The sequence below is a fragment of the Glossina fuscipes genome, unplaced genomic scaffold (assembly GCF_014805625.2).
Source record: "Glossina fuscipes isolate IAEA_lab_2018 unplaced genomic scaffold, Yale_Gfus_2 0, whole genome shotgun sequence".
NCBI classification, from domain to species: Eukaryota; Metazoa; Arthropoda; class Insecta; order Diptera; family Glossinidae; genus Glossina; species Glossina fuscipes.
This window is the reverse complement of record NW_023998414.1, coordinates 31,351,977-31,419,711: the sequence shown is the minus strand read 5'-3', so window position 1 is coordinate 31,419,711 and position 67,735 is coordinate 31,351,977. Positions and strand designations below refer to the sequence as shown.

General features: G+C 31.9%; 3 protein-coding genes across 3 annotated transcripts; all 3 read right to left on the bottom strand.

Moving 5' to 3' along the window:
- Positions 1-24,234: 24,234 nt before the first annotated feature.
- LOC119644239 lies at positions 24,235-25,061 on the bottom strand. Its single transcript, XM_038043803.1, has 3 exons — positions 25,050-25,061; positions 24,527-24,700; positions 24,235-24,402 (listed from the first exon to the last, which is right to left on the bottom strand). The coding sequence occupies exons 1-3, from the start codon at positions 25,059-25,061 to the stop codon at positions 24,235-24,237; spliced, it is 354 nt and encodes a 117-aa protein (XP_037899731.1).
- A 2,390-nt stretch (positions 25,062-27,451) lies between these two features.
- LOC119639063 lies at positions 27,452-39,137 on the bottom strand. The gene is made up of 4 exons (XM_038036245.1): positions 39,043-39,137; positions 38,623-38,897; positions 28,069-28,161; positions 27,452-27,957 (listed from the first exon to the last, which is right to left on the bottom strand). The coding sequence occupies exons 2-4, from the start codon at positions 38,773-38,775 to the stop codon at positions 27,577-27,579; spliced, it is 627 nt and encodes a 208-aa protein (XP_037892173.1). The 5' UTR covers positions 38,776-38,897; positions 39,043-39,137; the 3' UTR covers positions 27,452-27,576.
- An 11,602-nt stretch (positions 39,138-50,739) lies between these two features.
- On the bottom strand, positions 50,740-55,850 carry LOC119644142. The gene is made up of 8 exons (XM_038043703.1): positions 55,152-55,850; positions 53,569-53,679; positions 53,101-53,337; positions 52,959-53,027; positions 52,803-52,868; positions 52,667-52,744; positions 51,981-52,040; positions 50,740-51,329 (listed from the first exon to the last, which is right to left on the bottom strand). Exons 1-8 carry the CDS (start codon positions 55,848-55,850, stop codon positions 50,994-50,996), a joined length of 1,656 nt encoding a protein of 551 aa, XP_037899631.1. The 3' UTR covers positions 50,740-50,993.
- Positions 55,851-67,735: the final 11,885 nt, after the last annotated feature.

Below are 67,735 nucleotides of genomic sequence, written 5' to 3'. Positions count from 1 at the left end.
GGGGGGGGGGGATAGGGTATGGAATTCTGTGCGTGATTACTAACAGTGATAACAAATGAATGCCGTGCGAGTGTCTAGATAGATGCAAAATCGAAATCAAAGATTTATTTACTTTCCGAGCATGTAGCATTGTACTCTCAATGCACATTTCTAAAATGAAATATTTGCCCTATAAGAAGAGATATATATTTTGTATTTCTGTTATGTTCAAATTGTTTAGTTTTGTTAAGTATTTACAGCTAGAAATCTTAGAGGCGCACCATTCACTGACTCACATGAATATTTGCATAGAAAATTAAGTGCATAACAGAAATTTCATTAAAATTGATTCCTTACAGATTATAAATGCGAACACATACTCTCATATGCAAGCTATACGTATGTGTCTCTCCGCATAAAAGGACATTGTTAATTTTGAGATAGTAAATAACATAAATTATCAATCAAACAAAACCGTTATTCCAACATCCTCATCATCATCATCCTAATCATCAACATCATGATAAACATTGCCATCGTCATCGTATATATATATATATATATATATAGTAGACATGAAAGTATGTGCTTTGAATATATAAATACGTAATGCAAGAATGTGAATGCGTCAATGTCAGCGTGATAATGATGCACAGCAGGAATAATCAATAATAAATATATTTAATCATCATCTGGCCAAATAGTAAATGGCCAAATGCTAAATGAATTCTGTTGATACGTTAATAGGCTTTACTTTGATTTCGATGTCTTCACAATAATTAATAATGAAATTTAGGCTTTTGGTTTCAAGAATTATTTCTTTGTCTCTTTGCATTTATGTACACTTTTATAGATAATAGAAAATTGCAAAATCTTATTACTTTGTTATCGTCCTTGTTATTCTTATTCTTATTCTTATTCATATTCATATTCTTATTATTGTTGTTATTATTATTTGCGAAATAATAAACTTAAGAGTATTATTTATTAGAAATATTTTAGTTTACAAGAGTCTTTAAATGTGCAATGTGTATTATATTTTCTGAACAGATACATTGTTGTGCTCAATTTTCATATAAAGCGTTACACGTGAAGAGGAGGACAATTTCTCTAAACTATTTAAATGCACAATGTTAAATATCATCAGTTCAATATAATGTAATCACTTATACAGTGGCTTCACTTAGCAATTAAGCATATCCGTTTTTGAATTTTGTGATATGTCCTCATCAACCGTAAACTAATTTATTCGAATTTCAATCGTTGAGCGTTGCATTCATCATAATCACCTTTTAACTCGATGCTTGGATGGAGAATTGTGAATAGATGATAGATGGTCCCAATTATACTCATTTTAATTGCTTCGAAATTACGATTAACTCAATTTTTTTTTTTTTTGCAATTATGTGCAGCTATATATATGATATATATCCGATTTTGCGCAATATTCCGAAAAGTAAGTTCTTTCTTTTTTTTTTTTTTGTTTTTTTTTAACTATCAGTTCAACATTTTTCGAAACACACAGTTTCGAGAATGCATTATCTGTACGCAGCAGTAATTGCTTTTGAGCATAATGGCTGCGTATCTTTTTAACTTAATTGGTGATTATTTCCGCCATTTATTTATCGTAAAGAGCGTTTTCTAAGATACGTGAATATTACTTTTGGATAAGATTTAATACGGCAGTATTTCTGCGCTGCATTCAGTTGCTTATTCACTCTTCTTACAATGTTTCGTTAAATGTCTTTAATTTTTTTTTTTTTTTGAAGATATTCCAGATAAAGGACCTTAATTTTCGACACGATAGGACAATGAAAGTGAATACTATAAACTAATTATTCACATTTGAATTCGATTTTAAAGAGGACGATAAAGAGAAGAGTACGACCATAATAATAAGGGCATCTTATTCCAAGAATATATATAGATTTATATAATGATTTCGTTCTTTAACTAATAAGAGAAGTTTTATTTGAAAATTGTCTCATATCCCTAGCGAACACCTGTAATCTATAGACAAGTAGTTTAACATTTACTTATTCATTTATCACTTGTTGTCACAGTTCGTTTGGCATTTTGCAAAAGAACACCTCTCATTGTCTCAAATCTCTCAAGTGTGTTGAATGAAAATTTATTACAAATTCTGTTAGACTAGGATTAAATAACTTAGAGCATACAGAGAAATGCAGCATTGCTAGGGATTATGTTTACATATCAACTGTAATTGCAGTTGAAATCTAAAGATGTAATGGTCTTTGTTTATCTACAATATTAAGTGATATTATCAAAATTTGTGAAATAATTTCCTATCTAAATAAAGTTTATTATTTCTATTAACATACATTATATTATAATACATATATATATATATATATATATATATAATGGAAAATATAAAATTTAATTTTAACAGTATCTCCTTTCTCTCTCAAGTTTAGTTAAATAAAATCTTTATTGGGGTTAATGTTCATTTCCAGCAGAGCTTGCAAAAGAAAGCAATTATAATAAAACGAACAACAAATAATTTTGTTATTTAATTGCAAGTTTGATTGAAGACGCATTCACTTAATGTTACCCTATTTGCATATCATCAATTTTCAATGATTTACTTTAACGTCTATGGAAATGTTTCATTAAATTGTTAAAACTATTAAAAGAATTTTATTCTTCTTTAAACGAAAAGTTCATATATAAATCGATGATAAATGATTTAAAAAAAAATCGAGATAATGATCTTCGTTTCGATACATTATCTAATAAGAGCAATTTTATTTTCAATGACAGATATTGAGTGACATTTTGATTAAACAGATGGAATCTACGTTTCGGTAAAAGAATTGGGCTTGACGAGGTTAAATGCAAGATTTACCCTGGAATCGATCAAATCAACTAACTAATCATTCGATTTTTATGATAGTGAAAGTGCCAACAAAATAGATGAGAAAGACGTATCACAAATCATCTTTCAATCTAAGTTCTCGATGTTATAAATGAAATAATGCAAATAAGGTGTTAATGTTAGACATAAAGATTTCATCTTCAAAATATGCTTTAAATTCAGACAAAAACTTTTATTCAGAAAATGGAAAAAATCAGCCGCGCCACCCAATATAATAGAGTATGAAAATTTAGTCATTTTCTTTGGCCTCATCTTTTCGAGGATAACGGTGATTGGTATAGAAGATTCGGTTACCTCCGAATATGATTTTTTAAATTTGTTTTGTTTTTTTTTCTTTTTTCTCGGAATCAGAAAGTGCCACCTGTAATCTAAACACTTTCAAGTCCTTCCTCTATTACTTTAGAATATGCATTTATTCAAATATCTAGAATATGAGTGAAGATACTTTAAGCAATGACTTTAATGCGTACTGAAAATACAAAGGCTTGGCATTTTGAAAAAGAAATTCCTATAGAAAAAATTTGTAATAAAAAAATACCTGCCATCTATTTTAGAACTAATTCTACATCGGAATTCTGTATTGCTACGAGTACTAGGTGTAAAGAGTACTAGGTGCAAAAAATGTACTTTACCATCACCATTTTACGATGATATATGGTAGCCTTGTTAAATGAAATTAGCTTTAACAGATCTTATCCGCCCATCAAGGTGCTCTCGGTTCATAAAATGTATTCAGGGTAGATCAATTGTTTAACCCACCTAACGTTCTACATAACAAGTTGCGCAACGATTTCAATCTAATCGTCACCTCGGGCTCGACACAAACCATAAGAAAAAACTCTTTATTATTCTGGAGTACTGCCGATGTCATACCTTAACAATGCAACAAACTGATATAGTTGTCCATTGCAGTCAACTAATATCTGACTGAATGTTGAATGTAGCTTTGTGTGACTTGTGTCCTTTGAACTTTCACACGCACTGCGATGCTTAATGTCTTTATTCCACCGTAAAAACTAGTACAAGAACAAATAATAGCTACTAGCACTGACTCTTGGCAATATCTTGCGTAGAAGATCACTTCAAATGGCTGACCTCTTTGCAAACTTCTCGGCACAAAACTATTTTTGAAATAGTTCTCTACTAAGGTACCCTTGTGCCATTGGCTTCTTTAGCCCCTTTGCAGTGTTTTCTCTTTTGCGAAAATAAAACTCCATCCTTCCCCTATCTAAAAATGGCAGCCGGCAACCGATTAAAAACCATAAAGCTTTCTCTAAACTTGTTACTTACTATCCCTAAAACATTTGAAAAATTAATAAGGAGACTAAAGTTATTTCTCGGGCTGTTGGTCCTTCGTTTTGAATTTTTCTGTTATGTGTTCAAAGTACAAGCTAACTCTCTGAGTCTCATATTTATCTAAGGGACCGACTAACTTAAAACTTAACCAAACCTCTCATGCTTAATTCGGGAAATATGGAGGGCGTCTCGAGATAGTCAACTCGGATCTCTTTTATTACTGCTAATAAGCTTCCCGAAGCTATTGCCAAAAAAAGTTCATTTATGCGGATGTTACGTATATCAGTTCGATAACTTACATCTTTGAGCCCAAGCACATACAAAAAGCACAAGATCTTCTCACAACGTTCTCCATTAATACATAATTAGAAATTATTTGACAAATTTAAACTTGAAAAAAGTACATCTTCTCTTAACCTACGGGTTTTATTAGATCGACAATTACAATTTGATCTATATTTCTATATATTTAGGAAATATGGGAAAAGAACTGTTCGGCTTCGTGAAAGGCGGGCCGAAGAGTTTCACGATGCATTTACTAGCAAATAACTCTACAATAGTCCGATTATGTCATATCGTAAAGATAAAAGCGCTGAGAGGTTTAGGTTGAGGCCTGCAGTTGCCATAGGCGTTATCACGTGCAATGAGTCTTACTCGCACTATTAATTACTGCAACTTACTATTCTATTGTAACATATGAATGAATAAAAAAATTATAAATAAAATATATTAACTAAAATTTAAGCCGCTTGACTGTCCGGTTAATTTTTTTGTTTTTTTTTTTTTAATTTTTCTCTTGTTCTTATTAGTGTTGCTACTGCTTTATTACGAATGCTGATCTATTCCTCAACACATCTTAATCGGGGTTTTAAACTTTAAAATGTTGCTAAATTGATTCAGAGGTCTTTATAACTTACGATAGTTATATATTTTAGACTGATATTATATCCTGATGTGCAGCTATTACTGAGTTGATGGATATCTATATAAAAATTAAATAAACAAATATATGAAATGCGTGACTTAAGTGGGTAAGATTTTAAAGTGTCGTCCGTATACAACAAGTAAAAATACTAGAAGATAGGCAGAAAAGACTTACGGCCTACGGTTACATTCTATAAGTGTAAGATAATTTTTACTATATGTACTCGAAATTTCCAGGTAATTCCAGGTAGGTGTAAATAGTTTTAGATAAATTTAAGAACGCAGGCATCAAGGAAATTTCACCATAAGAGGAGTTTATTCGCTTTACTTTCCGAATTCTTATGTGTACTTATGAAAGCTCCACAATCGCTTTTCAACTGACCGTCTACTCTTGACCGCACAATTTGCAACTTTGAGAGTTTTAACAGCAGCCTAACGAGTCGACAAGTAAGAAAATTGTATTCGGACGTGACGGAAGCTTTTATATCCATCACCGTTATACTAAAAAAGATGCAAGAAAGCCAAGAACTAAATTTTCATATTCCATAATATTTAGTAGGCGTGGCTGATTTTTCCTACTTTTAAAATAAAAGGGGAAATTTATATGGTGTATCTAGTGGACCTTATGAGTAACAAGAAAAAATTACGGAAAACACATTTCTGTGTACAGTTTTTGTTGTATAGACCTATGGGCGTTACAGGCGTGTTCTTTGAAACGTTTGGGTCTTTTGCAAGTTTGCAGGCGATACCTTCACTTTGACGAAAGGGGGAAAATGTTTATGGCAGATAGTAGACGATTGGGCAGATGAACCGTTGAATGGACAGACATATTTAGATGCATTCCGTATTTGAAACTGACCAAGAATTTATATACTGCATAGGGTTTCGGAACCTTGCTTCTGCGCGTTCTGCGCTTAAAAAAAAAAGGGAATATATGACACATTATAAAATTGAATAGGCGTGGTCGATATTTCCCCATTTCTATGCATGACCTTCAGCAGCGCCCATAATATATTAGTTTTAAATTTTTTTAGATCCTTCTTCTGCACTTGAGATAATACTGTAGCCGATTGGCCATTTTCAATACCATCCTGCGTGCGAGAACTTTCAATCCTTTTGTCAAATTGGAAGTCAATAGCTTCATGAGAATGTTTACAACAGACATTACACAGAGGAACAGATTGGCAGATGGATGTGCTTAAATCGATTCGGAATTTGATGCCCATGAATACATATACTTTGTGGGGTTTCTGAAGCTTCTAGTCGGTGCAAACGTTTTGACAAAATTAATATACCCCTTAGCACTCGGCGATGAGTGTAAAAACTTTTGTAACAATGACGATTGACTTTGTTCTATTTATTGTCATTGGATGCTTTTTTCTATGTTATACTTATTTCAATTGTACAATATATATAAAATAAATATGTGTGTGCAATATGACAACAAAAGCGAACGGTTTTTTCGCTCCGAAACATTTTGTTGTTCGTCATAGCTTCATATTTTCTTTTTTACGTACTAACATAGTAGAGTACGTATTTTTAAATTAGATTCAATCTGAATATAATTTCCTTCTTTTTTATACCACATCACCGAAGAATGACGGGCATAGGCGCTTTGCCTAAACACCTGCAACGCCCAAAAGGAAACTTCACAGGCCCCCACCAACTGTTCTTGGCCAAGCAATTGACTTCGAATTCGGCACTGGAAGCTCTCGCATGCAGGTTGGTATTGAAAACGGACTAAATCGGTCGAAGAATGTGCCCACAGTACAATATCAAGTGAGGACACTCATTGCTTTTTTGCTCATCACACAGTAAACTGCAGAAAATCAACCTACATTACTTTGAACGTATGTTTTATGGGCGCTGCTGAAGTACATGCCACATTAATAGGGAAAAAATCAGCGACCTCTATTCAATTGTATAGTGTGTCCTATTTTCGAAATCCTCTGAAGTATATAAATTCTTGGCCAGTTTCAAATACGGAATGCACCGAAGTATGTCCGCCCATTCCACGATCCATCTGCCTGCCGTAAACATTTTTCCCTTTTCGTAAAAATGAAGATATCGCCAGTAAACTTGCAAAAGAATTTGAAAATGACCCAAATCTTTCAAAGAGCACGCCCACAAGTCTATACAACACAAATTGTGAACACTTTGGTTTTCCGTTTTTTTTTTTGCTTATTACTCATAAGATCCAATAGATAGATAGACACCATACAAATTTCCATTTTTATTTTAAAAATAGAAAAAATCAACCGTGCCCACCCAACAACATAGAGCATGAAAATGTAATTCTTTGCTTTTTTTTTTGAGGATCACGGTAATGGGTATAAGAATTCAGTCACGACCGAATATAATTTTCTTACTTGTTGTTCTCTGTTATCTTTTGTTATTGTGCAACATTTTTTAGATGGTCTGAGTTAGTTTTTAATAATCATGCATGAGGCATTTAAATGCCTATGAAAAATTAAGACAAGAAATAAACAATTGAAATTCATAACAATGAGTCAAATGTTCAAAGTGACCACACGTTTGTCGTTGTGTCTACATTAATGTACACATAATTAAATACAATTTATTTTTTAAATCAATCGACATGCTTAGAAGCAAAAAACGAAATTCAATGTGCTTTCATTCGTAAGCTTATCATTTTATAAGCACAACGAGACAAACGCAAAAGCAAAACAAAAATCAAAACGGATCGAATTTCAGTCACCCAGCCCTCAAATAACTTTTCCTCGATTAAGTCACATCGCCTTCTCATTTGCATATGAAAGCCGACTTTGACTCGAACACCGTTAAAATGCATCATTATTTCGAAGCAGCAGCCTGTTCTGTGTATGTATATAAGAAACGTAAAAATCTCCAAATATAAAAATTTATTTAATATTATTGCTTTATCATATGAATCGCATAACAATTATATATGAAAACATTTGCAAAACATTTACAAAATCTTTGAGTTCATACTTAAAATGTAATATATATATATATATATATATATATATATATATATATATGTAATATACATATATACGCAACAGTTTTGCATATTACATACCTGTTTCTTTGTGCTTTATCTACACATGACTTCACGCATATGAAATCAAGAAGACATCAACATCAAAACAACATTTTGAAATTTACTAATCTAAAGAATTTCTCTGTGTTGGTTGACGTGCTTACGTTATAATCTAAACTTCAGCACATTTCTTATATAACTTGAGTTCAATCCCATCAACGTTATCAACTATATTCGCAACGAAGAAAGAGAGAAAAATGCGATTCAGATCGAATCATTTATACTCATTACTTGTTCAAGTATTCCAGTACAAAATTTGTCCCGTTGCATCGGAAATTCCGACAAATATTAATCGCATCTATGCCAAGTAATTAAAGTATCGCACATTAAGTAAAACTTGTATCGCAAAAATACCTTTTGAGAAATAAAATTATTAGGAGATGTTCCCATTGAATCTGATCCCTTATACATAGCATGTATAAATTAATTAACATCATAGGCCAACACATGTTTCATATTTCTAATAAGCGACGCAGGTTGAAATTTTTTCTGGGAAAAAAAAAAAAAAAAAAAAAAAATTGCTTCGATTTTACACTTAATATTATTCTTTTCAACTCTTCCCAACTAAACGAAAGAGACAAATATTAAGTTGGAAATGCTTTACCTTCTTATTCTATAGAGGCTGCCATAAAAAGTTGTAAAAAACGACATTTGCCAACTTCTGATTTATAAAATCTATGCATTCTCTCTATTTACGTAGTATATTCTGTGGCGATGTAAACATTACAAAATCTTGATTATTTCTACCTTTTGTACACGGTTTATCGTTTCCCTACTCCATCCCTTCATACATTCATTCATTCATTCATTCATTCATTCATATCTTTGAATAAAGAAAAATCTACTTCACACAGTTTATGTTCTCTTCTATAGTACACACATAACAACAAAGTATGAAATTTTCCAAAGTGAATTAAATCCATCAAAAAGCAATTTAACAGTGGGCGAATTATTGAAAAAGTTTTCAAAATGCCTGATACTCTCCAACGTTTAAAGAGAAAATATCAAATTGACAATTTATAGATGTATATAGGGGATGAAAAATGAGTTGGCTTTATATAATATCACAATGACGATGGATATCGAACATTCTTCTTAAGTGAAATAATTTTGATTTCGTTACAATCCTTTTAAATTCAATATTTTTACATTTTCGAATCTTAACAGATTTAATCTAAGTGTACATCTTGTTTCGCTTACATGGTATGCTTGTCAATGTGCAACACGATGGAAAAATGAAAGTTTTCGATTCTCTGAACATAACATAATCAAATAACGTTATTCGTCTTTATTATTGAGAGCACTTTATTTTCTTGTACCGAAAAGTCTGCTACATGTCTAACAAATTATGAATATTTCGCGTTGTTTTCTTTATATATATATATATATATATATATATATATATATATATATATGTATATATATACATATATTCTATATATATTTTTAACAAATGCAATCGCACTCATCATATATAAAGTACGATAATAGTAAGCAGCAACAACAATATAAAGTATGAACCACCAATAAATATATGTGCAAACATTTATCATCTTTAAGAAATAGATTTCTGAAAAGAAAAAAGAAAAGAAAATAAGTAAAAACTATAATGATCACAAGTGAAATAGTTTAAAGTAAACTTTATTTACAGTGCGTCTCTTGTTTCCTTCTTTTTAATGTGTTTCCTGGGAAAAAAAAAGCGGTAAAATGTGGTTATGGTTGACATAAAAAGCGTGCACGCACATATAAACACAAGCATACATAGATACGCGTATGGAGCTAACCAGGCAACCATGAACTGTAGACAAAGTCATTTAATAATTTATTATAATATATATATATATATAATGTATATATATGTATATATATATATATATATAAACTTTTTATTTGTTATATATATATATATATATATATATATAAACTTTTTATTTGTTATTTGTTTTACTTGCTGGACCTGTAATTTCTATAAGAGGTTTTCATACTTCTTTACTGTGTATGACAATGTGAATGCAATTTCCTGCTTGGCCGTGTTTATCTTCCATTCAAAACGAGAAAATAACACAAATTCCTTCTAAAATAATAAGTAGATATATATGTTCCTTTTTTTTTTTTAAATAACTTTTATTTATTTATATATACATATATATGTATTTTTTGTTTTTTTTTTTTTTTTTTTTCAGAAGTAAGAAACTTTCAAGGTATAACGCAAATCGTAAGCCCAAGTAAAAGAAAGAAAGAAGAAAAAAAAAATGAATCACCTAAGAAGATATAACATCTACGCAGATCTAATCACATGAAATGAAACTGAAAAAGAAAACCATTTTAAATTCAAGTAAAAAGTGAAGAAAAAATAAAAAATAAAGGAAAAAGAAGAAAAGCCGGCAGCTGTTGGTTTTCCACTGCATCCGTTTTAAAGAAAACAAGTGAAAGTATGTGGTGGCAAAATAAAAAGGGGGAGGAAAACCCGTAGAAGATATGTTTTTTGCTGCTGTTGAAACATTAACGCGGATGCGTTTACAATCTAATTTAACTTTTACTTGGCTGATACCCAGTAACATTCATTGTACAACATGCAATTCGTTATCTTTTTAACTATGCAAAACAACATAAAAAAATATTAAGAAAGTTTATTCAAAACTCTCTCTTTACTCATCGCCATCATTTCTGTCCAGCTTTCTTCGAACTGGTGAGACTGTTTACAAATGGCATAAAGCTTAGGTCGAATCGTCCTATACCTACCTACCATTATTAAAATTGGGCACATGTATGTTGATGTATGTGTATGTAAAATAGACAATTTTAATTCGATAACTTGCATTATTCCTATAAAGCTGATATAAACCTAATCCTGGCATCACTTAATATAAGCTCTCCGCATTTAGAATATAATAGATGAGCACTGAAGAATTAAGAAATTTTCAGAAGAAATAACTTTCTTAATTGTTTGTTTCGTTGTCTTTCTTCCTTCTCTCTCCCTCTCGCTCACCGTATTTCTTTGAAATCTACAGAGAGCAGCTGCATGTATTTCGAAAAAGTTACATATCATATAGCACCAAGCAGTGAATGAAATGTTTAAGTTTTTTTCTTTTATTTTCGTTAAGAGATCACTTGCTGGAAAGTACTTTCAATTTTTACATTCTCACTTGGTTAACGGAATTGACTCGACTAAATTTGTTTAAAGCCATTAAAGGCATATATGGCATAGGGAAACATTTTCCAAATCGAATGGAAGTTTACAGGAGATCCCATTGTCCTAAGTCAGTTATAGCTTCACGGCATATTCAAAAATTCAATTAAACAGCGTCTCCTTACAAAACTTACAAGAATTCAATCGGTGCTAATCAAAGATCTTCCAATAATTTTTGATTCTATGCACTTTATCGACTGTCTCTTTGTGCTTATAAGAAGCAAGAAAAATAAATTTTCCACTGTTAAACTTAAAAGAAAAGGTAATAAATTATATTTTTTCCTTTAATCAATGCAAAACAAAGACTGGGCTACTAAGAGCAAAGGATACCTAAGCTATGATTTTCTGAACGCAAGCAGACTGAGATGAGAAAAAAAGAATGAAAATTTTTGATTGATTCATCATATATGAGATTTTAAGAAACTATGAAAATATATTTAGCTTAGTAAACGTAGAAAAACTTCATAAGAACCAAACGTCCTCCGACATCCTCTTAGAATGTTGAGATTGCTCTTTACTATCTTTCTCACGAATATGCTTATCGGACTAAGTTCTGTGCAAACATAGAAAAAGAACTTGATTGATTATTTAAAAATATGCTATTAATTGGTTACTCATTGATACATGGACACATGGACACTACGAAACTTCAAAGGTTTTCTAAGACTATCCTACAGTATTGCTCTTTATATATATATGTTTTTTAACTTATTCAATGAAATTCATATTAAGCATTGGATTTTAATGCAAACGAAAAGACGAAACAGATATGACCCAAGTACGTAGTTGCGTATAAAAAATTATTTTCATAATTGTATTGTAAGTTGTGTAATATCAACTATTTGCAAATGAAATGTGAAAACAAGATATTTACATTTTAATTCTGTAGAATGCAAAATATATACATATATATAATATGAATGCTTACGCTTTCTCGTTCTCTATCTCTTTACCCGCCTCTTTCTCTCTCTCTCTCTCTCTCTCTCTCTCTCTCCCTTTTTTCTCTCACTCCTTTATTCTTTCTTTTTTTTTCCATATATATATATATATATATATATATATATATATATTTGTTTTTTTTTCTTTAAAATATATTTGCGTATATTTGCATAAATGAAAACAAACGCAATATAAAAATTGAATACAAGACCAACTAATGGTGACAATTTATTATTTTTCTTTATAAAACTTAACAAATTGAAAAATAAATCTTAAATTCATAAAAAACAGCAAAGTTATAAACATCAACACCAACAAAATACGAACGAAGCGAAAGATGAGTAAAATAGGTAAGAATCGGTTATACTTCTATCGCTCATGGAGACTATGCGCACAATGAACAGAAAGAAATGTATGTACGCTCTGTATGTATTTTATGTGAATGCAATATTTTAAAGCCTATTCTTCTTACCTTGCCTTACCGCAATCCAACTGTGCAGATAATTATTGCAAGCAAACATTAAAAAGTCACAAAGTTTATATTACCATAATTCATCGTTCGAAAAGTCCCAGGACTTTGCAGAAACCTTTACAATCATCAAGTTCTTCAAGTTCTTCGTTCAGATATGTTTTGATTAGAGGGTTCACATGTCATGCCTGAAGATTGCTGTGTATGTGGCAACAATTCGAGCTTCATATTTCTGCAATTCGGGCATGAATTCGAATCATGAAAGACTATGTTGATCAATGGATTATTCAGTCAAGTTATTCAGTGGGTACGTCACTCAGTCTAACTCCGTTGCCGTGTATTCCCTTCATAAGCTGTGAAATTAAATCGTGAAATCTATTAAAACTGCATCTGTGGCTGTCTATACCGAGTAAACACGTCAGCCGTCAATTATCACATCGCTGTACCGACTAGTGAGTTACGAATTGTTAAAATATTATGCGTTTTTCTAGTCCTGCATGAGAAATCAAACTGCAGCTTGCGACGTTAGATCACTGCAATTATGCCGAAAGAAAAAATATTTTTGTTGCTTAATAGATGCTTTAAACTTTCTAGAATGTGCGATAGAAAGTCTCAAGCCCAAAAATGTTTCTCGTGAAAATTCGGAAGAGATCACCTGCCACGAACACCAGTTTCGGACAAATCTATGTTAGTATGTCTTTCACTAAGATGACTTTAGAAGAGATTTGAGTCTGAGAGTGATTCAAAAGCCTTGAGTTTAGAGTAAGGAATGAAGTTTTTGATGTGGTGATTATGAATTCGGCCGTTAACCCATACATTTTCATGTCACTTTTTTTATCGTTTCGCGGAACGTAAAGTGTAAAAGGTGCAATTTAATCTTCGACGAACACAGGAAAAAAACTTTGCAAAAAGAGAATGGGGATGAATATTTGATCATGTCCTCGAATTGCAGGCAAATGAAAAAATAATAATAATTTTTTATTCTTTTCACCCGAATGTGTTACAGCATCTTTAACATAAAATTTTGCAAAGCAGCGAGTAGGGGGATTTTCGACAATTTAATTTATATATTTTCTATAATAAATTGATGCTTACCGAACTTAATATTTTGAAAAATCCCTTCGTACTGCCCTAGTTAAACATTAAGTAATAGCTACAATGAGTAATCAGTCGATAAAGACAAAGCACTTATCGATTAGTCACGCACCCACTAGGCTACGGTTAATTGCCATTCTTTGTTTCATCTTTCCGCATTTCTTTCTAACCGTTTCCATGTTACACGAATAGGGGATAACTCCTTGTCCCGTAGTGATTGGTCATATGAAAAAAAAAGTCGAAAATTTAACGATCGAAAAAATCAAAATGGAAAACTTAAACTTGGTATTTATATGCTTAATTAATGGGCCCAGATCAACAAATACTTCCAAAAACAAGTACGAACGTTATAGCCAGGCAAGACCGACTATTAAATACCCTACATTGTGTTAGACAATGTGGTGTTTTTATATGAAATCACTATTGAGGGTCAATTTTCATCACCACATATTAAAACTTGTAAGATTCCAGAAATAGGCCGACATGGTCCGAATTTGGTGCAGTTCACTTTTCTACGTTAAATTACTATTATGATATAATTTTTATCATGAAGCATTAAAAATTGTACCAGTTTTCGCTGTATGGGATGGTTCGAAAATTATTCCAGCCGGTCCAAAGTTGTCACACCAATTTAGAATGCCCAAATACTATGACTTGGCCACTTTTGTTAAGAAATTTTAAAAAATTGCAATTTTTTTCCATATAACGACTTTTCAGAAAGTGGACTGATCTGTGCCATTTTCCGTAGCTTTCTTCCTTGGGTCAAAGCACGTCACTGCACTAAATTTTATCAAAATATCTCAAAAATTGCGACGTGGATACTTGAACACAAGTTTACTTGGACAGTCATCAGACGGACGTACAGGTTTAGAATCAATTCAGATTATAATTCTGAATCGATCGGTATAATAAAGGGTGGGTCTACCTTAAACTCTTCTCCGTGTTATATACGACCGCACTAAATTAATATGCCCTGCACCACAGCTATTGCAAAATACATTTTTCATGGGCCTCTTCTCAATCTCACTTTTTCACGATTTCGAAATCTCTGACGCACATTTATAATTAGTTGCGGTCGTATGTTTTGATAGTGAAATATATGTATTGAGACTTTGTTTTATCAAAACGCGAAACGCTATCCAAAACGTAGAATTCATCCACTTTGCGTCTGCATGCAGAGTTTAGATCGCTCTACCAGCCTAAAAGAACAAAAAAAAAACAGAATTGTTGACAATGACAAAATAAGAATTGTGTTAGACAATTTGGTGTAGGGTTTTTAATTGTCAACTTTGCCCGATTATAATTTGCGTGCTTGGTTTATAATAAATAAATTAGAGAACGAAACAAGGGAAGTGTAAACAAAAATTTGTCTAAGACGGCACGACACGGTAGCTTTAAAGTTAAAAACCACTAACATACGTAATTCTCATGCCAATCGAATTGCGGGCAGACGGAATGTATATAGCAATACCAAACTGATGAGTAATTGAATAAACAATTGTAGACGTTGTTGTGATTTAATTGAATTGAATTTTCAAGAAAACTAATTTAAGACGAACATGAAACTATGTTTGCATATAAAACTATATTTGTAAATTAATCGAAACGTTATTTCAGTATAATCCGTCATCGGATTAATATCATTATAAAGAAAATATAAAAAAAAAAAATATATATATATATATAATAATAATAATAAAATGTTCAAGTTCAATATATGTGTTATTATTGTCATACTTTATCTATATTATTCCGCTTATGTTGAGGCGAAAATTATCCCCGAAGCACTTGAAAATATAAACAAAGCGGAATTTACAACAGCACCTAATGCACAGATTGTCTGTAAACAAAATTGTATAGAACCAGATAAACTGGAACGTCTATTACTGGAAGTGTTTGGTAGAAAAACGGGCAAAAGATAATAATAATAACAACAACAATAATAATAATAATAATAATAATAATAATAATAATAATAATAGTAAGAAGACAAGCTAAATACCAATTATACAAAAAGTGAAGATGTTCTCTGTGTTGTTGATAACAAAACACTCTTATAATCTCAGTCAGTTATTATTTGTATTGAGAATGTTTTGCTTTAGTATAAAATAAGACGCGCTTAAAATAACATCGACCTGTTAAAAGTGTTTATCGATAATAAAATGAAATTAATTATTTTACAATTAATTCTTTTACAAATAAATGAATGGCCAACGAATGTATTCAGTTTGCCGTACAAGGCCATACAATATCCTGATATTAAGCATGTACTTAACGACGAACCCCATGAACATTATCATTCGTCGCATTGTCATCATTTTCAACATGATCCTGAATTTCATCGTAAATGGGATAATCATCGATTCGAACATGATCATTTCCATGATGATTATTTCGAACATAGTCCCGAATTTCATCGGCACGACATGATTGCAGAGATATCGCCAAAACATCATGATCAAATGGCATCAGTTACGACCGAGAAGCCATCAAATAATGAGAAAACGTCGACAATTTCAACAAAAATCGATGATAACAGTAATGATGATCCCACAGTATCGTTTGACTTGCGTACGAATTTTCAGGTTCAAAAAAACTGCCGTCTAATTACAGCAACGGGACGTTGTATAAAGTAAATGCTACAATTGCATAAGCTATAATGAATCAAATGTGTGTATTAATTTTATATATATGTATATGTATATTTTTTTTTTTTTTTAATTTCAAGTAATAAAGAAAAATAAATTATTATGCTAATAAGACATTTAACTGCGTTATCGAAATATGATTTTATTCTGTGAAATTGCGCTTGAAGGTAAAGAATGAATTCAGCTATCCCCTGATATTATTATAATTATAATAATAACAACAGCAAAAACAACAACTAAACAAGAATTTAAGACTAAGCAATTAAAGAATATGACGCCATAAGCATATGAAAATACTTTAATATGACTACTGATGATATGTCATTGAATCAACAACAATAAGAAAATTTGTATACAGTAAAGTTTTCTTTGAAATTCATTCATTCATTCATTCATTCATTCAGTCTTCTAAATCTATAAAACGATAAATTATCGAAGGCAAGCATTGTCACATTTAGTTTTGCATTAAATTATTTCACAATTAATTGAAAAAAAAATTTGTAATTATTTACTACATTATAGGTTTGATCGGTTGTATGCGTCTAACTAATTAACTGTAATGTGAATAAAGGAAATCAATAAATATATATTTATTCTCTTGATTAGAAACTAGCGTTGGCATCCTAAATATCAGGAGATGTGATTGCTCAGGCCGCATATCATTTAGAATTTCCTGCTTGAGTCTATCTAGATCTAGAGAAAGGGTGCAATAATTCTTATGCTTAGCCGCAAAGTAATTGCAATGCAAGGAAAATGAAATATTTCGCTTTGTAATCTTCACAGTCTTCGAATATAAAATGCTAAGCTCGTGAGCACAATCCCTTTAATATTCAAAGTGGATATTGCGAACGTAACTTATTTTACTTACACTGCAATGCTTAACTATACTTAATGGTTGAAAATGGTCTAAAATTATAAACATCTATCTCGACTTTACGCTACCTTTTACAGAATACAGAATGATATTGAATTCAAAGATGCATTTGAAAATAGACAGGAGCATAGTCTGGTTTTGCTTGCCAGTGAATTGTAGATTTAAAGCTACAGATCTGCTAAAATGATATGAAAATCTTCAATGGAAAAGCCCATAACAGCGTATTGCACAGACAGTAGAATCATAAAGTTTGGCGAAGTTAAAGTCAGTTATAGTAATAACTTGGATGGATATCTTTATACATAAAAGAAGGATGATCACACACACACACACAAACCAAGTATGTAGAGTCGGCTTTTGAATACAAGCCAAAAAGGATTGTCATGAGAGATTTGCCAGCACAAAAAGGTTAAAGCGAAAAATCCATAGATCTAGAAATTGTTCATCAAAATTACTAAAAAGTGACAGCACTGGGCTATTTTCGTGAGCTCTAGAATTTCGAGGCAAGCAGCCTATTGGTCGATATTTCAATTTAAAGGGAATCTATATGCCTATAGCTCGAGATATGCAAACGATTTCTTTCAAATACTGATACTGAAGCTTTATTTTCAACCAAAAGAAAATGTTCCCCGAATTTCTCTTTGAAACGTTGTGTTGTGTTAAGGCAATTGTCAAAAATTCCAATGAAAAAAATGCAAATTGTTAGACTTATGCTGCTTTCAAATGAACCCAAACAAATTTCCTAAGGCTACATGAAAAAAGTCAGAAATCTACAGACAAAACAATAGATTCGTAATTTCCAGCATGATTTTTTAGATGGAGGAACCATTGTTTGAGCTCTTAGGAAAAAGCAAGAAATTTCATGGGAAAAGTTTCTTAATGAGTAATGAGTCTTATTCCCCACATTCTAGTAGATTGACAGCATCTATTACCGCAATAAAAAAGTGTTTGTTTGAAAATTGTACACTGGCTTCCCCACTTACTAACAAGCCAAAAGCACATTCCAACGACGTACATATATATAAAAACACATATGAATATTTTTATTCATTCGTTGTTTCCACGTGCATATAAATATATTTAAAACTCTTAATTAAAATAGTAGTTTTAAAAGGTTTTTGTGTTCTATAGTATGCAGAGCATTGAAAGTCAATTATCGTTAAATAAAAAAAACACTATATATATAGGCGTATTTCGGCGCTACACTAAATATGACAAGAACATTATACGCTAGTGCGTATGTATTAATTGGGATAGATCCACCTTTTAATATATCGATTGATGATTTCTTGCAGAGGTTTAAATTTATCTGCCCGTCCATCTTATGACAGTTATATTTTTATAAAATCTGGTACGGACTGACAACGAGTTTTTAAAAATAGCGCATCGTATGCGGAGCGGGTCAAATTTAATTTATATGCAATAATATACATCCATGTGCCCAAACGCTATATCAGTACAACAAATTCCATTAAAATATTTCGAAAATGACAAACTTTACGTTAAACGCGAAATACGTGATCAGTGATCTCATACACTGACGAACAGAGATGCTTTAGTGATCCTTAATCAATTTATATCATGAAAAATGAGTCTATTTTAAGTCCATCTCGTTACCGCATACGTTCACACAAATCTAAGAAACCTTTATCATATGTGATTTAAGGCATGCATACAATAGGCGGGAAAATTATATTTGCCTGCAATCGAATCATTTATTTGTTGTCCTAAAAAAGACTAACAAAAAAGGGCAGTAACTTTATTTTTATAACCTACAATATGGACTGGGGACTTAATTGTTTTTTTTCTTTTTTTGTAGTGTAAAAGTGAAAGTTTTTACCGTATGTCTAAAGCCGATATCTTCATCTTCGCTGCCACTGGTCCGTTTCACGCAACAATTAACGGACAGATGAGCACATAAAGTGAGAAACATGTCTACAACGGTTCAAATTTGATACGGACCAATAATGAAACTAATGGAAAGATATCCATATTTAATCTTTCTCGAAAACCCATATTTCGAAATTGATAGTTTACCCAAACAAATGTAATAATTACGGTAACGTTTTTTAGGCATTCATTAGTAGCATAGAGACAGACGGCTTACAAATTATACAAGTATTACTTTAATTATGTGTCCACTTGAACTTCTATATGTGTTTATGCATAATCCACATTAACTCTCCCCAGGTTGTATACTTTTGTACGCTTGCGTGTGTGTGTGTGTGTGTGTGTGTATAAATACTTTTCTTGATTAAATATATTTATATATATATACAGAGTATACATTTCAAATTAACAATTGCGATCAAAAGGTATTGGGAGTGTTCGTAAAGACACAACGGAACATTTGGCTCTTTATTCTTAGATTATCAAAAATTTGAAATTGGGATCCGCGTCAGCGCTGTATATCAAAATGTTTTTTTACGATAGACAGTTTTCTAATTTGGTCTCAAAACCAAATTTGTTATTATATACGGAAAAAAGAAACGAAACAAGGAGATCATTTAAGTTTTTTTTTTTTTTGTGTTACATTCAACGTAACACACGGCCATTGGTCGCTCTGTTACATAAAGGAAAAAGTAAGCAAATTGCATTTTTATTCTAATGAGTTAAGGATGCCTCCTAATTACCTCTCTAAGTAATTTCGATTAATCGTAAGCGCCCATGACAACCCTGCTAACTGTTTGTATTAAATTTCCGAGCGAAATCTCACTAAAGATAAAGTTGCAATTATACAAAACAAGCTCGCGCAATATCGCCTAATATTACTAACGCATGCCAAAAGACGTACGCAGTGAATAAAAGTCATTTCGTTCGACATGGGGTGATGTTGCGCTTACATATATATATATTACATATATATATATATTACATGTATATATATATAGATATTACATATATACGTATGTAACGCTGAAGCTGCTCTGTCTGTTGCTTCTTTAACCTTCTTATAAAATAATTTCATCATTATTGTAAAATTTAATGTTTTTCCAAATAAATAGTAGCCAATAAGGAAATTAAATTCGGCTATGACGGAAACCATTATACACACCATTCTGCAACAGTAGGTGAGTATGGCGGAATTTTGCCAGTTTTGTAGAAAACACGCGGAATTGTATATCTTTTCTAATTTATGAGTAGTGAACAAGAAAACCAAGAAGCAGAAATTTTCTTGTAATTTGGGCGTATCCTTTGACCGATTCGGGGCATTTTTAAGATCAAGGTACACGCAGGAAATTCCAATGTCAAACTTAATATAAATTTATTAATTTTTTCGAACGGGAGTGAGTTTATCATGGAGATTGCACAAATGGAAAGACGGGCAGATGGACAGACAGACAAACACATGCCTGAATTGACACTGATCAAATATATACATATATATATATATATATATGTATGTATATATGTGTACATATATATACACAAATATACAAGCATACGAGTATATATATATATATATATTAGATCATGCTATGCGAAGTCCCTAATATTTTCTTCTGGGTGGTGCAAATGGTTTGACGCAGTTAGTGAACGCCATCCTTCCATACCAGGTGCAAAAATAAGCACAAAATCATATATATTTAACTAATTAATATAAGTTTCAACAATTTAAAAAATGTAAACATTTATTAACTATTATAGTAGAAAAATTATGCTAATTTATGTAAAAATCAATAAATTTTACATTTCATAAATGATTTCAGCGTTAGTTCTACGAAACAAAAGTTCGTATGAAAATCTATAAAAGTTGATCTATCATCTAAAGCCTGTTTTCAGTTTTTTCGGTTGATTCGTTACTTGCCTCAGCAATCGCGCTGTCCTTTTCTATTATCGCGTTTTACAGTGTTTACCATTCACATGTGTCTCGCTAAAGATTTTCTCCACGAATATGTATATCAATATGTGCTATGTACAATACTATTATATCGTTGGTCGTATGGCTTTCTTTTCTTTCTTTTTATACCTTGCACCATTCGTGGTATGAGGATATATTAAGTTTATGTTGACTTGCTCAACACCATGAACAACTTGAAATGGATGCACTTGAGAATCTCTTTCTAAATTACTCTGACCGTCTGTCCGCGATGTATTCTTGCCTTCAACCTGTAGGACGCAATTTTTGAAATATTTTGGCGAAATTTGATATAACAATGCAAGGACGAGTACTATTGAAAGGGACTTGGATCGGACCAATTTTTCAATCACTTCTCATATAAAATCTTATTTTGAAGCATCGTTATAAGAATAACTGTATTAAGCGTAGTGATGGTCCTTAATTATAACGCTTTTCCTTGCTTTTTTTTTTTGTAATTAGTGTAAGTAACTTACTCTTCCTTCAATGCAAACTCCACCAAGGATAGACGTACATTCACTTTAAGAAACACCGTAAAAATACATATGTATTCGTGGTCAGCATCTGATTCTGAAACATCGTAAGCATGTCTGCTGTGTCATGTTGATCGATGATACACGTTTTACTCGCTGCAAATATCAAGTTATTTGCTTCAAATTTGCGAACAGGTCGCAATAAAAAATGGACCAAATCGGCCGAAGGACACGTTTAGAATGCAATATAAACTGAGAATATCTGAATTTCTGGGTTGTTTGTTCTTTATTCGCAAACTATAAAAGACACATAATCAAAATATCTTCAACAAAAGCCTAAAAGCGTTTCCAAACGTCAATATATAAGTGTAGCGTTATAGAGACGACTAACTGGTAAATGGATATGTGGGTTTGAGCTTGGGGTGAAGTGCTTGATGTTGATTATGAATACAGATTTTTTTACGAATTACAGAATCTTTCGCGTTTTGTGTGTCATTTCGCCACAGAACCGTGCAATTCTCTCTTCAACACATGCCCTAGAAAGAATCAGCAAAAGCGGCTCTTTTGAGCACAGGTAATCAATTCGAATAGATGAGCATACAAAGACAGTTTCACGGTCATGGAACTGTAATCTAATAGAAAAAATAGAAAAACACTTATAACATATATGAAGAAATTGAACATATACTCTCGAAACACGATTTTTGAAAACAATAAGCAACATCACTCCAACAACTTTCATTTTTTTCATTGGAATTTTTGACAATAGCTTTAACACTACATTTCAAAGAGATATACGTGGAACATTTTCGATAAGTTAGATTAAAGGTTTTTTTTTTACTAATAGAAGAGAAACTCTTTTTGATCGAAAATAGAACTTTATTTTTTCAAAGAGGCGCCAATTAACTAAAGATCAATATTTGAAAAAAATCATGTGTACTTCTCTAGCTATAGGCATTGAGATTCGCTTTAAATTGAAATTTAGACCAGTACGCTGCTTGCCCCCAAATTCCAGAGTTGACTACTAACATGCCTCACGAGAAACGACCAGTGTTGTCATTTTTTAATAATTTGAAGAATAATTTCTCTTTGTGCTGGCAAATCTCTCATGACAATTGTTTTTGGCTTGTGTTCAAAATCCGGCTCTAAATACTTGGTTCGTGTCCACGATCATCCTACTCTTATGCATCGAAGAATCAAATTTACTGTAAACATAAGAATATTCGTATATTTTATTACTATAGCTGACTTTATCGAATACTACTATTCTATTGACTTTCCTTTCCTTAAAAATTAATCAAATAGCTCTGTGGAAAAATTCCTCTTTCTTCTTTATTTTTTATCAAAATTTCCACTTTACTTAGCAAGACCAAATTCACTACTTTTGTGTATTTACTAATGTCTGCCTACAACGCCGTACAAAAACATTATGTTAGATGTCCCGATAAACGGATCATACCTATCTCAACTCTTCATATGTGTGAGTTATAGCCATAAATCTATTAGCTCACGATTTCTATTATAATTTTTATAGTCTTAAGATATTCAATAAATTCCTTAACTTTTTTTTTTTTTTAAAAATTATTTAAATAAACAAAACTATATAAAAGTATTTATTAATAAATAAGCTCTATGTTGTCTATATGAAACACCGGTAAGTGAGACTAACAGCAGCTAAGCTTTATGTTATTAACCAGCCGCTATGTAAAAAAGCTCCAATGAAATGAGCTTAAAAGCGAAATTCTTAAAATTTCTATTTATTCGTGTATTCGCTTTGTCAAAACGTTTGCCAAGCCCAAAATGAAGCTTCAAAGACCCTATAAAGCATATATATTTTTGATCTGCATCAAATTCTGAAACGATTTAAGCATGCGCGTCTGTGTGTAATGCCTTTTGTAAACGTTCTACTGGCCACAAAAATGTATTCACTTGAAATTTTTGGCGAAAACATTGCAAGCTATTGAGCGCAGATTATATATAAGAAAAGCTGTGAACACCTTTGCTTTCCGGTAATGGGTACAAAAAATTCGATCACCACCGAATATAATTTTCTTACTTGCTTTTGTATAACAAATTTTCCACACTGCAGTTCACGACCTGATTCAATTCATACTTAACAGGCGTCGTGGTTGCGCCAAAGCACATCAATGCATCACATACGATATTAATGTATCTCAAAAATTGCAAAACAATTCACCATAAGAATACATGAAATTGCATCAGACAGACAGGAGAAGAAAAGAAGAGATTATCTCAAATCGTTGTTGGTGCATCTATGCATTCGCGCAAACATAATGTACTCTACAATGCGAGTGAAGTAGAGTATAAAGTAATAGGAATAAGTACACAATGATAGGAGTACTATAGGTGGCGGAAATTGTAGGGGCTACGAACAAAGGAAATAAATTTCAATAAAATTATATTGAATTTTTAATGTAAAAGCTCTCAACAATCTTATATAATAGAATGCTTAACAAATTCCTAATTATAGAGATAAATAATATTTAAATTTCGTTAAGACTATCCATATCCATCGTTAAAGCACGTGGTGTAGTAGTGGTTGTTGTCGTTGTTGTGGTCGTAGTAGGATCTTCAAACCCTTTAACTACTAAAGCATCGCCAAAAACTGGTTTGAAAAATAAAACAAAACGCGAATAACGTCTCGCAGAGTTCTGCAAATATAAACATAAATACGTTAATATGGTAAAGAGTTTTTAAAGCCAAACAACTTTACATTGCTTTATTGAATGCCGTATGCTTGCTTTTACCGCGAGGTTTAAAATTGCATACACTTACCATTATAAGACGAGATGCAACTTTCGAGACATTCGTTAAAGTTTGAAAAGCTGTACTAAAAAGTTCATCCGGAAAGTCTAACGATACAGCAGACCGATCGAATTCGGGAGTATCGTCTGGATAGGTTTTTTCTTTATTAACGGCTCGTTTAATTCTTTCAGGGGCGATTTGAAACTGAAATTACATGAAGATTAAATTAGGCGAAATTGCGAAAACGTTGGAAAAAGAAATTTTATTTCAAATAAACGGAAAATATTTTATTATAAATGTCTTGGTTAAATCATTTTCTATTGCTTGATATTGAGCTGCAAAGGCCCGAAAAATCCACAAAAATTGTCTTTTATTATATATTTCTTGCATTCTATGAAATTTTCTTTATAAAATTCTAAGACCAAAGCGATAAGCCTTCGCACGACTTTACATACTAAGACATACTATAAGCTGTACAGATATGTATTCTTATCCAAAGTAAATCCCTCAGTCTTTTTTTTTTTTATGCCTTGTTCGAACTCCCAAACTTAACCTTAGCCATCATATCTTAAAGTTACTTTCAGCAGCCACCTTTCAGAATGGTGGCAATAATTAAAAGCCCATTTATATTGTTTAGGGGTAAATTGATTTGTATATCCCGACAAGCTATATATAATAATAAGATAGTATACGCAGGCCATACATTTTTTAGAAATGCAAATGAGCTTCAAAGGCTTATATTGGTAAAATTAGAGTTAAAATAGAGCTTCAATCGATCATGCCTACAAACCGGCAATATTCACCTGCAAATATGCTAACAAAAAAACTGATTAACTAATTACCATCTATAGTAAAACATTGCCTAAAGCTTAATGCAAGCGTTTATCAGAGCGCCTATAAAGTTCGGTATAATCAGGTTCAATGGGTCAATTAATGCAAAGAAATACTTGAAAAAATATGCAAGATTTTCTCTTACTTGTTTCCATTGTATGCTTGGAACACTATAAGCGTAACGTGATATGCAAGACTAAAACATTTAGCCGCATTTATACTTGCTTCTAAATAGAATTATAAGGTTGGAAAGAATTCGTATCTTGTTGCGTTTAGTTTTCGTTTGCGGTAAATAAAATTTAGCTTAACGCTGTTAGTTTAGCGAAACATCGTTTTAAGGAGATATTCGGCTCAGAGAGTAAACTACAACTATACTTGGGAATCCACTTATATCCCCGCTTCAAATGGACTCTCTATATAAGTGCAAAGTTAACTTGAATAGAACTGGACACGAAAGAATTATGGTCTACGGCTGTTGGAATCGAATTCACAATAAGGTCTCCATAGTACATAACTAAATCAAACATTTAGAGACAATGTAATATTCCGGTCACAACAGATGTAATTAAACAAAGTGCCATTAGATATTTTAACAAAGCCATAAGGCATAGCAATCCTTTTGCTCGCTCTCTACTCTTAATCGGGATATATTAAAACACATAGTCACTACAGGCTTAGTAAACTGAATGGTGACCTCAAGCAAGATAATCTGCCTTGGCAGTCATCATCAGGTCTGCATTGCATATAACATTTCAGTACTTATTGTAATTGTTTATATTATATTATATGTTATATCATATATTACATAATACGCATTTATAACAGAAAAAGGCAAGCTATCATAATTGTGAAAACATACTTATGTAGCATTAAATAACGAAAACAAGAAGAAATAGTTACAAGTTACAAGCGTTGCGAAGATTTCGTACAATTTCAGTTGTTTGTCTTAAAAGTTTTTAGGAGATGAACTGATTGGGCTGAAGATCAGCTTTGTATAGCATCAAGGCAAAAAATTTTCTGACGCTTAACTTTCATTGCTTTAACGATTAGAAAATTTGTAGTTCGATATCGTACAAGACGCAAATACCATTAGAACATTTTCATCATAATTTAAAGCAGAGTAAAATTATGTTTATGAATTCAAAAACCACATCTACACTAAATTTGTTTGTCGATCTTCCAGAAGAAATTTCACCCTACGTTGTCAATGTTGAACGCTTGTCTATATGATAACTAGTCCGCCTGACTAATTGAGTAAGCAAATGATCTATCAACTCATTGGTCCTTGGGATCAAATCTCAGCTGCGGTAGAGTTTACAAGAGAGCGGATAGCCCCATATGCTAGTGCTTTAACAGTTTAATCTTAGGATTTATTACTCCGCCTAAATTAATAATAACAATAACGATATATTACAACGTGACTGTTTAATTAAGATAAAAAGCGATAAAAGAGAGCAAGAGAAATTTTCAATTAGTGAGAAATCATCATTGTATGGCAGAATAAATTGAATGAATTTTTGTGAAAGACCATACCACCCATACATATATCGAGATATGTGTGACCGAATCAGCATACTTCCAAGACGGGCGGATTATCATATATGAATTTGCAAAATGCTGCAACATTTAAGATTTATGCAAGCGTGCACTGCGTTGAAGCGGGAGAAAATGTTAATAATAGTAGGAAACAATAATACACCGGTAAAAAATCGATATATATATGTATGTCGAAGCAGAGGATCACACTGTTTAGTTTTTTTTTTTTTTATAAATCAACAAACACTAAATGAAGAATTAAAAATTTCTTTGAAATGTTAAAAAAATTTTATCAAATTTATTTAATATATGTATGTATAAGAAACAATTCCGAAAAATATATATATATATTTTTTTCTCAATTATAAAACAAATAAAAATTTAATTTATGCTATAGCTTATGTACAAATGAATGCATAATATTTACAAACTTTATTTATGGATTATTGTGCATGTGAAAAATTAGGGTGAAAGAGAAGAAATCTTCGAGAACATATAGGTAAGAGAAAAAAAGCGAAAAAGTCATTTATTCTATACACTTTTTTGTAAATGTAATTAATTTGTTTAAGGTTAATTTTTAAGAAAAAGTTTTTTTATTATTTTTTTTTTTTTTTTTATATACAACAAGACAAAAACTAAAAACTGCTCTTCAACCATTTGCACAGACATTAGAAATATGAAGGAAAATTGCTATGCGATCAGTTTGTTAAAATTTAATAGCCAGCCTCGTCGGAATCGGGTGCAGGTGTGCTGCCACCGGCAGCAGCCCCACCGCCAGATGAGCCTTGCAGTATGGGTCCAGAGAAACCTAAAAATTTTGATACTACATTGCCTAGACCTGCATTGTTATTGCTACCGCCGCTGCCGCCAGAACTGCCACTGAAAGCGGTTATCGTAGTTAATACACCAGTTGTTATATCATTAGCGATATTGCCCAACGAGCGAATTTTCGGCGATACAACGGCCGTTATCAATGTCTGAACATCTGGTATTGGCACTGGATTAGGAATATCATACTGTTTGTTCTTCTCAATATTAGCGCGATCCAGTTGTTCAATAACGCGAGTCTTAGTATCTAAGAGATTATCGATTTTCTAGGAAAATAACGCATGAAAATATTATTAAAAAAAAAAAAAGGGAAAAGACAAAAACGTTAATAATAAATTTGAATTCGAAACGAAAAAATAAATATCAATAATACTCACACCAAATACAAAACCCAAGACAGCATTTTTTGCTTCAAATGTGGCATCAGGCAATTTTCTTTTATTACGTTCTAACTCATCACTAGTTTTATCCTAAAAGTAGTTAATCGTTATAGCAATCTTTCTGTACACATAAAAGAATACTTTTATCATATATTAAAAACTTAGAAAATCAGAATCCGTTAAACGGATACATGTCAAGTGGTAACGAGAAACGATATTTAATTAATTTGATCTATGGACTAAAAATATTGAACAACCAATAAACATTAAATTGCGTCAAACCAAAAAAAAAATTATTGAGCCAAACGTTGATTGAGTATAGGAAGCGTGCCACACTGCCAGTAACGTACAGAAATATTTTTAAGGCAACAAACCTATCCATATACCGACTTGTTCATCAATTCACTCTAAGCGCATGAACCTTCAAACAAAATTGATATAAATGTAGCGAAAATTGTCATCTCATCCAAATTCCAAGCTTTCGCTTGTAGTACTCGAAGAGAGAGAGAGAGAGAGAGAGAGAGAGAGAGACACGCACACACAGAGAGCGGGAGCTGAGCTATATATAGTCCGACTGATACTGGTTGAAATAATATTTGGCACATAACTGAATGTACTCGTAAACCATAGAAGGGCCTGCTAACATAAAAACTAAACAAGCAAAAAAACTATATTCAGCTGCGCCCGAATCTTTTATTTCCGCACACGCACGCACTCACTCACACATTATCTTTATCACAAAAATAATGAAATTTCAATATCCTATAATATTGGGTGGGCGTTTTCGGTTTCTCCACTTTTCCACCGCAGCTGTAGGATCATCGATGGACTATAGTCTTTCATTTGCCGTAGCTCATAAGTAATGAGTAAAGAACTCAGTTTGTTTTGCTTTGATACGCAGATGTATGTTCTCGGCTTATGTTGTACTCTCAATGCTTTTGCTATCTTCCAGGTAGAAGAATATGTGTGCGAAAGATATTGCAGACAAGAATAGACGGACATATGGTTTCTGAAACTTCGTTCTAGGTGCTGTAAATGTTTGAAAAAATTAAATATCCGCTTAATCAGTGATGGTTATGATCAAGTGTACGCTCTGTGCAAGAAGGAAAAACAAGTGAAACCATTTATCATTGGGTAAGATCGACTATATAAAATTGCCCTGCACCGCATTGCCCAACGAAATTTTTCATTTATTTTCGTACTAAAAAACCGATAATTATGTTAGCAGGATACTTTTCGTGAAATAGTCGAGATACAAGAGACATAAAGGAAACCATTACTGAAATAAATAGTGAAAGAATAGAGTAAAAGCCAAGCTCCATTAGAAGATATATTTTCATGTTCAGTTAATTGAGTTGACATGTACAAATTTTTGGTTCAGAAGAAGTTGTAAGATTATGCTTATCATTACACCGGATAGATAGGGAGATGGATAGAAGAAAATCAAATATCACTTTCTACTCGCTGATCACGAATAATCAGTAATTGTTGCGTATATATGTGGCAAACTTTAGATAATCCTGAGTCTCTCTTGTTAGTAACTGGACTGAGTTTTGGTTTTTAATTTCGAATTTGTTTAATTTTCTCTTCTTGTCAATCTGCCACATTGTTTACTTTGTTAACCGTGAAAACTTAGAATATCGTTATATATTATATAACTACCGATCACTAAATGCGTGCAATTTCACACGTCCCGAGAGATACTATTATCAAAACATTTCTGCATCATAGAATCTGAGACGCGAAATTTTACTCAGCTACCACAAGACTTAACCGCTATAACAAAAAAATCATATTTCGGGTTTGGCGTTTCGTGTGTTAAAATTAATCGATTTGAAGGCATCTGGATTGTTGAAAGGAACGACCATAATATTAAAAAAAATCAAGATAGCGACACTTTTTTACATGTCACTCTGGCCATCCAGTCATATTACAAAATCGATTTAGATAGCGATGAAAGCTAACGATTACAAAGTGCTAGTGCATACAGCTCGTGTCACCAGGCCCGAGCACTTCCGATTATCGCGTTTCTGCAGCGATGGAGCACCTCCTTTTTAAGCAACGCCTTCGGTCGTGCAAAGTTTTGCAAGAACAACTCGATGAGTGAGTGGTTCGCCGAAAATTGCCTTTTTGTAGACAGCTCACATACATTTTCATTTTTTACCTGGAAAACTTTAACTTTCTATCACGAAAGATGCAAGGACATCTAACACGTCTACTTGACCCAACGGACTCCAAATTTCCCACGTACTCAACAAAACCGAAGATGCATATAGTTAAAGGCGAGTTACACATATAGTTCTGATTATTGTAAATATCGTATATAGGCGATTAATACATTTACAGTTTGCGGTGCACATGCACTATATGCAAATGTTAAATATCGATTGCTTTCATCGTTGGCCGTTTTAGTGTACATTTTTATATTTATATATCATATTATATATAGTTTCATGTATCAAGGACGTAAATTAAATTTAAGCCAAGGTTACGATATTGGTTCAACATCGCAATTCCCCATATACACTACCATATTTGTTAATTGCTAATGAAACATTATCAAAATATATATATATATATATATATATATATATATGTTGTCCAAACAACCATTAGATACAATCACAGAATAACGCAACAAATTTATTCTTGTTGTCTCTAATGTAAACATTATCAATATTGAATATTAATTAAATTAAATGTTTTCAAATATTTATTTATTTATTTCTTTATTTTTTTTTTATTTTTTTTTTATTTTTTTTTTTGTTTCTTTATTTTTCTTGTAAACAATTGAACTTGGCCTCAAAATTCAATTGAATGAATGTAAATTAGATGAAAACCAGTTTTTAATATATTTATAGATTTCTTTCGATTTAACATTTTTCTCGCGTTACAGTTAATCAAATATATATTTCAGGAATTTTCAAATTACGTGTACGTATGACTTTAATATATGTATGCATATAAAATGATAACATTCAACTTATTTGATAGCGATATAAGACGATCTATAGAAGTCGTGAGAATTTTTGGTGAAATGATTCTATTACGCAGAAGACATATTGCAACGTGAAAGAATCTTTTTTATATTCATTTAAAAGCCCAGTCATATGTAAATAGAAGGGTCGTAGATCAAGTAAATGAAGTACACATAGGTTGTGTGGACAAACCTTGCCTTGCCTTGACGTTTTAATCTTAACATAACAGAATCGTTTATTTCATAATAAAATTCTTCACTAAAATTCGAGTTCGATAACGAACGTTATTATGATTTTTATGGTCGATTAATTAAATTTCTTCTTTTTTTTTCTCTTCTATATGACCAATCATTCAGACGATGTCCACTATTCGTGTAACATAGTGTGATCAGAAGAAGATAAAGAGCAGCCACAATCTAGTGGAAATCGTCGCGGCCTTCTTATGCCTTTACGACTGCCCTTACGAGTACTGAGCACTACCTAGAGCTACAATCAAAGTAGTACACACTGCCGCATTTGAGATTTGAACCTACGAACACTGACTTGCTAGTCGCTACCGCTTCCCCACTCGGCCCACTAATGCAATACAAGAGAATGCAATGGAATAGACTGCTATTGTTTTATTCCTCCGTTCCAGGAATTTTCCATATTTTCGCAGAGCATTCTGCAATGAATTGTAAGAACTGAATGTCGCAGATTTCAATAAAATAGCTCAAAATACATTACAATTGATGAAAAAATGAAGCTATTAAAAATGAAGTTCGGTGTAGGTCGCCGCTAACGGCATCTTTTCTAAGTCATAGATTTCAAGTTCAATTTTATGCTCCCTTCCGCTTAATGAATCGTGAGCTTTTATTAATCATTGGTAATCCTTAGTAATTTTTAATCAAATAAAACTAACTGATCACTAAATAAAGATGTCGCTCAATAAGTTTGCAGGATAATACACAAATATTGAATGGCTATTGACGAGTCCATATTATTTTTAAATAGTATCAACCTTCAAACGAAATTTGTGAAAATTTCATCACTTTCTAATCATTAATTTAAACATTACAGTGATATTAGTGAGGCTACACACGAAATTCCATTTTTTCTTTTCGTTATTTTACACAAACAAAACAAGCAACGATTAAAAAAGCGAAGAGATATTTTAAAAGTGTTTTAAATGTTAAATATTATTCAAGCTATTTAGAACTTGGCATTAAGTCAAAATACAAAAAAAAATTTGTCTCTTAACAGCAATTATTACCAACGAGAAAACCAAACGAACACACCGATTTAACAATAAAGTAATCAAAAATAAAGAGAGAGATATTATTATAAATACAGTGAAAAAATCCCAGACTGATCGTAATTTAAATAATATACGGAATAAGCAGCTATAATTGGGCAAGACCTACGTCAACATTTTATAATGTGCACATGGCTGGCTCATAAGAGCACATATATATATATACATATATATATAAATGCGGGCATGCGCATAAATTGTGTTATAGTATATACGTGCGAATTATATGAAAGGTTGCGCATGTGTAGATGTTAAAAATTTAATGAAAAAAAAAAAACTTTAAGTAAGTTAAGTAATTTCGAAAACTTGAATATAAACATAAAATTATTCCATTGTTATATGCGGCAAATTTATTATAACTGAACATATAGTTGGTTTTTTTTTTTTTCTTTTTGTTTTTATTCTCTGCTTTGAATATTTAACAATTAAAAAGTGAAAATTTTTAACTAATATAAAAATTTAATTAATTAGTTCATTATACTTTGCATTGCATTCCTTTAAAGGCTAATAACGATCTTTTTTACAAATAAAAGATTTTATTACATTTTCATATTAAGCATGATTTCGATGTCACGAAATGCTTCCAAACTTTTCAAAGACCTAGATGATGTACTCTCAATGAGACTATTTAAAGAAATGCTTCATTCAGGAAGTGACCTTAATCGGCGGACAGGAACATGTAATTTAATATGGCTTCACTTACTTTTTGTGTTATTTAAGAGACTATTAAAAAACCTTGAAGAAAGGATTTTCAATTGACTTTGTAAGCTCCTGTCACCAGCAACATATTTTGGAAAATGAAACAGATTCGTATGGAATGAAAGTCTGCTGATCACTCTCCGCTCGTAAACTCCTCGTATCGGCTAAAATATATTAAGATCTGGCGATCCAAAGTATTGTTAACCGCATAGCGCGCTGCGTTTATATCGTTAAACTTAGAGATAACATCTCCCCCTTCATTCATGCTTTCTTAAAACTCTACTTTCCCGATAATCTAAAAATTCATTTTGCTTATCTAACTCTACAAAATTGTTCATCTTTGATCCCTAAGTCTTTTTCAAGGTACGACTGCCGACTTTCTAGATCGGTTTTCTAACTCATCAGCCGAACGATCTTTTACTGTTCGTGTTCGATAATTCTTTGTATACGTTTAGAAGAAAATTGGCTGCACTGCTGAACTCATAATCAATATTTTGTTGCTGGTATTGATGATTACGGATGCTACGGATGTTACCTAATGAAAATGCATAAATAAAATAAAATGAATTCCAGCATCAGGCGCTTGGAGAAAAACTGGCTAACTGACGAGCGATAGAAGTAGATGTTCGAACATTCTGAGACCAGGATTGATAAACGATCGAAAGAAGTACAGAGATAGGGCTAAATGGAAGATAAGAGCATTCGTGGTCTCTCTGATCTCTATTTCTGATTTCACAATGAACCAACGTAGCAAAAATGTTCCGACGCTTCTTCTGCAAATATTTATTCAAGCAATAATGGCTTTTGTATTAGGAAAACAAGTTTTAATTATTCATTCGCTTTGATGGCCATATATATGCCTAATCGCACCTAGTAATAATATGCATCCTGCTAATGCAATCTGTGCTTAAACTTTCAAATTAGAAATTATTACCATTCCAGCCACCGAAGAATGGACGTACATATATTAGTGCTCTCGTACCGTTTGTAGCTCCCATACATATATATATTCATTAAACTTTTGATGGATGCAAGATTCTGCGTCGCTTACGTCCGTTTATGCGCTCATCATCCGATATCGGAATTTTTATATTTGCAAATATTAAGATTGATGTAAGCGATTAAAAAAAATATATTATACGCAATGATTTAGAAGAGCTGTTTAAAATGATTGCGAAAAGTGTATACAAAGCATTTTGCAATGGGAAGTTTTCATAAGTCCGTTCAAAGTAATTTTACGATCGATTGTTGTTTCTAAAATTGAAATGAATTGATGGTGAAGATTAAAGGCAGATGTACATAACTCGTTTCAAATTGTCTTAGTTAAATATTAACTAATCTAAGTAAAGAACTGGTTTAGCTGTACATGCATATTAATTATGTGTCCGTGCGTGAAAAAGATTTGAAATATTTAAAGTTCAAACAAAGATTAATTATTATCTCGATTGGCGTCTTATGATATTTTAAAGTACCGGATGGCATTCACTTGAAATCTTTTATAAATCACGTAGAAAAGTGTGTTAAGAAGCCATAAATTAAAATATTATTTGCAAATTTTATTTATAATGCCATCAAGTGTTTGTCTATCAATTTATATGCACTATTGCATACAAATAAACAATAAAAATAATAATAATTATCATTATTTTTTTAAAAATTTCATTTTATTTATTTAGTAAAACAACGACAAAGACAGAAATATAGGCTTCTATCACGTCTCTTCCTTAATCACTCTTAAACAATTTTCTATAAATAACATAACAAATACATCAAGAAATCACGAACAAAATGTTCCGTAAAAGTCTTACATATCTTGTTAATGATGATATATATCAATATATCAGTATATACGACGAAAAGTGAGATTTCCTCAATTTAACAGGGTGCACTTACTTTTTTTCCTTTTTGTATCTCATGCCTTTTTTTTTTATTATTATACTATAACCAATCGCTCAAGCAATGCCCCTCCCTACCCGTGTAACACGGTACACGGTACGAACAGAAAGAAGAGAGGAAAGAGAAAGAAATAGGGAGGTGGCTACCGCCATCAAGTGAAGTTGTGCCCAATCGATAAGTGTTGTGCCTTTGCCAACTAAATACTCATTATAGCTATGTCCAAGGAAAACTCTACCGCACTTGAGATTTTAATCTGCAAACACTGACTTAGTAGTCACGCTTCTCATCTACTCGCCTACTCAGCCGGATTGTGTCCGGATATTTACATCACATAGAATCGTTTTGAGCTTGTCTGTCCATCTGTCCTTCTGTCCATCTTCTTTTCTTTTGTTTTATCTATAGAGATGTTTTAACAAAATCTGTTCTGTTCCACAGGCGAATGCTATTAAGAATTATTCAGATTGGATCACTGTTTTCGATCACTTCTCACATAATGCCTTTTGTTAGGCCATGGCCCTATGTAGTATTTCACTTGTTTTTTAAACCAACCTAAAAAAAGCCTTTGCCCCCGCGTCGAGCATGAAAAAAAATTTAAAAAAAAAAAAACCGCGCAAAGCACAGTATATATCTAAGCCAAACATTTTAACTGTAACCTAAAGTCAAAAAAAAAGAGGTAAATAAAACGGGTGAAAAAGAAATAAATTCTAATACCTTCTGCAAAGTCAATGTACTTTTCATTATCAAGATGCCTGCTAGATCGTAGCGAAGCTGCATGCCTTAAAAAAGCCGCTACCTTCACATCGTAGCATACCTTTGATATTTCCGAGCGTCCTTTGCCATTTCAATCATTGCATAAAAACTACAAAGCGTTTTTATTGATTGCGAGCATATGAGTTCAGGATTTCCTCATCATTTGTTTATACAAAGTTTTAGACTAATATAGATTATAGTTTAAATTTACAATACAATCACTCTTCCGTCGTGCACAAAAAAGAAAATCTAGTTTAAATTGCAAAATATAGTCAATCAATCTCCTAACTAGACTGGTTCATCCAAAAAAATGAATCCGCCGCGTTTTATTTTTCTATCCAGCATTTTTGGTGACTTGGGCAAATTAACCATCAAAAGTCAATCGATTTTCAACTTTACTTAATTTTACACTGGTTAATACACGCACAGGTAATGCAAATAAGGTTAGACAAAAGAAAGGGCAAATTAATTATACGTCTATTGGCGATAAATATTGTTTATTATTAATCATATAATGACAAATTGTTTGTGCAAAATACCAATCAAGATTTTATTGCCTTATGTCGAAATGAGTTGTTTAGCTTTCTTGAAGCGAGTCTAAAGTGAGGGTCTGTACATTATCTTTATATATATTTTCGTTATCTTTATGCATACATGTGTACAATACCTATGCATTAAATAAATAAAATGTTTCACGAGGCCTTCAATTTTAAAACATGTCGTATAATAAAAGCAAATAAAAAGATAGGGCAAAAATGGGTCACCGCTAAATATCCTGCACCATTATCGTTCATAAAACGACCTTTCAGAATAAGTTCTTATATTGGACGTGGTCAAGCTATTCCAGGCAAGTTTCAACAGCGTTTTTGCTTCGGCCAAAAAATGTCCTTGTAACTAATTTCTTAACGGTATCTCGAAAATTGAGGCCTGAAGTTTGAACACGAAAAAACAAAAAGGACAGACGGACAGACAAGCTAAGATCTATTCAAAAAGTGGCTCTGAATCCATTGGTACAATAAATGGTGAGTCTCCTTCAAGTGCTTCTGCGTGTTGGATATATCTGCACAAATTTCTACACTTGTATGACATGTGCCGCAGGTTGTCAAAGTGAGCGAAAATTTACATTTTGCTACTTGTCTGCAACACAATTCATTCAGAAGAATATAAGCAATTTACAGTCCCAAAAATGTCCAGTACATGCTGCAATTAAATTAACAATAATATCTAGAACGTTTATTTTGATTAAGAAAAGGAACTTTATACATCTACAAAGGATAGGCAGTGGACTCTACATAATATAGCTCTTCGATGGCAAACACTGTCATATTCCTAGGTGATAATGTGCCCATATGGATAAGCAAAAGGATTTGGGGATTATCAGAGCATAGGACGAACGGACAAACGGACAGACAAACTTAAATCTATAACGTATATAATCGAATCTTGTAGAATTATTTTATACATAAACCTCTTATGCGATCTTGAACAGAGCAAAAATCTTGGAGATCTTTCAGAGAGCTTATCATGGAACAAATTTCTGGGGAAAACTGGGAAATCTTTTTATGCCACATTAATGCTTACTCATTGAAAAGTACATGCGTATAATTTCCAAGACAAACAGAGCCTCTGTTATGTTAGGCGTTTTTGTCAATTTAAAAGCCTATATATTAACTAAATTCTGTTAACAAATATCTCTGTCTTAAGTTGTGAAAGTCTATGCTTTAATTAGGGAATACTGCAAAGTCTTACGAGATTCAAAACTTATACCAATTTTTTATTAATGCGTTGGGTTATAGTAGCTTTGTTCATGCTTGCGCCGGTTTACGATCATAGCAGTCATCTTGATAATTAAAAGCTTTAATGGTTGACGTGGATGTGTTCAAATCAATATAAACGCTTCCATGTCAAGACGAGATGAGAATAAGAGAAAAGTAAAGAGAATGGACGGAATAGCATTAGTGATGAATTTGTTCATCAGTTGCGCGTTGGTCTGTGCTTCATGTGGCATTTTTAAAGCAAATTGATCATATTGATTATCTCTAGCATTTAGCGGGGGCGGGGGTGGAGGCGAGAGTATCTTTAATGTGAAAATCTCTGCACTGATGATATTCTTTATCTCTAGCATTTAATTTCAATAAACAAATCACTTAATATGCCGGCAAGAGAGTCAATTTACTACAAACTGAGTAGTAGAGGGCGGGACGGGGAGTGTGTTTAATCCGAAAATCTCTGCATTGATGGTATTCCTTATCTCTAGCATTTAGTTTCAACAAACAAATCGTTTAGTATGCCGGTAAGAGCGTCAACTTATGAAAAACTGGATCGAAGGTCGAGCGGGGGGTGCCTTCAACGTGAAAATCCCTGCATATAATGACTCTTAAATGCCTCATTGCTATTACCTTGAAATCCTAAAGCCTGCATTAGAGATGCGTCGCAAATTATTTGATGCTTATTAATTAAACATTTATGAGCAGGATTCGGAAAAGATAAACAAGCATAACGACGTTTTATAGATTGCGCCTTAAAATGTTTTATTTATATTAAAAAACAAAAAAGAAGAAATAATAATAATAATAATAATAATGCCCTAAAAAAGTATATATCGAACAATTTTGTAGAAAATTTTTTTTTTAATAAAAAAATCCATATGTTTGACTTTAACTTATTGTGAACATTTAATAAATTTCAAACATATTCATTTTTTTACATTCACTTCTCTTACAACTTAAGAGTCTGAAAAATGATATAAGAAAATCGCCAGCAAACTTGCCAAACATGAAGTGAAAAGCTCAGCATCATGTGTTTGCACAAAAGTATAAACATTTCAATGTATCTCGATTGTTTAAATGACCGACCCCCAAAAAGACTTAATAATTCCATAACAAAATTTTTAAGTAACTCTTTCAATATTAATTTACATAAAGCATTACATACCTTAGCGTTAACTGGATTCAAATCTTCATCGTCCAATTGAAAGGCAGTTAAATCATCATCAATTGCTCGTATATAACGCGTGGGCCATGCTATGCATACATGGCACAAGCTTAACACCAAAATTAAACTTAAACTGTAATTAAGGGCTTCCATTTTATCGTAAATCGTTCGACGGCACAAATCAAATATGCGGCGAGTTATTGTTGATGCTAAATGACAACGATAAGTCTCTTTAGATTAAGTAACAGAATTTTTGATTAGTTTATTCTGACCAACTGTAAAGAAAAAAATTTGAAAATTAGATTAGGAAAATTTTATATTGAAAATATAATTTTGTTGTCTTAATTGCATTTAAGATTAAAGAGGCAAGAGACGATATATAAATTTTACAACATTTCTATTAACAATTTTTCTAGTTACCACAATTTCAAACACGTAACGCTAATTAAAATAATGTTGTTTTTTTTATTTTATTTTTGATTTTTTTTTATTTATTTATTTTTTTTTTTTTTCTTTTTATACTTTTTTTCCTTATTTCACGCAGGAACAACTATAACTAACTAAAATGTTACTCTGAGAGGTGTATTAGCTCGTTCAATAACTTCAAGCAAATGATTGCAGACATAACTTTCGGCGCTGATTTAGCAGTAGCCAAAAAATCATTTACAACACTAACACGGCGGCCCCCGAAACGAGGGACAAAGTAAGGCTAAGCAAAAAAAAAAACAGAAAAGCAAAACAAGTAACCGATAAACATTTATAAAAAAAAAAAAAAAAAAAAAAAAACATCATAACCAAAGTCTAGCTTTGAATTGCTCAGCGATTTAAGCGAACAAGCAGGCAATATGCCGTTTGCGCTTTTCCACCATAGACCATGGAGAATAAGAGTTTATCAAATATCTTGCATTTAGGTATAACGGCTCCACTGCAAACACGATTTTTACTCTTTACGTATAAATATTGGAAAAGCTTTTGGGCGTTAAAATAGTCTCGCATATTATTATTAAATACCGAAAGCTTTCCGTACTTGCATTTAACACATTTTACTCTTTGAGTGTTGTTACCCTTGAATAGAAAATAAACTGACTCAAACCATGTTTAAGCCCATTCTGTGCAAGTTTTGCATATCATTAACACATATTTCATTTTTTTTTCAAACTAATCTTTTAAAAAAATTTTTTTTTTATTTTTTTTTTTTTCATATTACACTTAAATCCTTCATTGTTACTTACTTTTGATATCTGATGTCACCTGCAAATGCGTAAAAACGAAGTTTACATGTTTGCTCAAGAGCAATTGGTACGAGTACATCTTCAGTAAACATTGTTTTAAAATTTCCATTCATACGTCCATCCGTGTGGATGACATGCAGCCGTAAAGTACATGCCCCCTTGATTAGAAAGTGGGCATATGTCCTCTTAATGAATAACGATCGACAATGGAATTAGCTTTGAGAACGGCTGTCATTCACTCACTACATCACGCACACACATATATATATATATATATATATACACACACACACACACAAACACAAGCTATGGCAAAAAACTGAACGTTTGTATATGCGTAGCAATTATTATTCGGAAATTTACAAGAACCATTTCAATTTCCGATGGAGCAAGTAACGCAATCTGCTTAAATTCAAGCTTACGAGAGACAAGAAACAATAATTAATTAAACCATAATTAATAGAATATAAAAACCTTATAAAAAATAGTTCCTTTTATTCGGTAAAAAGCAGGTGTAAAGAATATTCCAGTTACAGTTGTATATATATATATATATATATATATATGTCAATCAAGGGATATCCTGCATACGTGCAATGACTAAAGAGAAAGTGATAGGGAATAATCGCAACCTTACTAACTGAGTGTTCATGAGCATAGTAATCTCTACCGAACTTGAGATTTGAATTCGCAAACACTGGCGTTGTAGTCACGATTCGTAGCTACTAGGCAACTCTTACGGACATATCAGTAGTTAAAATGTACTTTTAGAACACTGATCAGCATAAAGTTACACCTTTTTGCCGTATCTCTAACGATATCAGGCTTCGCAAAGAAAGGCAACGCTCCAGTAATTAATTGCCTTAAAATTTCACTTTAATTACAAATATATTTCTTAAGTTTTCTTTAAGATAATTGTAAAGCAAGGTATAAAAGGAGTATAATCTTTAGAAATAATTTCCGCCCCCGCTTTAACCATTTTATATAATCTATCATTTATTGACTTCCGTAGAAGCTATAGTGACCCGAAGTCACTTTTTCGATTCCTTCATGCCTAATAAATGATTTTAGTTTGCTAATAGCTCTCCTTTAAATATAAGGTCAATTTTTCACTTTACTTGGAATTCCAGAGAGTTTCATGGCTCGACATTCAAACACTTTTCGTTTTGCTTCTAGTTTACGGTACCGTGCATTCTACGACTATGTATATAGCTTTCTATAACAAAAATGCTGAGATAATAAACGAGACACCAGCATCGATCCAGTAGCACATCTTAATCAATAAAGCCCGTAACACGCGCTTACGCAGAACACCCAACAACCTGCATTTCTTGAGTCAGGCGATTTACTCTCTGTTATATACAAATCCGTTCCTATGCGCTTAAAAGGCATATGTTCACGTTTAAGTACTTTTTTTTATCTCCGTTTAGATCTTTTTAATGGAGATAAGAATAATGGAGAAAATTTTCATGACGACGAGAATAGGAAAAATTGCAGGAAACAAGAGCAGAAAAAACTTTATGAAAATTCATTGATTTTATTATATAAAAAGACAGATATCAATGCAGCAGAGTCGCCAATGGGACAAGTCTTTTAGATATTTGTAAGCGATAGGGAAGCGATAGAGAATACCGAACGTCTTGCCTTTGCGGCCACGAATAAGATCTTAAAACTTTTTGTAGCCTGGGAAACGTTGCCGGGAATTCTACTTTTCTTTACGTTCTTCAAATATATTTCCGAGTTTTGTTCCACAGTTTTTTTTTTTTTTTATTTAATCTTCAATGGTGCTCTTATAGGTTTGCCTTACGGATACTATATTTCATCATTTTTTACTTGCCCCATACTGTCACAAATGAGTTGTGATTTATGCGACTTAGTTATACGTAAGCTCTTCTGTATTATACGTACTTCGTGTGGTAAGGTAATGGCATGAGAAATTTTGCTATACAAAATCTTTATACATTAATCAGATTACACATTGTTATGTTCGCAGGACTAAAGAGGAGTAAGTGGTGCAATGTCAAAGGTTTTCTTTGCCTTTTGTTTTTTTTTTTTTTTTTTTTTTTTTTTTGAGGTGAGCATTAAAAAAGATTCGTTCCATTCGTTCAATTCGTGCAATCTTTATCTTGTGTTTTCATAATTACATACATTAAGCCTTGTTTATGCAATTGATACTTAATTGTTGTTATACAGGTTAGATATGGAATTTTTGAGCTGACTATTATAACCTGAACTTTGTCTTATGTTAATTGCTTTAGATATATCGTTAAACATTGTTTTACGATTAAATGTTTGGTAAGCAATGCTTGCAAAAAAAATATATATATATATATTTATTAGTTAATATCGCTTTATGTTATAAAAACAAATTGCGCAATTATATTGTCAGAATTTCATAATTGTTGAACAATTTCAAAGTCAACTGTCATATCAAAAGCAAGAGTAGCGAAACAATAGTATGTGTTGTGCTATTTTCAGTTAATTGCCATTTAGAGGTTGTTATTTTCTGCCTTTTTCAATCTTTCATATTTGAAAAATTTCATAATTTCATTTCTTATATTGCCTATGAGTACCCATCTGACGACGTGAGAGGCGCAAGGAATTTTAAAAGGTTCATGCATATCGTTGATTGGTCGTAGTTATCCAAAATGATCCTTGTCACTGCATGCTGGGCTGACGAAAATGCTTTAACTCTCATATTAATGATTTAACCAATAAAAATTAAAAGTTTTCCTTTCCATCAACAACACACTTACTTGCTCATGACAAAGGTAAAAAAAAAAAAAAAGAAGAGTAATAAAAAAGTAAAAATAAAAAAAAAAACACTTTAATCAATCATTCGCACTATTACCAAACAATAATTGTAATTTAATTACACACCTTCACTTTTAATGGTTACGTTACTTAACAGTAACTGCCTTTAGAGTGATAAAGAGAATCATCTTAGCAGCAATAACCCTGCTTGGATATATATATGCGCTCCTTGCCCCAAAATAAAATAAAAAAAACTAAAAAAAAAGAAAACTTCACGTATCTATCTTAAGTAAAATTTTAACATCTCATCACATACGCTAAGTCATCATATCCAAACGAATAACAGAAACGAAATATAACATGTTCTCCCGAAAACGCATCGAGCCTTTTTATCGCACGTTTTTAACCACTTCGGATATAGCTCGACTTAGTTCCAAGTAGTTTTAGTACAATTCAGCAAAATAAAACTCGTTGTTAAATTTTTCTCAATAATAAGACTTATCTCAGTTCTGCCCGATCCTAAAGCAAAGAAGTATTTTTCGAAATTTGTCTTTCTATTCCACATTGCCTGCTGGCGCTCAAAATCGTTCTTGAGATAGATCGTTAACTCCTCCCAGGCCTTTTTCTGCTTTCATCTTACATCATTCGTCCCTAAGAACTACCGAACTCATATCGTACCGTATAAAAAATACAATAGAAATTCGATGGAGTAAATATTCACTTGCGAAAAAATCGAGTCTTTCTGTGCGGCCAGCTTATGTTGAAGGATTAGTTTATAATGATTAAATAATTTGAGATGCGATTGATTATTGTAATTGTTTTTCCTCAGCAAGATCATCTCCTCTGATCAGTACCGATTCAGTGTCGAATTTCCGAACACAAAAGCGACTGAGTTAACATTGATCGCGGCTTTTGCCATGAGACCTTGTCCGTAATTGACGCATATCTCTGGGAAATGTATTACGCTTAAGATATCGTCCGGCATGATTTGAAGTGATCTGCGTGACCTTCGTTCCGTGAATAAAAGTTCACAATACAAACATTATAACTAAACTAATATAGCCTCCCATCTGTAACATTATCAGATAAAATCATTATGATAATTATTGTCTTGTACTCAATTGAGAGACATACACACACACACAAGCACACACATGCACACACATATACAATATGTCCGTGTATATATAACGATCATTATCATCATATTTTATTATAATTCATTGCTTGTGTCGAATTATTTACTAAACGACCTTGAGATGATTACCGGTTTTGCTCTTTATATTTTCATTTTTCTTTCGTTTTTTTGTCTTGCATTCGAATATCTTGGATTTTGAACGTTTGCTTTTTGATCTTTTCAGGTTATTATGTTCGCATCTTTTTGACATGTGATAATTTGGTCTAAAGTCTTGAATATCTTAATGCAAAAGCACACAAAAAGTCACACAAAAACACACATACATACATACATACATACACGCATCATTGTAATGCTAATCAATGTGTCTCCACAACCTGATCTCTTTTTATCGCTATTGCGGTTTTCTTTTCACATGCACTTTGATAGTATTTTAGCACCACATGGCTTTACAACAACGCAACTTAGTTTCGTAATAAATGTTTAAATCATTTAAACAACTTTCAGCGAAAAAAAAATGTACTCTTAAGCTTTTATGCGAGAAGATATCATTAATTAATGTGCAAACACATCCTTACAGAACACAACAAAATTTTGTTTTAAAAAAATTATTTACGCGCTTTTCAAAATCAAACAAAATCGATCTATATCCGCCATTAGCCTGCGTGAAATGAACGATGAATTATAATAGATTGTCGTATGTCATTGAATGACAAGCAGTATTTAGGAAAGCATATCTCAGAAGTAACATACATTTTATATGAACACATAACTATAAATGTTTGATTTACAAGTTTTGAGATTTTTCTTTAAGCAAATAAGCCTCTGAATCTATATATAGTACTGATATGGAACGAAGTATTATAGGAGGAATATAGGCAAGCAAATATAGAATGTAGAATATCGAATGTCGGTCATCGAATATCTAGTACCGATCATCTAGTATCAAATATAGAATATCGCATAAATATCGAACAAGGGCGAATTGAAGCCAGCCTAAGTTGAAAAATCTACTAGATCAACTCAGTCATTCATCTACTACTCCATATAAGGATATATCGGATGCAATTTATTTTATTTTCTACGCAACTCTGCCGTTGAGTAGTCATGGCTGATAATCCAAATAATGGCTTGCAGTTATGAACAGCAGTTCGCTTCTTTTTACAGTTACATATAGGACATGTATATGTAACATGCAGAGCCCTTTCGCGCAAACGATAAATTTTTAATTGCTTCTTTTATTTGAACTTAACGAACGGCGCTGATCTTGTCCACAAGCGGGTGGTCGGACAGATGGACTGACTAAGCAAATAATGAATTGATTTGAATTCCGGCATCGAAAGAAAATCGCATGCTTTCCTACAATAGTGGCCGCTAGAACACAATATTAATTTATCTGATTATGAAGCGATTTTTTTGCAGACATTCCTCTGTTCAGTTTTTTCTTACTTGTTCAAAGGCTATATATATATATATATACATATATACATATTAATTAAGAAGTTTTTTTAATACTATTGAGCCTTATGAATGCAATGAAAACCTCTCTATGGCATTGGTTGTGTTTTTTATGTATTTAGTTTTGTTTTTTAATTGTAAAACGCATTTAAAATCAGTCTTAAGATTATAAATACATTGTTGCTCATACATCAGAAACGAGCATGGATGGATATCTAAAATGTATAAAGCATAACATAAATAAAACCAAAAACTAATTATACAAAAAAAAAAAAAAAAAAAAAAAAAATTTTAAAAAAATTTTTTTTTTTTAAAATTTAAAAAAAAAAAAAAAAAAAACAATAAAAAAAAATTAATAAAAACTGAATTTTAACAAAGCTCTTGGCATGTTTTCTATGGCAAGTAGTTATACCGTATTGATTATATTTTAAACTTTAACCTTAAACGAAACACAGAATTTAATGAAATCTGAAAACTTATCAATGCTAACATTAATCGTTTTTAGTTTACACTATAGTGTAATTAAATAATAGATAAACAACGAAAAGAAGGTTATTTAGTTGTTTAACCATAAAATTGAAAACAAAATCCGAGGCAATTGAAAGCATATGAATGAACGAAAAGATTTACTTTAGTTTTATAACATACTTTATAGTCAACATAATATCAATCCAATGACATTTAAGACATTTTAGAGCATTTTTAATGCGCTGCATTAAGTTTTATATCGAATGGCCCTTCCGTCATAAATCAAAGAACGCAACTATATAGATAAAGCAATTAATTTTTAACAGAGAGATCTTCCGGGTCAACCAACCAACGTTGACGAAGATCAACTTTAAGCCTCGTGGAAGCTTCCTTTCGTTTAACAGTATCCTAAGTAGATAAAGATGCGTGTATATGTATGTATGTGTCCTCCTATCTGCACCACTAATTGTTTCGATCCGAGGACAGAAGTATTTTTTTATTCCGATAGTCGCGATTATAATCATTTTATTATTTCATCCTTCACATGCAAATATATTTATTAAGGACTCCGCGTAGATACAATCTCATACGTATTCAAACTTATCTGGCTGTGTTCTCAAATATGCCGCCCTGAACCCTATTTAAAAGTAAATTTAATTTGGCCGCAAATAATAGGCGAGTAGCTTAAGTATTCAACTAACCTCGACAGATTCCGTCAAGTCCCCCACAAAAAGATACTGACTAAAATTTCAGCATTCATCCATCGATTATCATATCATGAAAGTGTAGAGGGGGAAAATTCCAACCCGTAAAATCTTGCATCACATAGATTACCTTAGATTTGTCTCATATTTTTAACACAAAGTTGTTTGCATTCATTTTGATCTGGCGAGAATATGAATCAACTAAACGATACTTATATATTTATCCATGATCTTTCTAAATCGTTCTAATAGTCTTTTTTACATTTAAGAGATTACTGGCTGTAAAGAGTTCACTTTAAGTGCGAATGTCACAGATTGATGTACCGCATCCTCTACAATTCGCTATGCGACATAGTACGTCCTCTTTCCCAAGCCAAGCCCATAAGAATTAAGCTAAGGCCGAAGTTTGGATTTCACCTTCTTATAATTACTTCCAATTCGATAAGAATACGGACTGATATATAATATTATAGGACTGTTTTGTGGATTTTAAAGAACATCTTTATAAGAACAAACCTTTTAAAATCTCACTGACTGCTTTCTATTGTGTAGATGCCTTTCGTCTAATGACTTAAGTTGCGATCGAACCTCGCTGCCCGAAAAATGAAAATATTAGAAGCAAGTACTCTACGGGAGCAGATGAGATTGTTCATTTGATTTATCACAAACTCTAAGTATTCTTAGGGATAACTACGATTAGCCTGTGTTTAATAAAATATGTTATGTGTATATTATATATACATATGTGTACGGGGCTTTCAAACCCATTAACAACAAAAAGCGGAGCTTGTTTTTACGCTTAAAAGCATAAAATCAAGAGTTTGCAGTTCTTTTTTTTTTTCAAATGTTTATACTTTACACCATTTGCGGTACCGAGCATTGAAAGTTGATGCAAATGGAAGTAAGATCAAACGATTCGGAACTATTTCCTCAATCGATGTAAGCTTGTCTGTCTGTTTAATGTTCATTCATGTATTTTTTGTGTTCAGCCTATAGGTGGCTATTTGTGAGATATTTGGACTGATGATTTCTAGCCCAGGGACAAGCCCTATTGGAAATGGGTTGAATCGGAGAACCTTTTCGGCCGATGCCCATAAAAGAGCTAATTGTGAAAAACTCGTTATATGAAGAAAAATTTGTAATGTTGAAAACTCCTCGACAAAAAGGGCTGCTGGGAGCAATTTTTTGAACGCCCTTCCATATATACATTTATACGAAAACTGAATCGTACAAAAGTTTGAATTCCAAAATTTTTTGGAAAAATAATTCCATAATATATTAAAAACGCCTCATCATTAATACTTTACGATAAAAATCGATCCATAATAATAATTTAGCATAAAAATAAATTCGACCATATTTCAACCATGAGGTTCTATTCCTTTAACACTGTTCGATATTCTCATGAATTATAAATCGTTTGGAAAATAGATTTCATTTTTAATATTTTATGATGCAAAGCGGTTCATAGAAAACTTATCGCAGTTAATTGCAATCACATAGTTTTATTCTTCATACTTCACCATATATAGAGGTTCTCAGGAAAATTAAATCCTTATATGATGACAAATAAAATATTATGTGAAATTTCACAACAAAAATTAGGGAAAAGTAATAAAATCGCCAACAAATCAATTAAGTTTGTTTGTTTGTTTGTTTGTTTGTTTGTTGTCTTACATTACTACTTTTACATTATTATAGCATTATAATGAAAATGAATGAAGAATTGTGTTACGCGAAGTAATAGTGCACGTAGGTTATGTAATGATCGGTCTAATCCGACTCTGACATTCGTAGCTATTTTCATAAAAATAAGTAAACAACATTTCATCACTCGAACCAAAGCTCTCACCCAAGTTTAATGCAACAATGAATTAACTCAACGGCTTAATGTAGCAATAAATTGACTCCCGAAATTCAGTCTATGGAAAATCACATCGTTACAAATTACACAATTATCTTGGAGCGTATCCGTATGAGACCGCAAATAGCAGCATAATACGTCTGCCAAAATGAAATGAAATCAAGTCACAATATTACGATTGATTGCATTCAAAAACAACATATTCGAAGAATCTAATGCTTTGCGGAAAAGTTAATGTCAACGTAGTCAAAGATTTAGTGATCGACAGAAAGTGTATATATGGAAAAAAAAAATTACAAAAAAAAAAAATCAAAAAAAAATTTCAAATGTTGAACATTTGTGTCTCGTAACGAATCGCTAAACTAGGTAAACTTTACGATATCAGAGAACTTATACTCGAACCTTTTGAAATTATATTGAGCGGAGGCTGCAATGCAGACAACCTGAGAACTAAGCTTACGTCGAACATTCACATTTTCCAAGATTTGTTCAGGGTTTTTTTTTTTTTTTCTTTTTTGAATTAAATAATGATTGCTTGAGCTGCTAGCATAATCGTAGATTTCATATCGTAAGTTTTCTTTTCTTTTTTTTTTTTTTTCAATATTTGAAAGCCTTACTTACCTGCCTTTCGTTAACAAAGAAATCTTTCTCTTCAATAATATTTTAAGATATTAATTATTTATTATTTCACAAGAAATCTGAAATTGAAAGACACACAAAACATAACAAAACATTAAGCAGAACAACACGATCGTTCCCTTATTGATTTTTTAATTTATTTTAAAATATTTTTATTTTTAACTTAAGGTAAGACTTGTATAAAAAATTGATGATATTACTTTCTTACAATTTTTACAAATAAATTTTTTCTCATTTATACAACATATATGCTATTAAAAGTTTGACTGGTAACTGAAGTGAATCCAACAATTTATATTAAAAAAAAAAAAAAAAAAAAAAAAAAAAAAAAAAAAAAAATTTATTACTTGAACGCATTTTTACTCTTTCCAAACCATATATATAAAACATTACCAAAGAGTACTATTGCTTGATGGCGCGTGCGTGCATTTAACTGAATGTGTTTAAAAGAAAATAATGAAACTGTTGGCTTAAGCCGTAGCACGAATCCCGGCCTTTTAAAATTTCAATAGACTTCCTATCAATATTGTGCAAAGCATTTATGTCTGATAGAAAACTTTTATAAAATTTGTAAATATTTAAGAAATTAATATATAATCAGCATAAAATTGCTTCATGCTGCTTTAAAAATCAAGACCATCAAAGTACGTCTATGCTCTACATTAATATTATTTCTAAAGAAATTAAATAAAACATTGACTTGCAAATTTCACTTTTAACCAAATGAAATTGAAAATTCATATTTGCATAGTTTAAACGCACACTTACTTTTACATTAATGAAAATCTTTCGGTAGCTGGAATGGAATGAGAATACACATATATATATATATATATATATATACCCATACGCTCCCTTTTCTCTCTCTCTCTCTCTCTCTCTCTCTCTCTCTCTCATCCTGTCTTTCTCTTTTTCTCTTTGTCTCTCTCTCTCTCTCTTTTCCTCCCGCTTATTCTCTTCATAAGTTACATTCTCTTAAATATTGATATGTTCATCCCTCTTAACCTGACACCTACATTCGTAAGCTTTTCTTTCATTTCACGTAAGTTTCAACTTCCGTGTTACAATTGCTCTTCGAATGTTTACGTTTAAGATTTTTATTGCACGCTGGTATATGTATTCAATTGTATTTAGCTAATTACTTTCATTTTCATTGTTATGGTTAATGATCACCGCGTTTTCGGTTAAGTGCGCTTTGCATTTGAAAGCGATTGTCTCCAAAAAAAAAAAAATAAAAAATAAAAAAAAAAAAAAATTACTATAATTACGAACGAAGGAAGAAATAAATTGAACAGTTTTTAAATCACGTTTCGAATTTCACATCATAGCGGAATGTTTTCACAAAGACAAGAATTTCTAAGCCGAACACAAATCACTTGCAAATTATTTTTACCGTAAGAATTTCGTAAAGCTTATGGAACAATACGACTCGAGAACGATATATGCTGTGAATTTTATTAAGTTAGACTTCTTTGACAGATTCCATCTGCATCTGAAATCTCGAGAGACCAGACTCTCTTAAAGGTATTGTAACTCGATTTCTATATTGCATTCTGCCAGCGTTTTTATTTGTCACTGTGCATAAGAGTTAGTAACAGAAACTTAATTTTATTGGTTTTGTTATCGTAATTGAATGCTTAGTTTGTTTCATATCTGCTCGCTTCCTAATATTTATTTTATTTCTTTTTCTTTTTTCCGCTATAGTTTAGCAGAGACATTTTTAACAAACTGTAGATTATCTTTGTGGGCTATCTTCACTTTCGTGTTTCCTGTTAGTTTATAGGTTAACAAGTTGGGCTATTACAACCTTGGACATTTGTTTCTTCGTATCCTATTCCAATTACCGATTTGTCATATGTTTTTGGTGAAATATTTTTCCTTTAATTTGAAAATGCATTTATTTAAAACCAATAGAAACAAGTTATGGTAACCTTTAAAATATACGGTTTAAGTCAAGTATTGCATAATTGCTTTCTTTGTTATCATTAAGACAAATTCATTGCATTCTAAATGCTTTGGTGGTTTTTCAATAATCAATAGAATTTAAACGAAATTTATAAAATAAATTCTTTAAAATCATTTGTATATATATAGAATTATTTGTATAAACATGACTACCATCCATTACCATCAACTGCTGCTGGTTTATGTCCGGATGAGCCCGTAAATATTGATTGTGAAGCTTGCGAAGCACCACCTGATGCACCCACTGAAGCATTCAATATTATGCTTACCACACCGCTTACCAAATGAGCGACAATATGCTTAATAAATGCTGCCGAATCTGAGCCACCTTTCCATTGATCTTTATTATCTTCTTTACGGGTATCTTTGCGTTCCTCCGAATCGTCTTCATCGGATTCTTTACGATTTTTCGCTTCTATAAAACTTGAAATAAGATTTTTTAAAAATATAAAAGGTCTCGGCGGTACATCGTCTTCCTCAGGATCCTAAAAGAACAAGAAAATATACAAAAACAATAATAGAATTATTTTCCATGCAATATAAAAAATGAAAGCGAAACGTTCGATCTAAAGAAATTTTTTTATATACCCATCACTATTTCGTGCTAAAAAAAAAAAAAAAAAAAAAAAAAAAAAAAAGCCCTTTTAAAAATTATTATCATTGTATCGTTTCGATAGTGTGTTTCTTGTTTATAATAAGGTAAAGTCGTAGAATCGTATGCTACTAAAACATCATATACGAAATCGTATTTCCCCATTTCTATTTCGGAAACTTATGAAAATGCCACCATCTCGTAATTACACATACTAATGACCGTATACTTGCGTGTCTTTGATAATTGTTGAAAACAATAAAAAAATATTCGAAACCAACTTTGACGATGGAATCGAAATTTTCGATCCACAATTACTAACTAAACTGAATGATAAAATCTCCACGAAGATCAAAGATACTTTGAAGACAAGTACGGTACAAACGGTTGGCAAATGCATCGATGGGTATAATTAAATTCAATAATAGACTACGATATTACGGTTAGTAGACTAACACAGATTAGATTCTATCAAAAAAAAAAAAAAAAAAAATGAAGATTTTATTCTAAAATATGTAAATAAAACATATAATCAGATATATACTGCACTTAAAGAAGCAACAACAGTTCCCAGAAAATTGCCTACAAATTGTCCATTATTTATCTGTAAAAAAAAGAAAAAGAAAAAAATGGTTATATCAAATTCGAAGATAAATACACATACGTGCATGCACAAGTAACGGTTGCTCAGTTTGTAATGATATTCCTAGATGTGATAAGTGCGTAATAATGCGTACATCGCGAAAGACAGAACAAGATAGCTAGATAGATAGATCGATCAAGAACATATAAAACAGATGGAACTTATAACTTATCACATGCTGGATATCTGCAAACAATAAAGAAACTGTCAGGCCCGCCGCCGGAGCATTATGCGTCATAGCAATGCAAACTTTCAAAGGCACCGCAACAACATGACAATGTGAGCGGTTAAAACAGCACTCTGGTTCTGTGTAGTTGTAATGATTTTTCTCTTATTCCGAGGTATTAAGAGCAAAGTAAAAAAGCAAATCCTTACTTAGATCCTTGGCTTATTCAAAGTATGAAAAAAGTGCCATAGAAAATAATGAAGAGAAACATTGGTTGGTTGATACGTATGATAATAATTCAGATATAGAAACGCATTTCAAACACATACAAACATATGATTTTCGTTTTTTGTTTCTTTTTAATTCTTCGCAATACATATCGAGCAACTCAAGTATATATATATATATAACAACATCTTACCGCTCCTCCACCACCCGAGAGACCATCAAAAGCAGTCCCAACATATTCACCCAAAACCGTACCAAAATTTTTATTACCCTAAAATTTGTAAATATGTATATTAAAATGAACTCGTTAAAGCAATGATTTTAATTACAGCCAATAAGCCAGAAATTAAAGCGGTTGCCGTGCTAATTAACGACTCAATATCCAAACCGCCCGGCTGTAATTTTAAAAATGTTTAAAAATGAAAAAAGGAGAAAAAAAAAAAAAAGAAAAAACAATAACTCAAGCGTTCGGTTATGTTACTTACACCAAATATATTAGAAATAACGCCAGTAAGAGCACCAATTAATGCGCCAATATCTGAACCACCTTCACCCTGCAATTAGGCATTTGCGTTGTTTGATGTGATGTGATGTGGTGAGAAAATTATTTTTGCAACTAATACTTACTCCACTTAAACTGCTTATAAGGCCCACTATGCCACCACCAGCAGCTGGTTCCCCTTCGCCTATATCAAAGTCATCATCATCCAGCTCACCGGAATCGGCAATCTCTTGCTTAGCATGCGTTGTATTATTAGCATCAATGATGTTTGTGTCATTTGTGCCTGCATTCACTAATTCGATTGGGGCATTAGGATTAACGTTGTTTTTACGATTACTGCGACGACTAGTTTTAATAACATTCTTGTTTTTTTGTTTTATTTTTTTTTTTTTTTTTTTTTTTTTTTTAAAATATAAAAAATTTTTTTTTTTTTTTTTGTTTACCTTTCTTATGAAAACTTAAAATTATTATTTCTCATAATTGTTGTTAGTCAATAATATACTTAATATGCACCCAGACACACATGCAGCTGTGCCATCTATGCATAGACTACTTGCATAATATATAAAATATTTCGTTTATCTTAAACTTACATTGGCAGCTGTTTGGTAATTATCGTAAAAATCTTCAGCTCTTTTATAATTCGCATTGTGATTGGCCTTTTCGTCGTCTGTGATATCTATCAAATTTTTGCGAACATCGTCCTGCAATATAGACGTTTTTACCAACAAACGGGTTTGTTGTTAAAAATCTTTTTTTTTTTTTTTTTTTTCATTTTTCTTAAGCGAATTTAAATGTTTGCAATTTTAATGCAGAAGAGTTTTTTAATAATCATAAACATTTTGTTAACGGCCTATAAATCAAATTTATTTGACATTATTTGACGAAAAGTCAAATATTTCACGAATATATATATATATATGTGCTGGCGCAAAAGAACAAATTTTTTTTTTTATTTCTGTTTTGTATTTACGTGTGTTTGAAAAATCTAAAATCGCATATTCTTAATTTATCTTCGATACGAGAAAAAAATATATTCCATATGTACTTCACGGAAAATGATTATTTGTGCAAGAATGGAATCTAAAATTAATTCGCCGACAATGTTTCAGGTTTATATTCTTCAAGTGTAAAATATTGCTTAGATTTTGAAAATATTTTGGCGAAAAGTATTCTGCCGAAGTCGCCAATCAGGTCGGTTTTTATGGAATGCACTGTTTCAAATAACCTTGGGAAACTTTCGGCGGACGGCCCTGCCTTTACGATGTTGAATACGTACCTCCCTTTTCTTAACATGATTAGACCACAAGTACTAGCGAAAATTTCCATCGATTAAAATAAAGAGGAACGAACGAAGAGAATATTAAACTAAAAAACTAAACTTCTCTGAGTTCTTTCCCATTTCTTGGTCTTTTCATCAGTTCAAGAATAAAGTAGAATTCGTCGATTATATAGTTACACCTTTTCCTTTACCTTAATGTTAATTTAGGAAAATAATAGAAACATATCTTAAAACTAAACAAGTAAAAATATTATAGTGCGACATGGTCCAATATATTAATACTCTAGACCACTGCGCTTAATACGGTTATTCGTAATGATAACAACTTTCCTTAAATAAAGTTTTATATGGGAAGTGGTCGAAAAAGGTGGTCCGATCCGCATCATTTCAAGAGCATCCGTCTACGGGCCAAAACCAAATTTCAACAAAATATCGTAAAATTACCAACTTATAGGTTGGACGTAAGAAACCAAGACGGACAGACAAGCTTAGAATCATTTTCTAAAGCGATTGATGTAATAAAAGGAGGGATCTATCTCAAGTCCTTTTTGGGTATTGCATAAATCCGCCCAAACTTAACATAGCTTTATACCACGAATAGTGTAGGGTATCAAAAATATGTTAATATTTGATGTAAGATGGTTAATTTGATTGGCCTTAATTAATTTGAATATGAATATGCTTCAGATACCGTAGTCGAAAAACATCAATATCTTGACAATGTGGGCTTATTGTCACAAGTTTTTTCATTAACAGCTCACTTTTAGAACTACGTTTCAACTATATATCAACTCATGGTATTATGACTCGGATATCAAGAAATCCTTGAGAAAATTGAATCTATCACGAAAGATATATCGAATTTTATCAAATATTTATTCTTATCTCTACTACCTCTGATGATATCATTTTAATCATTTCAATCCGTGCCGGTTCGTCAATCTCCGTATTTCGCTTTTTTATCTGCAATTTACCAGCTCTGGCAATTATATCATTTATATTAGCATTTTTTATCAAATAGTCCACTGTACGATTAACTTTCGTATCTACCACATTTTTCATCATATCGATTTGCTTTAATATATTTGTCCTTAAGTTTCCTATTAAATCCGATATTTCAATATTTTCATTAAAAGTACGATTCTCACGTCTCACCGATCTTAACATGTCATGTAACTCTTTTTTATATGTTTTTACATGTTTATTCTTCATAGCCAAATCCATTGAGTTAACGAGTATTTCCAAAGCATTTCGATCTCTTTGCAATTGTTGTTCAATTTTTTCAATTCTAGGCAAAACAATTTGCCTATCACTCATGTCCGTATTTGAAAGGAAATCATTTAGTTGATTTATTAAATGCTTTTCCATTTGCTTTTCAACATCTTTAATGCCATTCACTATACCTAAGATAGTAATGGTTCTCAGTTCATGTTGCGATAGATATGGTTCCAATTTTTTGTACGCCGCAATCGCACGTATATAATTTGAAGTTAATGGTACTTGCAATGGCTTCTTGATCGGTAACGAATTCACCAAATTGATATACGATATAAGCGAAAGGATAAATCGAAATTTGAAGAAAGATGTACGCATTTTGCCCGACTTAACGATGCTATGTTCACTTTGAATTTTCACAAAAAACTAATTTTTCATAAAAATTTTCCTAACAATTTATATGCAATGAAAAATGATTAAAAAGTAACTGATGGGCGTGTCACTTAAACTTTACGCATGGTTTTGTATGATTGCTTAAAAATAAGCAGTTAATTTACCATTTCATTGCTTTAATAATCGCATACATATATACGCCAATATGTAGATGTGGACAAGTGATGATACGTGTGCAATACATATATATATATATGTACATTTATTAGAGTATCATTATATTGTAGTTGAACGTCGCGCTTCATTGTTTCATTGTTTTTTCGCTGAGAGAGTGAAAATACTTAAAACAATTACTATATAAGTATAAGTTTTGTGCAAAGAAATATCATTTAAAAGTAAAATTACATCCCCCCTTTTACGAAGGTACTGTCAATTAATTGACTTTCGATCATCTTTTATCTTTATTATACAAAAACTAGTTTTTTTTCTTTTTACTTCCCTATCCTCAAATAATACCTTAGAATGGATCATTAAATATTATTACAAACCATTTATTGCATTCTTCTACACCCGATTATCGCTGAAACACTTCTATCTAATTTTCAAGATTCAATTAAGTATTTTATTTATTATTCACTTTAAAAATATTGACTTTGTTGAGATGATTTGTTATTGTATTTGTGGTTAATTTCTACTTTGTAAATAAAGTGCACGAAATACAAGGAAAGCTGGGCATAAGAAACATATTAATGATGCGGTAACAATTGTTCGAATTAATTAGCAGAAGAATATGCACTGACTGAATATTACCTAATAAATAACTCTAGTCAACCTTGACCATCTAAAACGAATATTCATAATTCTTGACCATTCGTTAAATACCTATGAAGTCTAGCGTTGCCGCCTTAGTGGACTGTAACATCGTACATTCAATTGTTTCGTTCCAATGAGTAAACACAATCGCTTCTAGCCTTAATTTAACGGAATAAATAGAGTGAGTGCGAGATCTTTCCCTTTCAATTTATTTAAAGTGCCTGCATAATCTTCCGCATGAACGTCTGCTTAAGTCGTCTTATCCTGATTTTTGAGATATCTTTTCATCCTGTTTCGAAAGAAATCTCTGCCGCAATTTGAAAATTGATAATAAAAGTGAAAAGATAGATAGATACACACTGTAGAGAGTAAATATTATTAATTCGATTATGCGTCATATTTAAAAACGAAACTTGCTAATTCTCTACGATATGATGATGTAATAGACCACACATCAGTATGACTTGGTTTTTAAATATATTCCATCTCGTTACCCATTAAAAGCGCTATTTTTTCAGTCGACAGCTCCTTATTGAAAATGAATTTGTAACACATGGCTCAATGTCTTACTTACTTATATATTTAAATTTCGCAACGATAAGAAAGTGCTGTTACGTACCATATGGCAACATAAGAATTCCAAGACTTTTCCGCCTTAACTCGATTCAACAATTCGTTTCTCATGTCTGCTCTGCTATAGGACTCTAACGCAGTATTGCGAATGACTTAATTTGAATGAATTATAATTAGATTATTCGAAAGACTTTGAATTTTCCTAGCGTCAATGTAACTCTTCATAACGGATCAGGCCTATTTGAAAGCCCGGATTTTAGTTCAATAATTTTCTGTTTTCCATCTACATTTTTGACATTCCGAAATGGCAGGCAGTCATACGGATTTATACTACCAAACCACCTCGGAATGTTCAGCTAATTAAGCGCACTTATACTTTATACGATCGTATATAAATTAATCTCAGGTATCATAAGAGTACTTTAGCTTAAACCTATGCCCTTGGTCGATATAAAATTTTCTATGATAATTTAAAGATTTACTTTCGGTTCATTTAGGCATTTGCTTGCATCTAAAACTCTGTGATATGAATTGCAAATAAAAACAAAAAAACAAAAAAAAAAAAAACAAATACGGAAACTATATTCGGCTATGGTCGCATCTTTTATAGCCGTTATTTTATTAAGAAAAAAAAAATCAAAAGAAATGAAATTTCTTTACTCCATAATATGAAGGTAGACTGATTTTTCCGATTTTTGTATAGTTACGCTTTCGCGTATCGTTATTCCTGTTTTAGTTTATGAGTAACGAGCAAACAAGCCATTTTGTTTGCTTTTCAAAACAGAAGCATTTTCAGTTCATGTCATAGTCTGTGCGTCTCCTTTGACCGCTTTCTACATCCTCGCTGCTTGCAGGCACTTTGAATATTTTGTTCGAAATTTTGAAGACGAGCAAATAAATGCTTATCACAAATATCAAACACGCGGAAGGACGGACATGTTAAAATTGATTTTGTCAAAAATATCTATACTGTATAAGATCAATGAAATTTACTGCTGGGCGTTACAAACGTTTTCGAAAAATGAATATGCGTCCGCCCGTCGATGGTGGGCATAAAAACCGAATAGTAGTAGTCACACCTTAATGCATAGTTTATGAAAAACACGCAAAGTTTGTATCTTAAGTCTTTTGTTTGAACTTAAAATTTTCGAAAGTATTAATGCCGGCCAACAAGTTTATTTCATTTGATTTCAAGGAAACTATTAACTAAATTAAGATCAAAAAGTCATAATACAAAGTTTTTTATACATGTTCATATATTTTATTATTGTATATATGTACATATATAATTTTAATAAAACAAACATATAGACACACACAAAATAGGAGTTAGTTAATGTGTAATGTTTGCATTAGGTTTATCTAACTTAATCTGCATAGAAGCCGCCATTTAAAAGAATTAGAGCATATTAAAGGCTTTGATTTGAAATCGAACAAACAGCTTTTGAAAAGCAATAACCAAAGTAATTGTTGTTACATTATGAATAGTCACGGCTTATTGACTCTGAAAATGTTTCATTTTGCTTTAGTTTTTCAAGTCGCAAAACGTCAAAGCATATGTGTGCTAATTTATTTAGTCTAATACTTAATAAATTGTATACATTTTGTGTCAGCGTGAGATCCTGAATCGATTTGGCTATGTTTGCTAATTTTTTCGTTTATTTGATTATTAAAATGACATGTCTAACTACAAGTAAGGCATCCAAAGTGTTTTACTTTGCCGTAAAATGTCCGCCTCGCCAAAAATGAATTTTTTAAGTTAAACTAATCCTTCCAATTGACTTTGTAGCTATCAAACTCACCCTCTTGTATGATTTATTATCTACGAAAAGAAGCACCACTAGCCGCAGGTTGATTTTAAACCAGAGCCCTTTAAGGAGTTTCTTACATTTCTGCCTCGAAAGCCGGTGCACGCTATGGCAAAGGAAAAAGCCATACACTAAATTCCACAGAAAACTCAACTGAAAATGCGAATCTTCACATTGTAAAACGTGGAACCAGTGTTAACCATTTGACCCCATAAGATTTCTTTCATTATTCTCCAACATCTCAATTCCGGAGTTCATGTTCGGCGCGTCACGCAAATGGGTGGGAGGGTTCGTCTCACACTTAGCCCTTGAAATATTTTCCAAATACGGCGAATAGGTGTACGTCTATTAATAATTCTAGGAACTAAATAAGAAAAAAATTCTTTTATAAAATTCGACATTGCTCGTCAACGTAGCCTCCTTCAGAAATGATGGAACCAGTCCTAACGCTTCTCTCATATTTGGACTTCTTTTTTGAACGCTCAAAATATGGTTCAGTTTCCGTAGAGACCTGAACATTTATTGGAAGTATTTATTGCACACACACTTGAGCACACAAAACATTTGGAGCACACTTTTGAAATTTTCTGCTAGATCTAGTGGAGGCGCTGAGGGAGCAATCGGAACCTTAGTTGATAAAAATCCTCGAATTAAAGCAACATATTGATGTACTACTTACCCTAGTAAGGTAGTACTACTTACCTAGAAGTAAATTTGATATGCAATTTGCAAACCAGGTGTCTCATGCTCAGATTCTCATGCAAAATAGAGAGCACATTGTGTTTTGATATCTCTGCTTACTCAGCTATCTCTTGTAATGTGAGTTTTCGATCGAATTTTCAGGATTTTTTCGATCTCTGTTCGGCATTCATTCAGCATCATCGGTATCCGTACGGCCACACTTAAAATTAGGAAATCACAGAAAAGTAGTTGCTTTTAACGGAAAAGAGTTGAATAAGAGTTGATAAAGTTAGAGAATAAAAGTTTCAAGGCCAATGCGTATTTTGAAAGGTAATTTTTGTTATCAAAGAACAGTTCAGATTTTTGTATTTTTTTTTTTTTTAATGAATCGCAAACAAATTAACATGAAATTGTTAAAGACCGCCTTTGAGAGTTTGCACATCCCAATAGGAACAAGCTTTCTTCTTATTTCAAAAAAAAAAAAAAAAAAAAATTCCAAAATAATTGTAAAACCAAATCGAGACAATGAAAGAGTATTGGAAAAAATGAAAGAAACCACATCCGGCAGTCCTACCAGTAGCAATATAAAAAACATTCTTTGAAAAGCAAAAATCAATTTTCAGAAAAATACACTGAAGTGTAAAGTTAAAAAAAGAAAACGCAAAAAAAAATGTTGGACATATTCAAACACAGAAGAACATTACATATAGTTCAGCAAGTCCAACTGTTACTTACTCTTAATCATTCTTGATATTATACGACATCATTATTATGGTACACACGGTACATTTTTGACCCGTTTTCTTCATATTTATAAATATTAAGAATTTTACCTTTAGAAAAGTGATTTATCATCAATCTCAAACCTCACGTACACAAGCAATAAACATAATTGATTTACTTATTGGAGAAAATTGACGTATAAGCAACACGTGCGCTAGAAAACGCTACCAAGAAGAAGAATACAAATTTTGAAATATTTTCTAGCTCCATTAAATTACGGACTCTCCTGGCCGAATTCTCCTCTAGGTAGGACACAACCAAATACAAGCATATCTCCAACGCGCTATGGCAAGTCGTAAATGTGCCAGCACATGGATAAATTCTAAAAATATTACCATAGAACATGTATGCAGAATTTAAAAAGCTCTTAATAAAGAAGCGCACTTTAAAGGGATGCTTCCAGCCTAAATAAACTTATATCTGATTTTTGTGTGTAGAGAGATAAGATTTTACCGTCATTTATGTATAATGGCTGCAGCCATCTTAAAAGCATATATAATTAAGAAATTGTAAACCAAAATGCGGCCGAAAGAATCTTTCAGTGGCATTGGCGTGAACCTCATATAAAGAACTAATTAATTGACTGATGATATTTGGAAGGTGTCATCTACTTATGAAATTACACCTTCCAGATTCTAAGCAAAATCCATACGATACGTTTGCGCAAAATCTTATCAAGTCGTCAACAATGTTAATGAAACTAATTATAACAATGTTCGGTGCGTTGGCCGAATCTTCTGTCCTCACCACAATTCTCTTAAAACAAAATAAACAAATTTTCACTGTTGTTGTAGTTTATGAGTGATGAGCAAAAATCCTATTTTTCACTTTTGCAAGCAGACCTATTCATGTTGTATTGCGGGCTTGTCCTCGTGACTGATTTCGCCGTTTGCGGCCTGCCTGCAATCAATTTGAACTGATGCCTTATTGCCATTAGGAGAATGTTGCCCACAGACATTCAAGAGACTCTGGCAGATGAATGTATAGACGGACATACTGAAGTCGATTTAAAATTTAATGTCGATGTGTTTCGTGGTCTCTCTAAGACTTACTTATGGGTGTTGCAACGTTCTCGCAAAATAAATGTGTCTCTATTCGTCGGTGGTGGGTACAAAAAAAAAAAAAAAAATGTACTTAAAAACCTATTAGTAATTTAAAGACTGACGGGGTAATAAAAATAAATGCATGCGAATTGTTTTTTAAGAAAACAGCGATCTCGAATCTATTTAATTTACATGGTACAAATCATTTCGTTTTTTTTCTTTTCTTTTGTCATTTTAATGACTGACATTAATTAAATTTTGTCTTACTTCAAATTTGTTTCGAATTTGTTTTCTTTTACAAAACCTTTCGGCTTGGATTTTATATTTATTTTATGCTTTTTTATAATCTTTGCATTTCATCACAAGATATTCAACGAATAATTGCTTAATATTAACAATTTTTTTTTTTTTTTGTTTTTTTTGTTTTTTTTTTTTTTTTGTTTTATTTATGAATTTAGCGAATCTCTTTTTACCTTCAACTTTGCAGTATTCATTTTTATATATCTTCACATAAAAATCTTTCAAACGAAAACACTTGTGCAAAGAAAACCCACACATTCGTACCTATCCTTAACTGTATACTCATACATCAATTTAAGAAATTTTTTTTTTTTTTTCATACTCTTGCAATCGTTTTTATTAAATGCTTTTATTTTTATTAAGATTTATATGTACATTATTGTACAACTGTATCTGTGTATGATTTAACTTTTAAATCTGCATTTCGTAAAATATATTATTATTTTTCATATAAAAACAAAATTTTTCAAAGTCTACATAAAAATTTTGTAAAACTTGTTTATTTTCTTTCATAATTTTTTTTTTTATTTTTTTTTTTTTACATTTTACATTGTAAAGTTCATTCAACTTCCTTCTGACGCGATCCTATGTGTGTGTATTTGTTTCGAACTATGAATATTAAAAATTTGCTCTACATTCATTAAGTATTTATTTCTTATATCAAAATCTACGTAACAAACAAAAAAAAAAAAACCATTACACGAACTTGCACGATATGCATAGATACGTGATAATGACATTTTTTTTTCTTTTTTTCTTTCTTTCAACTGTCGAAAGGGCGAAAGGACAGAGAAAATAAGAGTAGCAATGAAATGATTTAATTTATTATTTTACGTAATCACCTCTGCACCTTAGTGTTAATTATTATTTCATAAAATCAAAAGTAAAAACTATGGAGCTACATAATGTATGCAAACTTCTCGTAAGAGTGACCTATTTTAGTTTACCTTTCTCATGGCCACCATATCATCATATATTTCTTAATTTATGTTCATGTTTTAAGTCATGTTTAACTCAATTGTCTTTGCAGGAGGCAATGTGCCGTTTAATAAATTTTACGATTTATATAAAGTTTTCTTCCAATTTTCCACCCAAAAGATAACAATTTTCATCACAAAATCGTTCGCAATGATAAGAACAGGAGGCCTTTACAAAATTCAATCATGCCACAAAAATTCATTGCCTGCTGTAAAATTCATTCCAACGATGTACACAACCCATGTACTTATATTATAGTATATTGAGGGTTTTAGGGTCGAATGTTATTACCAACGGCCACTTTTATTACTTATTGGCGATGGATTTTTCGGTGCATTTGCAACAAGACGGCGCAATACATCATCGAGTCAAGAAAAGAATATATATATTATTAGCGAAGCGAACGGCGAGTATGTTTAAGAAAAAATCTTACAGAATTTTATGACGAATTATAGTCGTCTGTTGGACAACGTTATTAATTATTGTGCAACAAGTCCTAAGTCATTGTCTGCTATAAATGGGAGTTTTACTTCGCCATAGCTAGCTTTGCGATATTTGAGATTTGAACACGCGAGCAGTGACTTGGTAGTCGCAATTCTTATCTACTCGGCTAACAATGCGAACGCAATTACAGGGAACTGATAAAATATTTGAAAAAAAAAAATTAAATCGTTTGAAACCTTATAGCGTATATTCTCTGTGATGTAGAGGAGGTCCTACAAAACAGTCATAAACATTTAGAATAGTGAGCGCTAACCTGCACCATTTCACCATAGCGTCTCTCTGAAGTTACGTAACGGAATAGGAATTTGCAATAATATCTTTGAAAATATTTCTTAACTATATGTTGAGTCCCTTCGCTCCAAGAAAATAGCTGATCGGTTAACTTTAAGATGACAATAAGTGTTTACGAGTAGATGTCCGCAAGACGAGCCGTGTAGGTAATTATTATTATAACTCGCTATTCGCGGGTGAGCACTTAGTCGGTAAAGGCAACGGACTTATGAATTGGGCACACAGATGCTCTAGGTTGCGCCCTTCTCCCAATATCATTCCGTTTCTTCACTTTATCTTCTTTTTGGCCGTCGCCGAGTTACTCGAATGGGAGGCATCTTCTAAGTGTTTGGGCAAACCCATGTAATTCTATTATTGCGTCGAATGACTCTGATCTACTCTAGTATTCTCGCTAGTGTTCTAACTTCACCTAATTTACCCCCATCGAGCGATAATATGATGCGTGCGAAAGATGACAGACAGTCCATCGGAAATAAAAAAAAATGGTGTGTCTCTGCAGAGTAAAACATCACCACTAAAGAATTAAATTTTGAGCAGAGAACATTTCTGGAGCATTTGCGTAAGACTGAATACAAAAAAAAACTCGATATTTGAGATACACAAGATACACAGATCCACAAGAAAAAATGACTGAAGACTGAAACTGAAGTCACCTAGAACCTAGCTGCACTCACGATAGCATAGAATAGATAGGGTAGAATTTCGAGCTTAATGTGATTGAAATGAGATCGTCCATCACCAGCTAACTCTAACGCGGCGAGCCGGTTGACCCCCCTTTCTACCTAATGCGGTGAAAGTGCGCAATTGAAGTAAAACATCCAAATACAATAAATTGTATAGCCCGGACCTAATTCTGACCGACGACTATCATTCGTTTCGCTCTCTCTCTCTCTCTCTCTCAGGAATTCTCTTCATGATGTGGAGATAGATGACTTTAAGAGCGTGATCATCATCATTTGATTCAGTTTTTTAATGAAACGAACAAAGTTCTCTCAGTTCAGTCACACCAATTATACTTTAATGCTTTTCTACTAGCGTTCGACTCAAATGTTCCTAACACAGTATACATGCGCTCAAGTAATCAAAGTATTTAAAACCAGGCAATTAAAAGGAATAATTACTTGTTAATATGTTATATAAAATCTGATTTGTGTCCTGCAATTAGAAGAAGTTGATTGTGAAATCTATTTAAATTGAATGTAGGAGAGGTAAGCGAATTAGAGCGTATATGAGACGTGGGTAAGTAGAATGTATTTTTTTGCTTTGTTTCCTTGCATTTTTCCAAGATCCACAAAATATAGTAAAGAATTGAACTGAGATCATATTCGTAAAGTAGCGAGCAAACTTGAAAATTTATTTAATAGATAAGGAAGAAAGATCAAATTCAACTTTAAGTAGATTCGTAAATATCTCTTAATTTAGACTTTTTCTAATTATAGTTGAGTCGACCGGTCGAGCGTCCTTAATGTCCTTATACTACCATATATGATCCTGATTAATATTAGCGTCAAATTTTATTTACTTGTTTACAGCAAGTTGTTTGAGGAAAGTATTTTAAAATGCTTCAAAGCTTCGTTCAAATATTTCACGTTCAAATTAGATAAATAAGATTCGAAAGCAATAATGTTTATATGACTTATGTCAAAGTTTTCAACGTAGAAAAAAGCAACACTTAACTGTAATGGATCTATAAAAAAAAAAAGATGAGTGTACAGGAAATCGAAGGTCGGAAGGTGAACGCGCTTATGCAGAACTGAATGAATTGAATGATAAACGATCCGTTTAGCGAACAAAGGGAGAAACACGCGAATCAGCTAAAAATTTCATATAGCAATAAATAAGTATATATACACTTACACCTACATACAAAGATTAACGAACGCATACAATCAAACTAGTTTGAAATTTCGCACCAATCAGAGAGTGTGTAACACTGTGTCGGAAATAACAAGCGCAATGAAAAAGCTCATACATCCTCTTCTTTCGATTAATGAATAAAGAAATGTTGTAATACTTTCATTGAAATAGAGATCATGCTCTATTGATTATATATTATCTTTCGTGTAATAATGACTTCATTTATAATTTACTGAATGAATGCATATGAACACATACTCATACATAGAATAGATAGAATATTTGGTTTAATTCATAGTTAATGTGCTCTAAAAGGTTATATAAACAATATTAATCATGCGCTGATTAAATTTACATTAAAATCGTACAGATTATATAATCATATAATTTATAAGATGAAAAAAAAATTTTACTTCACATAATTTAAACAATTAAATTAATTATATGTAAATTATTTCTATTTCCATTTTAGTTGCCGTACATAAATATTGGATTTAATTACCAATAATGACGTTGAGTTAATATAAAGCAAAGTGCGCGTTTAAGCACATGTGCAAACTCCATCTACCGTGCTAACAGTGCATATCGCATATACAAACATACATGCATGTGCATACGTTCTCACATCGGAGCGTTGGTAATAAATAAAAAAAAAAAATTATATCCATCGACAACAAGTTTCCGAATTCATTATATTTACGTTATCGTTTAACCAGTAATCATAAGTAATCTAGGGCTTCCAGTCGATATTGCATAATCATTATTTCCGGTTTAATAGAAGTAAATTGCTATCGCTTTACAAGCTCCTTAAGCAATTTTTTATGGTTTTTAATTTAAGTCAATCTAATTTAATCTAATTCTGATAGAGCGTTTTTCTGATTTCCCTTAAATGAGATTTGAAAATTTGAAAACTCTACGAAATTCGTTTCAAAGAAAATCGATTGTAAGATATTTTATATGATTTTTTTTTTTTCAACATAATGTTGTTTTTGTTTTTTTTTTATGTTAGTGAACATAAAGCAACAATAAAATATTAAATTCACCTTAAACTAATTTCGCTAATACAATATACAATAATAATATACGCTTAGAGAAAATATATTAAAAGATTTTAGTCTAAACTGAGTCTAAAACTTCAAATCGACAATAGGCGTTAAAGAGAGAGTTGAAACAAAAAAGAAATTGCATTCCATTTAATCCTTACTGCTTGCTAACCGTCTCACTAATGTATAACATAACATACATAATGCAACCTAACAATACACGTTATATATTCGGATAAGTGAGACATAGAAGTGCTGTGGAGTGAATTTATAAATTTTCGTAACCGTATACTAAGATTAAAACTGAAAATGCAAGCTATAATTAAGAAAACTTAACGGACGCAAAGTTATTTATTTATTTATCCACCGCCAAAGGATTAGGATACGCTAAGGATCAGCTTTCGTTTGAAACAACAAAATCGATGATTATATAAAGTGTATAAGTTTTTGATGAATTTACACCCTGTCCCTTCGATGGTATGTCCGTTTCTCGATAATGAAACTTAGCATATATATCCTTAGAGAAATCATTTTTAGAATAGGCATGGTCAATCCACAATTACCCCAAGACCAATAAGGGATTGTTATGTATCTCTTCTACAACGTATTAGACTACAAATTGGAAGACTACAATTGGAAGGATTGCATAAGACTTTAGCCTGTAAAAGAATATGATCCGTGTACATGTGAATGCCCCAATAGAGGTCGAAAACTTCAAAGTACGGCTTTTAAAAGGTATATATTTTAAAGCTGATAAAATGGTATCTTAGTGCCAAGACAAAAGGCCAGTGTCAAAATAATCTCAGCTCACACGTCCCCATTCTGACGAATTACATTGAGATGCTGAGCTCGTAAAATTCGTCATTTGTTAATCCTAAAGAGGTTTACTGATTTATCATGAATGATCCATCATTGGCGGTATTTTCCTTTACGAGCTTGTATCTTCTTAGTGAAGAAAAGGTCTCTTAAGATTAAATTTTCTATTCGGAATGAATTACTTCTTTTTTATTATACATTATATAATTGATATAGTAGAGCCTATAAAGATTCTGGTCAATGAAAATCCAAGGAGTTAAAAATTTCTAAAGCATTACAATTTGTTTTTTTTTTTTTTTCAGTGTATAAATTTTCAATTTGTTCAAGATCCATAGCAACAACATTGTATCAATGATTATTTTGTTGTTGCTATTGTTTTA

Bases quoted from the DNA above. Each gene is read 5' to 3' on its own strand.
- LOC119644239 (XM_038043803.1), bottom strand. The intron at 24,403-24,526 runs GTAAGTGTATGC...TTATATTTGCAG, and splicing joins TTGCATCTCGTCTTATAATG to AACTCTGCGAGACGTTATTC.
- LOC119644142 (XM_038043703.1), bottom strand. From the start codon at position 55,850: ATGCGTACATCTTTCTTCAAATTTCGATTTATCCTTTCGCTTATATCG. The intron at 53,680-55,151 runs GTAGTAGAGATA...TCTATATTGCAG, and splicing joins TTAAAATGATATCATCAGAG to GACGATGTTCGCAAAAATTT. The intron at 52,745-52,802 runs GTAATTAAAATC...TACAAATTTTAG, and splicing joins TAATTTCTGGCTTATTGGCT to GGTAATAAAAATTTTGGTAC.
- LOC119639063 (XM_038036245.1), bottom strand. From the start codon at position 38,775: ATGGAAGCCCTTAATTACAGTTTAAGTTTAATTTTGGTGTTAAGCTTG. The intron at 28,162-38,622 runs GTATGTAATGCT...AACTACTTTTAG, and splicing joins TGAATCCAGTTAACGCTAAG to GATAAAACTAGTGATGAGTT. The intron at 27,958-28,068 runs GTGAGTATTATT...TTATTTTCCTAG, and splicing joins TCTTGGGTTTTGTATTTGGT to AAAATCGATAATCTCTTAGA.